Source organism: Rattus norvegicus, chromosome 3, assembly GCF_021556685.1.
Source record: "Rattus norvegicus strain SHRSP/BbbUtx chromosome 3, alternate assembly SHRSP_T2T, whole genome shotgun sequence".
Classification (NCBI taxonomy): Eukaryota; Metazoa; Chordata; class Mammalia; order Rodentia; family Muridae; genus Rattus; species Rattus norvegicus.
The window spans coordinates 131,478,109-131,549,960 of NC_141536.1; the positions used below are offsets into that span (position 1 = coordinate 131,478,109).

Consider the following 71,852-nt stretch of genomic DNA (forward strand, 5'->3'; position numbering starts at 1 on the left):
AGATGGTCTTTTCAACGCCTAGTTCAACAAGTCACTAGAAAGATGGCCTGTGAGTTTTGTTCCACTTTTTTTTTCAGATGTGTCTTTGTGTGAAGTTTATAAGTGACATTGAAAGAAACCAAGAGTCTTTGTCTTTTAAAATGAGAGTTTAGAATTTCTTTGTTGTTTGTAAGTTTGTTTGTTTTTTAAGATGGGGTTTCACTATGTAGATCTGTCTGTCTTGGAACTCACTGTGTAGACCAAGCTGGCCTCAAGCTGGCAGAGAGATTCTGCCTCTGCCTTTCAGGCACTGGAATTAAAGGTGTATGTCCAGCTGAAAATTTAGAAATGTTTATCTTTATTTTTGAAAAGTAAGCAATCTGGGGGAATAGAGAGAAGTTTCAGCAGTTAAGAGCGCTGGCTGCTCTTCCAGAAATTCTGAGTTCAATTCCCAGCAACCACATGGTGGCTCCCAACCATATATAATGCAAACTGATGCCCTCTCCTAGTGTGCCTGAAGACAGATACAGTGTATTCATATACATAAAAATAAATCTTTAAAAAAGGTTAAAGAAAAAAAAGAACTAAATAAGAAAACAAAAAGCAAAAAAGTCCAACCAACCAAGGTAGAAACTATTCAAGGGCCATCATGAAGAACTGGGCAGATGGGAGAAGAGCTGTCCCTTGTGGAGTGGGCAATGTTTGTTTTAAAGGGTACCCAAGGATTTGTTTTTTTTTTTAAATATTTCATTTATTTAGTATATATGAGTACATTGTCGCTGTCTTCAGATGGTTGTGAGCCACCATGTGGTTGCTGGGAATTGAACTCAGGACCTCTGGAAGAGCAGTCGGTGCTCTTAACCACTGAGCCATCTCTCTAGCCCCCAAGGATTTGTTTTAATCAGGTGACATACTGAGACATAGAAATGATTGTGACAAGGATAAAATTTATTGTGCTTAGAAACAGGTCACAGCACAAGCAGGGGCCCATGGGAAGGGAGGAGTGGGAGTGGGGTGGGGGTAGGTAGGGGGATCTGGCTAGAAGATAAAGAGATGAATGTCAACATGAGTCTTACTGTGGATTCTGTGAGATAGAGCAGGTGAGGCAGGGTCTGAGACTCTGGGATTGGCCAGGGTGGAAAATTGCAGTGTGTTCTGGGGCATAAGGGACCATGCCTAGCTTCCTGGAGTGAACTGGGCAGGAAGAGTAGTCTGGGTGTGAGATGCAGAGGAGATAGTTTGGGCTTTGGATTGACTGGTTTGAGCAAGAAAGACTTGCTATTCCTTTTTTGTCTTTAGAAACTGGCTAGCTTTGGGAGGGACAGTCGCTGTGGTCATTAAGGCTTCTGGGACGTCAGAGGATAGGAATTACAGGGAATTCTAAGTGTAAGAAATGGTCCGTGTGGTGGCACACACCTTTACAACATAAAGGAGTCCTTGTGAAGGTGTCGTTCAAGCCCCAAAGGAGTCGAGATCCACAGGTTGAGAAGCACTCCTCTAGAATGATGCTTTTGATGAGATAGACGTGAACCATGGATTTTTTTTTTCTTCACAAGGACTCCTAAGACCATTGGAAAACACAGATATTTACATTATGATTCATAACAGTAGTAAAATTACAGCTATGAAGGACCAGTGAAAATAATTTTGTGACTGGGGGTCAGCACAACATGACAAACTATTAAAGGGTTGCAGCGTTAGGGAGGGGGAGGAGCTCTGCTCTGAGTGAAAGAGCTTTGGGTGCTGGTCACCCTCACTGTGCATTTTCTTCATCCGTATATAAACTCTGAGGTGGTTGTTTACATTTCTTGCCACAAAAGTAAACCATGGAATGTTGTAAGGATTCAGAAAAGGATCAACTCACTTGGATTCTAAGCTCACTGGGCAGAAGAAATGATGAGTTAAGCATGTGGATTGAACACACGTGTTCATTCTGTCATTCCTCCTGAGTTCACCTCACCAATTATCAGTTTTGGGACACAGAGAAGTGACAACAGATATAATGTCAGGACAGTTTTGAAGCTGGAGAGTAGATTGAAAAGCAGGAATGGGTCAGTCATTAATCAGAGACAGATGAATACAGACGCCACAAGAGCTTAAGTGTGGAAGTCAACGTCCTTGGAGTCAAGCAGGAAGACCCTCAATCTCCCTCAGCAGCAGGCTGCCTCCAGCTCAATTTCATTTTTTTTAAAGATTTATTTATTGTATATAAGTACACTGCAGCTGTCTTCAGACACACCAGAAGAGGGCATCGGATCCCATTACAGATGGTTGTGAGCCACCATGTGGTTGCTGGGATTTGAACTAGGACCTCTAGAAGAGAAGTCAGTGCTCTTAACCACTGAGCCATCTTTCCAGCCCCTCAATTTCAATTTTAAGGTTCACTTCTGCCCAGTATCCCTGAGTGGAGACCCTGTGGTTCAGATTCCCATGTCTAGGACTGGGCAGTGTCCGTGAATAGAGAGCCTCATGCAGGGTAGGGTGCCCTTGGCTGCCAACCGTTCTTTCCTTGTGTGGCTGTGCGTGCACTCTCGGTGGTTCCCTGGCTGTGATATTTCCAGACGCCTGACTTTGGTGCAATCATACTGGGCCCAAGTCATTTCAGTTAACCCACCCCAGGAGTAAGAAGCCCCCCTCTACCCCTGGATAGTAAAGAAGAAGAAGAAACTGAGGCTAAGTCAAATAAAAGATAATCACCACATCACAGAGCAGTGATCAGCTGTGTCAAGCCCAAAGCTTCCTTCCTGCCTCTTTCTCCCTCGGATCTTTGCTTGCTCTCCAGAGCTGACTTCTGATATGATCTGCCTGGAGTGTTGCAATGGCTGTTTTACTTGAAGAAAGGCATTAAAGATGTGAAAACAGATCTAAAAGGCAAGTCTTTCTGAAGTTCGTTCTAAAGTAGTATGTATGGGTTGTTTATAGCGTTGGACTTTGTACAGAAAATGTCTCTAAAGTTTACCATGTCCATTGGCCATATTGACCTTTCCATATTGGCTCTTGCCCGCTAATCCCCTTCCTTCCCCAATCTCCTTTCTTTAGTGCCATATATTTTGTTCAGTATCATAATCTCAGGATCTATCAGTTTTCTAGCAAGCATCATAATTTCATCTTTCTTTATGGCTGGATACAACTCCATTGTGGTGACAGGGGTGGGGATCATTTGGTAGCGTGCTTGGACGTCATGCACGAAGCCTTGACTTTGATCCCTGTGAACTGGGGCATAAATTGGGCCTGATGTTGCACACCTAAAGCTGTAATTAAGGTGACTGCATAGCAAGTTCCTGGACAGTCTGGGCTATGTAAAGCAATGCCTCAAAACTAAATAAATATAAAGAAAGAAATCAAAGAAAACACACCACACACACACACACACACACACCACACACACACACACACCACACACCACACACACACACACCACACACACACACCACACACACACACACCACACACACCACCCACACACACCACCCACACACACCACCCACACACACCACCCACACACACACACACACACCATTTTTCTTTTGTTGTTGTTGTTTTTTTTTTTTTTTTTTTTTTTTTGTTTTTTTTTTAGTTCTTTTTTTTTCGGAGCTGGGGACCGAACCCAGGGCCTTGCGCTTCCTAGGCAAGCACTCTACCACTGAGCTAAATCCCCAACCCCTGTTGTTTGTTTTTAAGATAGAGTTTCTCTGTGTAGCCTTGGCTGTCCTGGAACTCACTCTGTAGACCATGCTGGCCTTGAACTAAAGATCCACTTGTGTGTGTCTTCTGAGCACTGTGATTAACAGCACACATCACCACCACCAAGCTCACCCCATTTTTAAAAATACATCTGTTGATGTTCACGTAGTCTGATTCTATAACTTGACTATTGTAGATTGTACTGCAATAAACATAGGTGTGTAAGTATCTTTGTGTTACGTTGACTTACAGTTCTTTGGATATATACTCAGAAGTCATATAATAGTTATGTTTTTGTACTTTGCAGACACTCCCTACTGATTTTCATAATGGCGAGACTAACTCACATTGTCCAAGTATTCCCACACCTGCACATCCTTGCTGGCATTTGTTACTGCTTTTCTTTATCATAGCCACTCTGATGGGGGCAGGATAGGACCTCAGAGCAGTTTTAATTTACGTGTCCTTGTTGGCCATGGATGCAGAATATTTCTTTTTGCTTAATGGTTGGTTGTATTTCGTCTTCTGAGAGGCATCTGCTCATTTCTTTGGCCCATTTGTCAACTGGGAGTCTTCTGGATATGGTGTTTTGAGCTCTATATATTCTAGGTCGTCCTCAGAGAGATGTACAGTTAGCAAAGATGTCCTGCCACTTTGCAGGCTGGCACTATAAGTTCTTCCTTTGCTATGCCCTTTATGCTTTAGTTCTTAGTATTGTTCGCTGTATTCCTGGAGCCCTTTTCAGAAGTCCTTGCCAATGCCTATCTCTCCCCTCCACCAACATAATGTTTTTATTGATTATTTGGGAGTTTTACATAATACACCCTGATCATACTCATTTCCTAGTCTCCCAGGTCCACCTCTCACCTTGTGATAACCCCCAAAGGAAAAAAAAAGGAGAAACTTAAAAAACAAAAAACAAATAAAAAAAAAAAAACCCCAAGTCCAATTTGTGTTGCCCAGATACTCATTGGGGCACCGTCAAACTCCCAGGGGCCAGCCCCTTGAAGAAAACCAAGTCCTTCTCCACCCTCACCCACCACCAGAAGTCACCCACTGTGGAGAGTTACACTTTAGGATCCCTATCACAATTTTTAAAGACTTCTCCTCAATGGTTTCCTGTTGAGACTGTTTCTTTTTGGGGGAGCAGCAAGGAGAGGTTGTCATTGAAGCCTTCTATGTTTCCCATTCTCAACTGTGAGTCTGTAATCATCGATAGATACCACTTCAAAAGAAGCTTTCTTGCCTTTTACAGTCCGAGGCAGCAAGAATCATGGACTTCCACATGGTTTCTGCCAATGCCTATATTTTTAAGTTGACTCCCCATGTCTCCATCTATCACTGTCAGAGTTTCAGGACTAACAGCAAATAGCCTTTGATCCATTTAGAGCTGGTTTCTAACTCAGAGTGAAATATAGGGACTTGGTTTCATTCATCCACTTGTGGATATCCAGTTTTTCCCAGCCCATTTATTGGTAAGGCTGTCTCTTCTTCTCCTTAAACTGTAATTTTGTTCTTGGGTGTCAGTCCTTAAAATCTGTGAGTCCTGTCACTCTGAGGTGGAGAGCCCCAATGCTGTTTGGGTAGTCTCTCCTCCTTCTTTCCTGTTGGCCATAGTTGGTAAAATGGAAGCTCACTGCTGCCTATTGCTATCCCTTCTTTGAGAGATGTGGTTCTTGGGATAAGCCTGTTAGAGGTAGCCGACCTGAGATGATCACTCAGTTTATAGGCAACTGAAAGTCTTTATTCCAGCCAGCTGGATCTGTACTTGGGAATTGGGGACCCAAGTGGAGCACCCAGTGTTTAGGGTAAAGGTTTTAAAGACAAAAACCACACGCATCCTGATACCTCACTTGGCAGCTGCCAGTCTGAGATTTGCACAAGCAGACAGTTTAATAGAAGCTAAGATAAATTAGCTGGGACATCTTGACTTCAGAATGGTGCACTGTCTGGTTTTGTGTGTCAACTTGACACAAGCTGAAGTTATCACAGAGAAAGGAGCCTTCCTTGAGGAAATGCCTCCATGAGATCCAGCTGTAAGGCATTTTCTCAACTAGTGATCAAGGGGGATGGGTGGGGGGAGAGGGACCATTGTGGGTGGTGCCATCCCTGGGCTGTTAGTCCTGGGTTCTATAAGAAAGCAAGCTGAGAGTAAGCCAGTAAGTAATATCCTTCCATGGCCTCAGCATCTGCTCCTGCTTCCTCACCTGCTTGAGGTCCAGTCCTGACTTCCTTTGGTGATGAACAGCAATGTGGAAAGTGTGAGCTGAATAAACCCTTCCCTCCCAACTTGCTTCTTGGTCATGATGTTTGTGCAGGAATAGAAACCCTGACTAAGACAGATGGTTATAGAATGGAGTTAGGAAAATTTCCACAGGATTCTTCATCAAGCTGATTAAATCCTAGTTAAACTAAAATGGCCTCAGTGAGAGTACAAGACGGAGCAGCCTCTTCCTGCTGTGTGTTGCGCCTGCCTCGCATTTCAGGTGTCATTTAAAGGTAAGAGTTAGGGGAACAAGGTAAATACTATGTGGTCATCAGTGATGCTTTCGCTGAAACATCTTGGCATAAAAGAGGGAAAATAAGAAAACTTATTTAGCAGAAGCTTCAAATTGTCTATTAAACTATTTTCTTCCATCACAATGCCCACCCCTAAAAATATACCCAAACTAGATGTTATAGCAACTATTTTAAAATAAATAAGTTGCTTTTCAGTGTCTGATGGCAGGCAGTCATTCAGCTACTAAGTAATAATGATTAAACAAAACATCTTGCTTTGGTTTGTAAACATTGGCCTACACTTTGGATACAACATTTGCAAGCCTTTTTTTTTTTTTTTTTTTTTTTTTTTTGAGACATTGTTTCTGTGTGTAGCCCTCTGTCTTCCTGGAACTTGCTCTGTAGACCAGGATGGCCTGGAACTCAGAGATCTGCCTGTTTGTGCCTCCTCAGGGCTGGGATTAAAGTATATGACACTCCTGCCTAGCACAAGAAATTTTTAAAAACAAAATACATTTCGAGAAGACAAATTGGAAAATTAATTACAATAGAATGAAAGGCCATCTAAGTTTCTGGTGTCATTCTAAGGTCATTCATAGGTGTTGAGCTGATTTACTGAATGAAAAGTCTGGTGTAACCATAAATAAAAAGTATTGTAGCGGGCTGGAGAGATGGCTCAGTGGTTAAGAGCACCTGACTGCTCTTCCAGAGGTCATGAGTTCAATTCCTAGCAACCACATGGTGGCTCACAACCATCTGTAAAGAGATCTGATGCCCTCTTCTGGTGTGTCTGAAGACAGCTACAGTGTACTTACATATAATAAATAAATAAATCTTGTAGCATAATTTTTATTTCTTTAAAGAAATATGCAAAAATAAACTGAATTTCTTTTCATTCCAAAATTCACTGGGCCCAAACTCTATTTTCACGTTCAAAGATACAACCTACACAGGCTGCTAAAATGCTGTGGTCAGTCAGACTTACATTTGCAAAAAGGTAACTTTCATTTATTTTGTAACAGTTCAAAATAATATTTTCTTCATGCCACCTGGGTTTACTTAACAGAGAACGGAAGAGCAAAGCATATTGAACCGAAGTGAATGTTGGAGAAACACTGGGAATGGCTAATCAAGGCCTGGTGAGCCTTATTACCGTTGTCTATTGGTTTTCATCAGCAGTTTTGAATGTGTATTTTTGTGGGTAAGAGTCATTTAGTGATAAGTTATTTTATTTCTCATATTGGCAGCTCAGTCAAATACTTAAAAGTTCTAAAAAGCCAAATCTCATTTTTAATTTAAGCGGTAAGTGCAAAGGACACCATCCTTAACCTCGTGTGAGCTACTCTATAACACATTCCTGGCAGGCTCCAAGGGCATCAAAAACATCTCTTAAAGATTATAGGAACTACACATTTCCGGATCCTTGCCTGACCCACTGCATTTCCCAGCGGAAGTTGAGTAGGCAACACGGTATAGCTGAAGATGAGGCATTGATTGAGACTTTGAAACTAGTCTGAGCTGCATAGCAATACCTTGTCAAAACCCAACCGTCAAGCTTTTAGATTCCACAAAAATTTAGGGAATGATCAGTCGCCCCATAGCGACCAGGTGTCCTCTGCACATACCCATCCCCGACCCACGCGCCTCCAAAGCCGCCCAGCACTTTCTGTTGGACGCAGCCTCCAAACCGGGAAACCCAGCCTCAGCCCCTCTCCCTTTCCCCTCCCCCTAGAAGCAGCGAAGCGGGCCAGGGGTTAGGCTCGGCGCTCGATTGCTCGAGCCTGGCGACGATAGCACTTGCAACGACTCTGCACTCGAGGGGTCGAGCCTGACCCGTTGAGGCGTCTGCGGCAGCGGCGGGCGCGGGAGTGAGTCCGCTGCGGGGAGCGGGAATGTCGAGGAGTTCGAAGGCAGTGCTGGGCCTTTCGGTGCTGCTGACGGCGGCCACGGTGGCCGGCGTGCATCTGAAGCAGCGGCAGGACCGGCAGGTCGGTGTCACGTGACCGCGTCTTCCGGGGCGCGGAGCCCGCAGCTGTCCCTGCGCGCGTGGCGGGCCGGGCGGGCTGCTAGGGCGCGTTCTGGTTTCCGACTCCTCTCCCCAGCCACGAGGCCTAAGGCTGGGGCGGAAGCCTCGGGGCAGGGGTGTAGCCCTGAGTTAGAGAACTCCTAGGATGAGCACGAGGCCCTGGGGGCATCACAGCCCACAAAAGCAGAATCCAGTAATTGGCAGCTCACACCCAGCACATCCCCCAGTGCCTTTGGCCAAAGTAACTTGAGATTTTTGTAAACAGTCTGCTACGGGACGTAGGTTCTGGAAAGGATAAAAGGTAGCACCCTTCACTTTCTTTTCTTTCTTTCTTTTTTTTTTAATGACTTTATTTCGGGGAATACCTGGTTTATTAATCAGGGACTAACCGACTCTCATTCCAGTTTGCAACAACTAGTACGTTAAGCACACTGAGAACACCTAGTTAATTATAACCTCTCTTGGGAGTGTTCTTTTTATAATGGTGTCACTCTGTGCAGGCCAGTTTTTGCCCTTTCCAGCAACACCTTTACAGGTATTTGGTTTGAACCGGATTTGCCTGGGGCAGAAGTAATGAAAAGTAACTGAAAGCCTCAAGAGTCAACAGCCCATTGACCTTAGTATTCACAAACTAGAAATGGGAGAGTTTTGCGGCGTCATCAGAATCTTGAGGAGCAGAATCGATAAGTAGTGATGTAGAAGTACACATTGAAATTAAAGATTTGGGATTAAAGTATAGCTCCCTAGGGATATCTTTTGGAGTAGAAACAAGAAACTTCCTTCTTGGGAAAAGGAAAAGATAGTGGTGCTAATTAAACTTGGAGGGTCGGACAGGATGTCTCTGTCCTCCCGATGTGTTTTGGAGACAGTGGTTTGGAATCAGTTTTGGGAGCGGACCAATTAAAGCAGATCTCAAGGAGCATGGAAACTCAGCTAATGTTCCGAAAGGCACACCAAAGGCTTTAAGGAAATGGCCGAGAATCACGGTTAGAGAATGGAAGTGTGGAAAGACCTAGTTACTTACTGGAAGTTAGTGATAAAGAAATAGTGACCAAAATAACCTCGCCTGTAGCTCTTCCTTAATGACTTACTGTGACATCGAGGAAGGTAGGTGTGTTGAAAACTTCAAGGAAGCAGTAAGTGGAATAATGGCTTGTTTTTTTTTTTCTACCCCGCTCCAGACATGGTGTTTTTCACTTTCCATACATTGTCTTTAACTCTCAAAGGAACTTCGTAGACACCAATTATGGATGGTCCCTAACTTACAGATGGCTCAGCTTGCTTTTCACTCTAGTGCTCGGAAAGCAATGTCATTTGTATATGGTGAAACTTTCTTGGAATATTCAATTTTGCAATTTTCCCAGGCTGCGGATTAATGGTAGGATTCTTTCAAGATGTTGGGCAGCAAAACAAGCCAGAGACCCCCCAGGATGCTGATGCTCTAAGGGTATCCTGTTTTGCTGAGCCCTGGCATTTGCTAGGTTAGGTGGACCTAGAACACCTTTATTGTTTTCAGTTTATCGTGAGGTTTTCGGGGTAATAGCCTTATGGTAAGTTGAGGAGTGTTAATGATTCTACAGGAATCACAGCTCCAGATGTTAGAATTTAGGTTAATAAAGAGCTGTGCTAGGGTTGGGGATTTAGCTCTGTGGTAGAGCGCTTGCCTAGCAAGCGCAAGGCCCTGGGTTCGCAAGGCCCTGGGTTCGGTCCCCAGCTCCGAAAAAAAGAACCAAAAAAAAAAAAAAGAGCTGTGTTAACTAGGGTTTCTATTGCTATGACAGAGCACCATGGCTAAAAGTAACTTGGGGTGGAAAAGGTTTAACTTACAGTTCATCACGGAAAGAAACTGAGGCAGTAACCTGGAAGTAGGAGCTGTAGCAGAGCCATGAGAGGAGCTGCTCACTGGCTGGCTTATTTTAAGACAAAGTCTTTCTGCGTACTTTTGGCTGGCTTGGAACTCAGAGAGATCCGCCTGCTAAAACCTCCTAAATTCTGGAACTAATGTGTACCACCATGCTGGACCTGAGCCCCTCACTCTTTTTTTTTTTTTTTTTTTTTTTGGTTCTTTTTTTCGGAGCTGGGGACCGAACCCAGGGCCTTGCGCTTCCTAGGTAAGCGCTCTACCACTGAGCTAAATCCCCAGCCCCGAGCCCCTCACTCTTAAATTTCCCAACTCCCCGGGTGTAGCAAATGAAGCTGTAGGCCCGGAAGGGGCTCAGTAAGTACTAGGTGAGTCTTCTTATTTATTTATTTTTTATTTTTAAGTAAACTTTATTGTAAAAACATAAAACCCCTCGCAAATAAAGACATCACACATCAAAATTAATGAAACTCAAAGACTGTACAAGTCAGTGAACTTCTGTGCTGTTAGCATTTACATTTCCTTTAATTATTTTTATTGTTTTATATCTGAGAGGCTTTGCATATGCATACGAGCACTCCTGCATATCTGGTGCCCTCGGAGGTCAGAAGAGGGCATGGCAGGCATCCCTTTGGAGTTACAGACACTTGTGAGCCTCTGTGGGAATTGAATCCAGGTCGTGCAAGAATGAGTACCTAACCCCTGAGCTATCTCTCCAGCCCTTCTGTATGGTAGAATAGGTGTTCAGAGCAGAAGCTGTGAAGCTCCACATTAAACACTGAACTTTCAGTATGGATGGATCTGCTCTATACATCTAACCCACCACCAAACCCAAAAAACCCACAACAGTTAGACCCAGAGAAACAATCTGCTTACATCCCCTTTCATAATTTGTGTCCATTCCTGTTCAGTCCTTCCTCAGCCCCTCATATAAAGCCTTTCTTGTTTTCTTTTCTCCATGTTATGCTATACCCACATGCACCTTCATTTCTCTATATACAAATATCATTGGTTAGACTCTGCATATGAGAGAGAACTGGGATTTCTTTTTTTCTGAGAATGCGTGACCTTTTTTTTTTTTTTTTTTTTTTTTTGGTTCTTTTTTTCGGAGCTGGGGACCGAACCCAGGGCCTTGCGCTTCCTAGGTAAGCGCTCTACCACTGAGCTAAATCCCCAGCCCCACCGTGACCTTGTTCAGTATTATACATTCTAAGTTTATCCATTTTCCAACAAATTTTTAAACTTTTTTTAAAGCTGAGAAGTATTCTATCATATATATAGATATGTAGATGTATATATATTTGTGGGTGTGTATGTGCACACACCAGATTTTCATCATTTATTCATCTGTTGGTGAACAGCTAGGTTGATTCTGGTTCTTTGTTAGGCCAGTCTTTAAAAACAGAGATAGGTGGGAAGCAGAGGTAGTCAGATCTCAGTGAGTTTGAGGCCAGCCTGGTCTACATAATGAGTTCTAGGACAGTCAAGATTACATAGAAAGATGCAGATGCTGACTCTGAAAAGAAAAATGAACTGGAGAGATGGCACTGGTTGCTTTTGTAGAGGAACTGGGTTTCAGTCCAGAGCTATCTGTAGCTGCAGTGCCATGGTATAGGTCACTCTCTTCTGGCCTCAACACTGTACCTGCATAACTTGTAGCCACAACACCCATGCAGATAAAATAAAATTTAAAAAAAAATAATAAAAATATTTTTTTTTTCCTTTTTTCTTTTTTTTTCGGAGCTGGGGACCGAACCCAGGGCCTTGCACTTGATAGGCAAGCGCTCTACCACTGAGCTAAATCCCCAACCCAAAAATATTCTTATGAGGGATTGGGGATTAGCTCAGTGGTAGAGCGCTTGCCTAGCAAGCACAAGGCCCTGGGTTCGGTCCCCAGCTCCGAAAAAAAAAAATTCTTATGAAGTGTCTGTTTCAAATATGCCCCTCTGAGCTACAAAGTATAGAGTATTTGCAGTAGTGACGGAGCAGACCTTTTAAATTCACATTAGGCACCAGGTTCACATTCCGAGATTCTGCGTCTAGTGTTTTTCAAGGTAATGACCCCTGAGGAACTTATCATTTAATGGTAATAGTCCTTTTTCTTTCTTTCTAATCTAATTGATTGAGAATTTTATATTTCTGCCTTTACATGATAAAGTCCTGTATTTTCTCACACCCTTACTGTTCTTTTTCTTGGTATTTATTGTTTGTCTTAGGTAACTGCTTATAGTTTACAGTTTTTCTGTACTGATTCATCAGATTTTAAAAGTATCACTTTCCAATTAAATTTATAAAATTCAGCATAGTGCAGCCTTTTAAATTAATTTTTTAAAATCAATTCCCTTTAAATTTTCTGTGTTCAGGGATTTCTTAAAATGTGATGAGAAGCCACTTAAGTATTAACATAACACATTACCAGATTTACTTGGTGGTTTCTTTATTTACATTGTACAGAAGGTTAAAATAGTAATTGGGTATTTAGAATTGGAACATTTCGAGTGTATTTTGGTGGCACTGTTATTTAGATTTGAAGGCACAGGATGGGAGCCACCTGTTCAGGGGGTAACTAAAATCTGCTTCTTGTGTTTTTAGAGGCTTCGTGACGGAGTGATCAGAGACATTGAGAGGCAGAATCAGAAAAAAGAAAACATTCGTCTTTTGGGAGAACAGATTATTTTGACTAAGCAACTTGAAGCAGAAAGAGAGAAGATGTTGGAGAAAGGATCTCAAAATACCTGACTTTGAGAAGCCGATGGGGCAGCGCTGAGTTGGTGTGTGTAACTGTGGGTGCGGTGTGTGGTAGAGAATAGCTAGTGAGAGCTGCCCCCAAAATCACTATCCAGTTACACTTCATTAACTGAAGGACAGTGGTCCTGTCTTCTGAATTGCTTCTTTTAAGAGTCTGTCGTGTGTGGAGAGAGTACTTGGGGGCAAATGCTCTTCTGAAGGTCTGTCTGGGGGATCCCTGCAACAGTGCCTGTCAGCTTAGGAGTGCAGGGGCGATGGATAGTAGCATCCACCTGAGTGGGCTCCTAAGTCGGCATGATGATGAAGCCACGAGAACGTCTACCTCGGAAGGGCTGGAGGAAGGTGAGGTGGAGGGAGAGACTCTCCTAATTGTGGAATCAGAGGATCAGGCATCAGTGGACTTATCTCACGACCAGAGTGGGGATTCCCTCAACAGCGATGAAGGAGATATATCATGGATGGAGGAGCAGCTGTCTTACTTCTGTGACAAGTGCCAAAAGTGGATCCCAGCCAGTAAGGAGCTTCTCGATTCCTTTGCTTGGTTGATCCCTATGTGATGGCTTGTTTCCAGTCTGTGAAAAACACTAATAAAATAGACTTGAATAAAAATATAATTATTATATTTATTATTAGTAGTCTAGTTTACCAAATGTAAATTTATTCCAGACCACTTTTTTAGTTCTTTAAAACAGTCATTCATTTTATATGTATGTGTGTGTGCCTGAGTGTATGTCACCATGTGCATGCAGTGCCTGCAAATGTCAAAGAGACATCAGATCCTGAAACTGCAGTTACATATGGTCCTGAGCCACTGTGGCCACCAGGTATTGAGCCTGTATCCTCTGCAAGCAAATTAAGTTCTCTTACTTGCTGAGCCATCTCTCCAGGCCCATAAAACCACATTTGTATTAATAAGAACTGTCTACCATTATCCCATTGTTAACATTCTGGATGGTAGCCCCCCACCCCCCCAAAAAAATTAGGAATCCTGTATTAAGTCATTGGCCATATTTTTCTAAGAAGATTATGCTGTGGGTTGGGGGACACATTCTGGTGTCAGTATAGAATTCAGGTTCTGTGAGTTATTTGACATTCGTGGAGTACTGCTGTTGTCTTCTGAGGGAAGGTTGGGATCAGCAGTCCAGTGGTGTTTGGTTGCTGCCTTTAGCCCAGGTTTGTTTTCTACCGTGGAACTCGTTCATCCTGGCAGGAGTCACAGCGCACAGATCTCGAGGTTCCAGCTGCCAGCTCCGTACGTAGCATGCCTCGCCAGGCCCTCTCGACTCTTAAACAGTGTTCTCCATTAGGCAAGAGATGAGCAAAGGCATGTGCCCTGGAGGGTTGCTTTGTACAAGAGTTCATAGCTAGTGTAACTCTTAATGAAGTTGGTCATTTTCTGGTATGTTGAAACTTTTATTAAAAATGAATTAAATTGTTCAAATAGCTACTGTAAATAGGTTAATAATAGCAGTGGTTAGAGAACAGACCTAGAATTGACTGTTTAGCTGGTGTTTGTTTCTCAGCTGTCTAGTAAAAACTGGTTTTCCCATCGTCCTCACCGGACAGATTTTTTTTTTTTTTTTTCGGAGCTTGGAACCGAACCCAGGGCCTTGTGCTTGCTAGGCAAGCGCTCTACCACTGAGCTAAATCCCCAACCCCAGATTTTTTTTTTTTTTTTCTTTTTCTTTTTTTCGGAGCTGGGGACCGAACCCAGGGCCTTGTGCTTCCTAGGCAAGCGCTCTACCACTGAGCTAAATCCCCAACCCCCCAACCCCAGATTTTTAAGGGGACTTTTATGGTTGGGCCCTACTAAGGTTTTTAGGGAGATAGGGTGGACTTTTCATTCTTTACAACTCTTTGATTCCTAGGATTTTGTACCTTTTTGTTTTCTCCCTGGAATATGCACCTGGGTGGCTCCCTTGCACATCTGTCCCTCAGGCAGCCCTTTCTTCTAGCTAGTGGCTGTTCCCCCTGGGCCCAGTAGACCTCTATTCCTTCCTAAATGGGGTTGAGCATCCCTTTCTCTGTCCTTACTCTGCCCTGGGATGCAAGGTACATTCTGCTCTGGAGGTTTTCATGTTGCACAATGCATCAGCATCACCCTGGGAGCTTCAATGCAGAGCCCAGCCCCCACCCCAGAGACTGGAGCATTCCATAAGGGGGTGGACCTGACCTTAGGAAGGACATAAAGCCCAGCCACCTGGGTGGTTCCGATGCTCCACGGAAATCTACAACCAGTACAGTCCTGTTTACCTGTGTTCTTTGTGTGGGTCCTATCTGCCTTAGACATTGCATATCCAGTTCGAGCCTGGTGTGGCTGGCGGCACCAGCTGAGTATTCCCTGAAAGAATGAAGATGACTGGCCTAGAGGAGTCAGGAATGTGACTGCTGGGAGATCCAGCTAGAGCAACCATACCTGCTTTTCCAGGACCTTCCCCCTAACAGCTAAGGAGCCTTAGGTCTGGGAGAGGCAGGCACCTGGCTGCAGAAGGGGAAACAACCTTTTTCTCTTTCTCTCCTCCACTACTCTCCTGATGGCTGCAGAAGAAGAAAGATCTACCACGGGAAACTCGGAGAGCTAGTCGGTTAACTGAGCTGTTGGATCTCCACGGCACGAGGCAAATCCGTGATGTGACTTTTTGTTTTTTCTCCTAGGTCAGCTGAGGGAACAGCTCAGTTACCTTAAGGGCGATAACTTTTTCAGGTTTACTTGTGCCGATTGCTCGGCAGACGGCAAGGAGCAGTCCGAGAGGCTGAAGCTGACATGGCAGCAAGTGAGTACAGAGCTCTTCTCTGGGCACGTCAGGCCGGGTGGCCATCCAGAGTGAGGCGCTTTAGAGCGGTTTGCGGGGAGGGCGCTTTACAGTTCACAGTGGACATGCGCACACAATGTGTGGACGGAAGACTTCGCGGTTTTAAAACAAGGCTGCTAATTTAGTGAGTTCTCGAGACTCTTAGTCAATTTCATTTATGTCCTACCAAGCTTACACTCAACTGAAAACTAGGCCCACCTCCGTCTGGCAGTCATTTCGAGCATAACAGAGGAGATGGCCACACTGGAAGTAGATTTGACTCCATAACAAAGACAGTGTAACCAACTGCTGTAGCCTTTCTGCATTGGAACCTGGAGACAAGTCTTTGTTTATGGATAGATACTTTTAACTGTTTCAAATATCAGCACTCTAGACAGTAACTTTTTTACTGATCTCCAGGTTATATTAAATTGTTGGGTTTTATTTTAATATGCCTTAAATTAAAAATAAAGAGGGTTGGGGATTTAGCTCTGTGGTAGAGCGCTTGCCTAGCAAGCGCAAGGCCCTGGGTTCGGTCCCCAGTTCCGAAAAAAAGAAAAGAAAAAAAAAATTAAAAATAAAGGATTTTACATTAATTACTGGTTTTGTTGGTATTTGGAATGCTGGGGTCAAACTCATGACCTTGTTTATGTTAAGTGCTATATTTGTGGACTGTACTTGAGACCCCATGGATTTACGTTTGTTTATTCGACATATAAAGAGTGCCTACAAGGAACCAGGCATTATTTGAGTCCTTGAGAGGGCTGTGGTGGGTGAGCCAACAGAAGCCTCCACCCCTAACCCTTGGGGGATGATTAGCATTCTACAATCAGATAACTGTGAGAATTGCCTAGCACTCTTTGCTGTGAAAACAATCAGTAGAAAGGGGGGAGATTTTAAATGTGCTGTGTTGGCCACTCCAGTGTTTCTTGCAGATTGTAGTTACCATAATAATCTGAATAGTTGTCTTTATCCCCAGTGCTTTATTATTTATCACCCTGGAGACCTGTCCACTAGCTTGGGAGGCTGCTCTGACTTGCCAAAACTACATAGGTATTGACTTGTGGGGATTATAGTTGCGCTTTCCCACTGTAGATGGAATACTATGTGTAAGCCAAGTGTGTTGCTGTGAAGAGAATTACAAGTAGAGAGGTGGACTTGTGTTTAGCCTGCAGGTAGCTTCTCATAAAAACTAAAATGGAGGAGGAAAATATAAACAGTCATTTTCAAGAATACCAATCTTCTATGGAAATGTCTTCTGTAGATGCTTTTTAAAGAGAAGTTAGTTCTTAGTTATATTCCTCAGAATACACACACACATACACACACACACACACACACACACACACACACACACACACACACACACACGCAACTTAGGTATACATTCTCATAAGCTACTGACCCGTGTTTCTGGCAGCAACTGGAAAAGTCCATCTTTGACCAGAAACCTGAAAGAGAATCAGCTAGCCCTCAGTAATTTCGTATGGGTCCAAATACTTAAAGAGTATTGTAATTTGTGCTTTCAGATCTTTAAATCTCAAACTTCGTTGATTTAATAAGGAGAGATGCTTGCAACACACAGCATTTTCTTTGCATTACAAAATACTAAGTCCAGACCCATTCTTCAGACCATTCATGTGCCTCTGTGTCTTCTCTTCCTCCTCATGACCCTTCACTTCCAGCACAGGAGGAACTTTTCAAGATACCTTGGGGGTTAGAGACATTTGCACATTCTTGTCCTGAAACTTCTTCATTCTTCTGACCTGGGTGAAGCCTTCCTTGCCTTTTTTCTCTTTCTGGGTCCTGCAGCTCTGAGTGTGTGTCTGCTGTGTCCCCAGTTCAGAGAGCCCTGAACTGGGCCCTGGAGACACTTTGGTCCAGGAGACCGACTCCCTTACGGTGAGAGTGCTCTGGTGTTGTGAGTAGAAAACTGATCTGACGTTTAAGCTGTAGATCACATTCTGGAAGAGGAGGAGCAGTGGATGCTTTCAGATTAGTATATATTTTGTGCCCAGCAAATGCTAAATGATCACAGGAAAGATACTTTCAAGTAAGTAAAGCTTATTCTATAACTAAGGTGTCTGTTGAATAACTTTCTCTTTCTTTTGTATTAAGAGACATAGGATGTAAGATATCTGTTTTTCATTGTTCAAAACTGTCTTCCGAAAATAAACTTCATGTCCATTAAGTGACTCTCCATGAGTTTTAATTGGTTAAAGGAAGTCACTTGTTGGCTGATGTTGACCTTTTCTTTCTTCGTTTTTTTCTTGGTTTTTTTATGTATTTACATTTCAAATGTTATCCTCTTTCCCAGTCCCCCCTCTCCCATGCCCCTCTCCCCCAGTTTCTCCCCCATCACCCACTGCCACCTTACTACCCTGGCATTTCCCTACACTGGGGGAAATGAGCCTTCACGGGACCAAGGGCCTCTTCTCCTATTGATGCCTGACAATGCCATTCTCTGCAACATATGCGGCTGGAACCATAGGTCCCTCCATGTGTACTCCTTGGTTGATGATTTAGTCCCTGGGAGCTCTGTGGGGTCTGGTTGGTTGATACTGTTCTTCCTATGGGGTTGAAAACCCCTTCAGCTCCTTCAGTCCTTTCTCTAACTCCTCCATTGGGGTCCCCATACTCAGTCTGATGGTTAGCTGCAAGCATCCTCATCTGTATCAGTAAGGCTCTGGTAGAACCTCTCAGGAGACATCCATATCAGGCTTCTGTCAGCAAGCACTTCTTGACATCAGCAATAGTGGCTGGATTTGGTGGCTGCATATGGGATGGCTCCCCAGGTAGGACAGTCTCTGGATGGCCTTTCCTTCAGTCTCTGCTCCACTCTTTGTCCCTGTATTTTCTTTAGACAGGAGTGATTCTAGGTTAAAATTTTGAGAAGGGTGGATGGTCCCATCGCCCAACCGAGCGAGGGTCTTGCCTAACCTCTGGATATGGTTCTCTACAGGTTCTCCCTCCCCTTTGTTGGGTATTTCAGTTAATCTCATCCCTGTTGGGATCCTAGGAGCCTCTTGCTTTCCTGGCATCTGGGACTTGCTGTTGGCCACCCCCAGTTCCCCATCCCCATTGCTACACACCTCTGTTCAAATTCCTGACCCTCTGTATATCATCCCCGTCTCCTCTCATACCTGAACCTGCCCTCGCCCCCACTTTCCCCTTCCTCTCCTTTCTTCCTCCCAAGTACATCTCTACTTCCCTTAAGTATTTTGTTCCCCCTTCTAAGAAAGACTGAAGCATCCACATTTTGGTCTTCCTTCTTGAGCTTCATATACTCTGTGAATTATATCTTGGGTATTCCAAGCTTTTGGGCTAATATCCATTTGTCAGTGAGTGTATACCATGTATGTTCTTTTGTCACTGGGTTACATCACTCAGGGTGATATTTTCTAGTTCCATCCATTTGCCTCAGAATTTCATGAAGTCATTGTTTTTAATAGCTGAGTAGTACTCCATTGTGTAAATGTACCACATGTTTTGTAGCCATTTCTCTCTTGAAGGACATCTGGGTTCTTTCCAGATTCTGGCTATCATAAATAAGGCTGCTATGAACATAATGGAGCATATGTCCTTGTTATATGTTGGAGCATCTCTTGGGTATATGCCTAGGAGAGGTATAGCTGGGTCCTTAGGAAGTACTATGTCCAATTTTCCAAAGAACTGCCAGACTGATTTCCAGAATGGTTGTACCAGTCTGCAATCCCACCAACAATGGAGGAGTGTTCCTCTTTTTCCACATCCTTGCCAGCATCTGCTGTCACTTGAGTTTTTGATCTTAGCCATTCTGACTGGTGTGAGGTAGAATCTCAGGGTTGTTTTGATTTGCATTTCCCTGATGACTAAGGATGTTGAACATTTCTTTAGGTGTTTCTCAGCCATTTGATATTCCTCAGTTGAGAATTCTTTGTTTTTTTCTGTACTTCATTTTTTAATAGGGTTATTTGATTCTCTGGAATCTTTTTTTTTTTTTTTTTTTTTTTTGGTTCTTTTTTTCGGAGCTGGGGACCGAACCCAGGGCCTTGCACTTCCTAGGTAAGCGCTCTACCACTGAGCTAAATCCCCAGCCCTGATTCTCTGGAATCTTAACTTCTTGAGTTCTTTGTATATATTAGATATTAGCCCTCTGTTGGATGTAGGATTGGTGCAGATCTTTTCCTAATCTATTGATTGCTGTCTTGTCGCAAGGACAGTGTCCTTTGCCTTACAGAAGCTTTACAGTTTTATGAGATCTCATTTGTCTATTCTTGATCTTAGAGCATTGGTGTTCTGTTCAGGAAATTGTCCCCTGTGCCCATGTGCCCCACTTTCTCTTCTGTTAATTTCAATGTATCTGGTTTTATGTGGAGTCCTTGATCCACTTGGACTTGAGCTTGGTAGAAGGAGATAAGAATGGATTGATTTGCATTCTACTACATGCTGACCCCCAGTTGAACCATGTTGTCTTTTTTCCACTGGATGGTTTTACCTCCTTTGTCAGAGATCAAGTGACCATAGGTGTGTGGGTTCATTTCTGGGTCTTTAATTCTATTCCATTGCTCTACTTGTCTGTCTCTATACCAATACCATGCAGTGTTTATCACCATTGCTCTGTAATAAAGCATGAAGTCAGGGATGGTGATTCCCTCAGAAGTTCTTTTATTGTAGAGGATAGTTTTCACTATCCTGGGTTTTTTTTTTTTTTTTTTTTTTTTTTTGTTCCAAATGAATTTGCAAATTGCTCTTTCTAACTCTATGAAGAATTGAGTTGAAATTTGATGGGAAAAGCATTGAATCTGTAGATTGCTTTCAGCAAGATGGCCATTTTCACTTTATTAATCCTGCCAGTCCATGAGCATGGAAGATCTTTCCATCTTCTGAGATTTCAATTTCTTTCTTCAGAGACTTGAAGTTCTTGTCATACAGATCTTTCACTTGTTTGGTTAGAGTTGCACTGAGATATTTTATATTATTTGTGACTATTGTGGAAGGTGTCGTTTCCCTAATTTAAGCCTGTTTATCCTTCGAGTAGAGGAAGGCTACTGATTTGTTTGAGTTGATTTTATACCCACTTTGCTGAAGTTGTTTATCAGGCTTAGTAGTTCTCTGGTGGAACTTTTGGGGTCACTTAAGTATACTATCATATCATCTGCAAATAGTGATATTTTTCTTTTTTTTTTTAATGTATTTATTTATTATATATGAGTACACTGTTGCTGTCTTCAGACACACCAGAAGAGGGCATCAGATCTCATTACAGATGATTGTGAGCCACCATGTGGTTGCTGGGAATTGAACTCAGGACCTCTGGAAGAGCAGTCGGTGCTCTTAACAGCTGAGCCATCTCTCCAGCCCGACTTCTTCCTTTTCAATTTGTATTCCTTTGACCTTTTGTATTCTGATTGCTCTGGCTAGGACTTTGAGTACTATATTGAATAGGTAGGGAGAGAGTGGGCAGCCTTGTCTAGTCCCTGATTTTAGTGGGGTTGCTTCAAGTTTCTCTCCATTTAGTTTAATGTTGGCTACTGGTTTGCTGTATATGACTTTTACTACGTTTAGGTATGGGCCTTGAATTCCTGATCTTCCTAAGCCTTTTATCATGAAGGGGTGTTGAATTTTGTCAAATGCTTTCTCAGCATCTAGTGAGATGATCATGTGGTTTTTTTTTTTTTCCTTTGAGTTTGTTTATATAATGGATTATGTTGATTGGTTTCCATATATTGAACCATCCCTGCATCCCTAGGATGAAGCCTACTTCATCATGGTGAATGATCATTTTAATGTGTTCTAGGGTTCAGTTTGTGAGAATTTTATTGAGTATTTTTGCATCGATATTCATGAGGGAAATTGGTCTGAAGTTAACTTTCCTTGTAGGGTCTTTGTGTGGTTTGGGTATAAGTTTAAGTGTGGCTTCAAAGAAGGAATTGGGTAGTATTTTTTCTGTTTCTTTTTTGTGGAATAGTTTGAAGAGTTGGTATTAGGTTTTCTTTGAAGGTCTGATAGAATTCTGAACTAAACCCATCTGGTTTTGGGTTTTTTTTTTTGTTTGTTTTTGTTTTTGTTTTTTTGTTTTTTTTTCTGCTTCTATTTCTTTAGGGGTTATGGGACCGTTTAGATGGTTCATGTGATCCTGATTTAACTTTGGTACCTGGTATCTGTCTAGAAAATTGTCCATTTCATCCAGATTCTCCAGTTTTGTTGAGTATAGGCTTTTGTTGTAGGGTCTGATGATTTTTTTGAATTTTCTCAGTTTCTGTTGTTATGTCTCCCTTTTTATTTCTGATTTTATTAATTTGGATACTGTTTCTCTGCCCTCTGGTTAATCTGGCTAAGAGTTTATCTATCTTGTTGATTATCTTAAAGAACCATCTCCTGGTTTTGTTGATTCTTTGTATAGTTCTCTTTGTTTCTACTTGGTTGATTTCAACCCTGAGTTTGATTATTTTCTGTCATCTACTCCTCTTAGGTGTATTTGCTTCTAGGAGCTTTTAGGTGTGTTGTCAAGCTGTTAGTGTATGCTCTCTCCAGGTTTTTTTGTTTTTGTTTTTGTTTTTGTTTTTGTTTTTGAGGCATTCAAAGCTGAGTTTTTCTCTTAGCACCGCTTTCATTGTGTCCCATAAGTTTGGGTATGTTGTGCCTTAATTTTGATTAAATTCTAAAACGTCTTTAATTTCTTTTTTTCTTTCTTCTTTCACCAATCATTGACCATTCCTTGACCAAGACCTTATCATTGAGTAGAGCGTTGTTTAGCTTCCATGTATATGTGGGCTTTCTGTTGTTTTTTTTGTTACTGAAGACCAGTCTTAGTCTGTGGTGATCTGATAGGATGCATGGGATTATTTCAATCTTCTTGTATCTGCTGAGGCCTGTTTTGTGACCGATTATATCGTCAATTTTGGGGAAGATACCCTAAGCTGCTGAGAGGAAGGTATATTCTTTTGTTTTAGTATGGAATCTTCTATAGATAATCTGTTAAATCCATTTGGTTCATAGTTTCTGTACGTTTCACTGTGTCTGTTTATTTTCTGTTTCCATGATCTGTCCATTGATGTGAGTGTGGTGTAAAAGTCTCCCACTATTATCGTGTGAGGTGCAATGTGTGCTTTGAGCTTTAGTAAGGTTTCTTTTATGAATGTGGGTGCCCTTGCATTTGGAACATAGATATTCAGAATTGAGAGTTCATCTTGGTAGATTTTACCTTTGATGAGTATGAAGTGTCCTTCCTTATCTTTCTTGGCAACTTTTGGTTGAAAGTCAATTTTATTTGATATTAGAATGGCTACTTCAGCTTGTTTCTTGGGACCATCTACTTGGAAACATTTTTTCCAGCCTTTTACTTGAGGTTGTTTCTGTCTTTGTTCATGAGGTGTGTTTCTGTATGCAGCAAAATGCTGGGTCCTGTTTATGTATCCAGTCTGTTAGTCTACGTCTTTTCTTTTCTTTTCTTTTTTTTCTTTTTTTTCTTTTTTTCTTTTTTTCGGAGCTGAGGACCAAACCCAGGGCCTTGCCCTTGCTAGGCAAGCGCTCTACCACTGAGCTAAATCCCCAACCTCTAGTCTACGTCTTTTCATTGGGGAATCGAGTCCATTGATGTTAAGACATATTAAGGAATAGTGATAGTTGCTTCCTGCTATTTTTGTTGTTAGAGGTTGAATTATGTTTGTGTTGCTGTCTTCTTTTGGGTTAGTGCAAAGAAGATTACTTTCTTGCTTTTTCTAGGGTGTAGTTTCTCTCTTGTGTTGAAGTTTTCTATCTATTATCCTTTGTAGGGCTGGATTTGTGGGAAGATATTGTATAAATTTGGTTTTGTCGTGTAATATCTTGGTTTCTCCATCTATGTTAATTGAGAGTTTTGCTAGATATAGTAGCCTGAGCTGGCATTTGTGTTCTCTGAGTGTCTGTATGACATCAAGCCCAAGGATCTTGTAGCTTTCATAGTCTCTGTTGAGAGGTCTGGTATAATTCTGTTAGGTCTGCCTTTGTATGTTTCTTGACATTTTTCTGTTACTGCTTTTAATATTCTTTCTTTGTTTTATGCATTTGGTGTTTTGACTATTATATGATGGGAGGAATTTCTCTTCTCGTCCCATCTATTTGGAGTTCTGTAGGCTTTTTGTATGTTTATGGGCATCTCTTTCTTCAGCTTAGGGAAGTTTTCTTCTATAATTTTTTGAAGATATTTACTGGCCCTTTAAGTTGGCTCTCTTCTACCTATTATCCTTAGGTTTGGTCTTCTCATTCTGTCCTGGATTTCCTGGATTGTTTGGTTTAGGAGCTTTTTGCATTTTGCATTTTCTTTGACTATTGTGTCAATATTTTCTATGGTATCTTCTGCCCCCAAGATTCTCTCTTCTAACTCTTGTATTCTGTTGGTGATGCTTGCGTCTATGACTCCTGATTTCTTTCCTAGGTTTTCTGTCTCCAGGGTTGTCTCTCTTTGTGATTTCTTTATTGATTCTATTTCCATTTTAAAATCCTGGATGGTTTTGTTCAACTCCTTCACTGTTTGGTTGTTTTTTCTTCTAATTCTTTAAGGGATTTTTGTGTTTTCTCTGTAAGGGCTTCTACTTGCTTACCTGTGTTCTCCTGTATTTCTTTAAGGGAATTACTTATGTCCTTCTTAATGTCCTCTAACATCATCATGAGATGTGATTTTTATATCCAAATCTTGCTTTTCCAGTGTGTTGGGGTATCCAGAACTTGCTGTGGCGGTAGAACTGGGTTCTGATGATGCCAAATAGCCTTGGTTTCTGTTGCTTGTTCTTGCCCTTGCCTCTTGCCATCTGGATATCTCTGGTGTTAGTTGGTCTTGCTGTCTCTGACTGGAGCTTGTCCCTTCTGAGGGCCTGTGAGCCTGTGATCTTAGGAATGAGAACACTCCTGGGAGACCAGATCTCTCTGTGCGGGATTTGGATGTGGAGGGCTGTGGGACAGCCTTAGCTTCAGGTGCAGATGGAGATCAGAAGCTGATGTTGAACTTACTAAGTAGAAGATACTTGAAAGGTCTGTTTGTGGGGTTGAGTACTGTTTACATGACAACATGCAGGGAGTTGAGACTTGATGGTGCAGTTTTGGGACCTCTTGCAATGTGTAGATATGGACGTAGCTCTTCTCATAGAATCCCTGGGAGCTTAATGTGGTGAACACACCCGATAGAAGCTTAATTGCAGATTATCAGACCTTCTTGTAGAAAGAAGGGTTAAGAATTCTTTTCTAGGCTCTGGTCTCTCAGTGTTTTGAAAATTTATTTTATCTTCTCTGTATATGTATGTGTCTGTACACATGTGTTTAAGGCCTGTAGAGGCCAGAAAAGGGTGTTGTATCCTCTATGCTGGAGATGCAGGCAGTTATGAGTCACCTGACATGGGTGCTGGGAACTGATTTTGGATTTTCCAGAAGAGCAGAAGCTTCTACAGTTTCGTCCATTTCTATCAAATTGCATATATAAAACATCTGTATAAACTCAGGTGCCAAGAATTGTGTGAAAGCATAGCCATTGAAATGCTAAAACCTGCCTTTTTAATTTGTTTGTTTTTATTTGCTTTTGTTTTTTTGAGACAGGCCGTACCTAAGTTCACAATCCTATCCCAGCTGCTTGAGTACTACACTAATAGGTACCTAACTACTCATAGCAAAGTGCATGCTTTTTTATATGGAAACTTTAAAAGAAATTAAGATTTTATATAGTGTTATATAGTGTGTGTGTATGTGCGTGTGTGTATGTGTGCGTGCGTGTGCGTGCGCGTGTGTAAATATGTACAGGTCTTATGGAAGTCAGAGGACTGTTAGAGCCCCTGCAGTTGGAGTTACAGGCAGTTGTAAGCCTCTGGTGTGGGTGCTGAGAAATGAACTCTGGTCCTGTGGAAGAGCAGCAAGGGCTCTTGACTGCTGAGCCAGCTCTTCAGCTCCTGGGGCTTTTTCCCTCATGGTGGATTTCAGATGCTGTTCCTCTTACTTGACTCTTCTGTGTTATTAAAGTCTTCTATAATGGCATGCGGTTTTGTATTTCTGAACCGTACTTTTCATAGGAGGCCAAGAATCCTTGTCTGCAAAGCTAGTAGGCTTGGACTGGATAGGAGTTGCTACACTGAGCTGCAGAATGTCTTGGAGTCCTCTGTGAGTGGGATGGGCAGCCAGGCCTTTTCTTTCCCTGTGCCTTGTCTAGTGTTGCCTATATATCTATAGCTCTAAATGGCTGTGTTGAGTGGATAGATGCCTTAACAGTGTCCCACTCTGAAATTTTGAGTCTTGTCTTTGCCTGGTAAAAAGCTTAGAGAAGTGTCCATTCAGGAATGATTTTCAGAACACTGAACAAAGGCTAGCTTGCAGCATCAGTCAGAACGTGAAGTCGGCTCCTGAGGTCTGCTGTTAGCAGGTAACCTCTCTGTTTAGAGTTACAGGGATAGTAGGGTGCTAGTGACAATGCCTCCTGGTCAGCCCAGCCACACACCAGCCCTTCCTGTGTGACACATACAGAACAGTTGTACCTAATAACTGAACTAGTGATATCTTACAAAAGCAACAAAGGAAGTAAGACTCTGCCCGGGTTATCGCCAGAGCTCATCCTTCTGTCTTCCTACTTGGAATCTGAAACAGAACAGCCTTTCTCCATGGATACCAGCACCCCCTCGGGCTACCTTCCCAGCCGTCTTCTGTTTGTGTTTCAGGTGGTCATGCTGGCTATGTACAACTTGTCTCTGGAAGGAAGTGGACGTCAAGGCTACTTCCGGTGGAAAGAAGATATCTGTGCTTTTATTGAGAAACATTGGACTTTTTTACTAGGAAATAGGTAACATGATTTTAAAACATCTTATCCTTGCTAAAGTTGTAAACAAGATATACACAAGCTGAGAACCTAGTGTAGCCCTGATAGGGACTTTTACAGTGTAGCTCAAAGGAAAACTGAATACAGGAAATGTGGATTTGCATTGTTTTCTAAGTCTGCTTCCAGAGGACAGCATGGTGCTTCTGCAGAGATTGATAGGTTTTTAAAAATGAGTAACCGACTTGAGGAAAGAGGACTGTGATGACCTGTAAAATGGGGTCATAGAGGTCAGAAGAGAAGCGGAAAGGGCAGTCAACAACAGCACCCATGTGGATTGCTCTTCATTCTCACAGCTTCTCCCTTCTCAGCTCTGGAGAGAACACCCGAACTTTCATCCACCGTGCTTAGCACAGTTTGCCACATTAATATCCACACACACAGCTCATTCACGTTAGGGGTGGACATCAGACTTAGGCCTGTGTGGCTGAGACCCTGCTGAAGGTCGTGTCAGTCTAAAGAGTTGGGAAGTGGAGATGAGCATGGCAGCCCTGGTGAGTTTTGAGATGGTGATGTACCTGGTTGCTCTCTGAGGTCCTAGGTAAGATGCGCAGCCCTGTAAATTAGGTCAGCAGAGACGACAGTGGCTCTGCATCTGCTGCAGAGCAGGGCTGGACCACATTCTGAGCTTTGACAGCCGTCTCCCTCTGTCCTGAGAAGTAAGCTTCCCTCAGCCTTCCTATAGGCCTGAAGGCTGTGGGGAGACGCAGCAAAGTAGAATAGATGTTTTCAAAAGGGGTTATTTTAGTTCTTGCATTCCTTAGTGCTACTGAGAAAAGAGTAAGAAAAGGGATCTGTTGTTTTAATTTACTGCCCAGCACTATTTATGGAATGTAATATGCCTTATTTATAAAGGATCAGAAATGAGGGAAATGGTAAAATTAGATCTTGGAATGTTTTCATGATCTCTGAGTGTTTTCTGTTTAGTCAATTTGCTTCTGGAAGAAAGTGAATGTAAGTTACCTGTTTTTTAAGCCTTGCATATTTGAATAGGAGTTGTTGGCCACACTCCAGAGCATGTTCTGAGGGGAGCTGGCCAAGACTTTTGTGTTTCTGACCACCAGTGAGAAGCAGTCATTACCCATTAAGCCAGTAATGTGTTGCTATTGGTATAGTACCTGAATTATTTACTTAATCGCTCTACTTAATAAGTTAATTTTAAAAAAACGTAGTTGTTTTTAAAAGAACATCACACTGTAAATGGAAAACTTGTATGATTTGCTATAAATAGACTGAAACTCTTCACGTCGGTACATAAAGATAACTCAGCAGTATGAAACTGTAGCTGGGTCTCAAACTGGAAGGACAGCCTGGCCTTTTGGTTTTGATCAGAAAGGCCACAAGCGTAGTGACAGTTTACAGCAGTAAATTTTCTGTAGTCTATCCAGAGGACAGGAGGAGATTTAGGAATCGCTGTGAATCCATTTCCCAAATGTCCAGCCATAATCCCGTCCCTCACCTGGAAAACTGCTTTAAACATCGGTGATTAGAAAAGTCCCCAGAAACTATTCATCTCAGGTGGTGACCAAATGACCTGATGATGTCCCTATGAACTGACAGCCACTGTCCACAACAGAAGACGCCTGTAAGCACTTTAAAATTAGACCTTTTTTGAGAGCTATTTTTATTCTGTTGTCTGCAGGACAGTTCTTATTTTGGTTTTGAGATTAGGTCTTATGTAGCCCAGGATATCCTTAAACTCAATACATAGCCAAAGATTCCTTGAACTTCCACTCCTCCTGCCTCTGCCCCTGGAGTTTTGAGGTTAGAGATGTACACTATTTTATGCAGTGATGAGAGTAAAACTTAGATCCTTAGTAAGCACTCTACCAAGTGAGGTAAATCCCAGGCCCAGCCCTTAAGGTGTTAAGTGTGGCATCTCTTTCTCATTTGTCACAGAGTTAAGGGAATAGTACACTGTGGAATTAACTTAAATTTGGCTACATTCCTCACCAGTGTTTTTGTTTTATGCCTTTAATGTTTTAGTTTAAATATATGGAAGTTTATTTAAGAATAACCTAAATGTTTTATGTACAGTTTTAGAAACAAGTTAAAGAACATGTGAAAATTTAATTGCTACATATTTTTGTTTTGGTTGTTTGTTTTTGAGACGGGGTCTGACTATATAGTCCTGACTGGCCCAGAACTCACTATATCGACTAGGCTGACCTTGAACTCATGGAGATCTGCCTGCCTCTGCCTCCTGAGTGCTGGGGTTAAAGATGTGAGCTGTCCCATCAGGCAGTGTTTTGTCTGCTCTTTTGAGATTCTACTCTGTAGCTCTGGCTGTCTCTGTATAGATAGCCCAGGATGTCTTCTAACTCAGGAATATTCCTACCCCAGCCTTTCAAGCGCTAGAATTGTAGGTGTGTACCACTTACACCAGGCCAGGCTCTTACTGTAGAGTCGTTGCCACTGTATGTGATTGTTTGATCTGCTTTTACAGTCCTGGCTTTGACTGCTTGTAGAAGACACTGTAGGGGCGTGGGTGTGCGCACTAGAGATTGAACTCGGGGCCTCCTAATTGTGCAGCGTGTACTTTACCAACTGAGCCAGCCCAGCCTCCAAGAGTGTTAATTATTGAGGAATAGTCTGAGCGCTTCCTGCTGTTTGCTATAGTTACTGGTTTTTAAGATACAGAGTTTTCAACAATTTGACATTTCTGAAAGCTGGATATATCTACAATTAATAGTATGTCATAATTTTTCAAAGATTAATATAGATTAATTAATATTAATTAGTATAGCTGTAGAGGTGGCTCAGAATGCACCTGCTCTTCCAGGAACTTGAACTTGGTTTCCAGCCCCCATGTCAGGCATCTCCCAACTGTTTATGACTCTAGCTCCAGGGAATGTTACACTCTCTGGCCTCCACGGGCACACACATGCATGCAGCATGTACTTACACAGTTACACAAGTACACATAAATACAATCCTCACTGTTCTGGAACTCGCTTTGTAGACCTGACTGGCCTCAAACATATAGAAATTCACCTGCTTCTGCCTCCCGAGTGCTGGGATTAGAGGCATGAGCCACCACTGCCCAGCTCTTAAAAAGTATTTTTTTTAATAAGATTTATTTATTTTATGTATGTAAGTACATTGTAGCTGTCCTCAGACACACCAGAAGAGGGCATCAGATTCCATTACAGATGGTTGTGAGCCACCATGTGGTTGCTGGGAATTGAACTTAGGACCTTTGGAAGAGCAGTCAATGCCCTTAACCTCTGAGCCATCCCTCTAGCCCTTAAAGAGTATTTTTAAAGATACACTTATTTATATTTGCAAGTGTGTGCGTGCGTGTGTGTGTGTGTGTGTGTGTGTGTGTGTGTGTGTGTGTGTGTGTGTGTGTATTTAGGTATACTACATGCTTGCAGATACCCACAGAGACTGGAGACTCTTGGGTCCCCGGGCATTAGGGTTACAAATGTTTGAGCCCCCTGGTATGAGTATTGGAAACTGAACTCATGTCCTCTGCAAGAACAGTCAGTGCTCCTAACTACTGATCTCTGCACTCCAATAACATGAGGCCTTACTTTGTTTGACACTTTCTTTCTGTTACAGTTTAATTGGTAGCTAGCTTATTCTTCTTCGTGGTTATACATATAAATAGTACCATTTATACTGTACATGGTAGCACATGTCTTTAATCCCACTAAGGAGGCAGAGATAGGTAGATTGCTGAGTTTGAGGCCAGCTTGTTTTACAGAGCAAATCCCAGGACAGCTAGGACTACACAAGATACTCGGTGTTGAAAAAAAAACAAGAAACTCAATATGATTATCACCTATTACAGTTTTACTTGTAGAACTAGTTTCAGGAAACTGTGTTGGAGCTCCTGAGTTTAATAAAGGCTTACATCTTCTGGGGAATGAATAGCGGATTGTAGTCAATCTCATTTCAGTTCTTCGCACAATAGCAGGATACTAGATACATGTCACCTACATCCAGTCCAAGGCAGGGAGCCATATGTACCTGATCTTCTGTCTACTTGCAAATGGACCATAGGACCCAGGGAGCCACATGTGCCTTCTGCAAATACTGTGTGCTTGTGTCCCAGTCACTGGTTGCTGCATCTCATCACAGCAATGGACAGAGACAGTAGCCAATGGCATTGCATCTCACCTCACTGCAGACATGGGCAGTGAAGTTACAAAAGGGGGTTAAGCTCATAAAAGATGTTACTAGTCACTCGAAAAATACAAACCCACTGCAGTGAGATACCACCTTCATACTTCAGGAGGATGAGGCAGGAGGATTGTGAGTTCAAAACTAGATAGGAGGGGGTATATAGAAGTTTTGCCAGATAGTGAAAGCTTTCTCAGCCAGTCAGTCAGTCAGCCAGCCAGCCAGCCAGCCAGCCAGCCAGCCAGCCAGTCAGTCAGTCAGTGAATAACAGCTGTAATAGCACACCTATGCACCTAGGGTAGGAATATAGAATTGCATGGGTATGCAGTCTGCTTGGTCCTCAAAAGGCTAAACCAAGGATTATTGTATCTAGAAGTTCTGCTCCAGTATGCACAGTAACTAGAGCGAGGAAGCACTGTCTGTCCACACAGGAACACATAAGCACAGTATGTACATAGAATGGGATATTCATTCTCAGAAAGGAAGAAAATTCTGCCATGTGTTTCAGCATGCTAAGTCTTGAGAATGCTGTGTTCCATGAATTTCAATCATAAGCATGCTGTGTGATTCCACGTACACTAGGTAGAAATGAAAATGCATAGATCCAGGGAATAGGGTAATGGCTGTCATTAGCTGGGGAGTAGGGCAGCCTTTGATAGTTATTTGTTTAATGAGTGTAGACTTTGTCTTGTACAATAAAATGAAGGTGGGTGATAGTGATGGCCGTAGATATGAATGTGCTCACTGGCCATTGAACTGTACATTTAAAATTGGTGAGGATATATGTAGTTTGCCTATTTCACTGCAATAAACATATGGGTGAGAGAGGAGTGAATAGGTGAAACACATTCCACAGAGGGGCAAGCAGTGCCCGCTCGTAGGTCTGTTCTGCCTTCCACAGGCTGTGTTCATTTGTGGGTGATGCCTTAATGACAGTGCCAGAAATAGATGTATTTCTCTGTCTTTACATATCATTTGTTTGTATGCCTGCTTCTGTCTCTCAGTCCACCTTACAGCCATCCTTCTATAAAGATAACAGTAATGGGAGCTGTTGATGGCTCAGCAGGGAAAGGCATTGTCTGCTAACCTGACAGCCTGAGTCTGGTGCCCAGCACTCACGTGGTGGAAGGAAAGAACTTAAATTCTTGTCTGTGTTTCCTTTTTATCTTCGATTTTCAAGGAGTCTGGGTTCCAAGGATACACACATCAAACATGTTCTCAGAGTAACCTTAGATGCCCACTGGCAGTGTGTGAGCCCATGTCTCATACTCTGATAAACAATGCAGTGCTTTTGGTGTTTTAGATTTTATTTTTATGTGTATGAATGTTTCACCTGCATGCATTTTTGTCTTTGTATCACATGTGTGCATGCCCATGGGACAGAAGAGGCTGCTGGGTCCCTACGACCTGGAATTATGCATGGTTGTGAGCCATCACATGGGTGCTGGGAACTGAACCCAGATCTTCAGCACCAAGTGCTCTTAACTATTGATACATCTCTCCGGCCCCACACAGTGCTTTTTAAAGTCTTTTCTGTCTCAATCTTTTTATTATTTATTTTGATAAAAGTATTATTTATGAATTTAAATATTGAAGTTTTTAGTTAGTTTTTCTGTTTCTGTTTTTCTCACATGTATGCCTGTGTACCACATGTGTACATGGTATGCCCTCTGATGTCAGAAGAAAGTATTGAGTTCCCTAGAACTGGAGTCATAGTTGTTGTGACCCGCCGTGTGGGTGGTGGGTATTGAAGCCAGATCCTTTGGAAGAGCACGTGCACTCAACTGCTGAGCCGTCTCTGCAGACACCCAACTCCAACACCTTTAACTCTTACCGTTCAGTAGTGCTGTATTCAGTGCTGGGCAAAGGTCTCTGGCGCTCTTGTCCAGTAGATCTGAAGCACTGTACACTTTGAACAGCTCTTCTCTCTCTCTTCTAGCCCCACAGACATTGGCTGTACTTACCTCTCCCAGTATTTCATTTTCATGGAATGAGGTGGGTGTGGTGGTGCATGCCTTTAATTGAAGCATTTGGAAGATAGGCACTTGGGTCTCTGAGAGTTCAAGGTTAGCTGGTCTATAGAGAGAGTTTCACGGGACTAGAGAGAGATGGGTAAGAGCACTGGTTGTTCTTTAGGAGGAGTAGGGTTCTATTCCACATGGTGGCTTATAACTGTCTCCAGTCCCAGAAGATCTGACTTCTGGCTCCTCCAGCACTCTTCATACACAGTGCACAGTCATACATGCAGGCAAAACAGCCATATGCATAAAGTAAAAGTAAAGGAGAGAGTTCTCCATGCCAGCCAAGCAACAGAGGGAGCCCTGTCTCAGCAGCAATAACCACCACCACCACCACCACCACCACCACCTCCTCCTCCTCCTCCACCACCACCACCACCACCACCACCACCACCACCACCACCACCACCACCACCACCACCACCACCACATGTGAAGGCGTGTGAGCCTCAAGCCTTTTGGTCTTAGGTTCCATTTATACTCTTCAACATTATTAGGGATTACAGAGAGCCTTTGTTTATGTTAATTGTATATATTTTTGATATTTGCCATTTGGAAAATTAAGGAGAAATTGTAAAACACTCATTTTTAAATAAAATAACATACATCTGGGCCAGTGAGATGGCTCAGAGCATAACAGAGCCTGCTGCCAAGCCCGATGGCCTGAGTTCAGTCCCCTGACCCATATGTGAAAATGCAATCCCACAAGTTGGTTGATGTCGGCACATGTACCCCAACCCCCAGAACAGCAAAAACACCTTTATGAAAAAGGGTGTTTTATAAAACAAAATGAAAAGTGGCATTATGTTCTTTGTTTGCAAATCTCAATATTGTCTGGCTTTTAGAAGATTGTTTCTCATCTTCCACATTTGATATGTTGACTGTCACTTGTCATAGTCACTGGAAACTACTAAACACTTGTAAAAATTAACATGAAAAGGTAAACAGCCTAATATTCTAAAAATAATTTTTATCTTATGTGCCCAGGGAGGCTTGAGCCCCAGGGATCCTTGGACCTTTCATTAAGAATTACTGGTGTTGGGGCTGGAGGGGTGCCTTAAGGAGTAAAGGGCACTGGCTTTGTTCTACAAGACTAAGGCATGATTCCCAGCACCAATATCTCAGCTCACAAACATCTGTGACTCTAATTCTCAGAAATCTGATCCTTTTTGGTTTCCAGGCACCTGCACGCACACAATAAAGATTAACGTAGGGCTGGAGAGACGGCTCAGTGGTTAGGAGCACTGACTGCTCTTCCAGAGGTCCTGAGTTCAAATCCCAGCAACCACATGGTGGCTCACAACCATCTGTAATGGGACCCGATGCCCCCTTCTGGTGTGTCTGAAGACAGCGACAGTGTGTACTCACATATATAAAATAAATAAATAATTATTTTCTTTTGTTTTTTAAAAATTAACATGAAGGAGTTGCTGGAGAAGGTGAGCTGAGGACATTGGTTGTTTGGGAGGCGTGTCACCCAACTCGTCCCTGTTATTGTGGCTCCTCATGGCCACACTCCTTGGTAGAATGATTGCCAAGGGAAGAGGGGGGATGAGGAAGCAAGAGGGACAGTTTCTCTCCTTGTCTTCGATCTTGAGTGAGTGGGGTGGGTTGGAAAGGGAGAGAGAGAGAGAGAGAGAGAGAGAGAGAGAGAGAGAGAGAGAGAAAATATATGAATGAATGAATGAATGAATGAATGAATGAATGAATGTAGGAGAAGTGCTTGGAGCCCCATGATGGGCTGGAAGGAAGATAGTGCTTGTGCATACTCCGGCCGCTTCCAGTCCCTAGAACAGGCTATTTGACCCAGGCTACTCTTGAAGGGAAGAGGGTTACTATTTTGCCTGATAGAGGTTCAGCCCTGTGGTCAGGTGACCCTTTGGTTGAGCATCTGATGAGGATAGCCTATCTTGGTGTGAGTATGTGCCAAAACAAGCTGTCATTTTTGGAGCCAGGAACAGAGGGACATGGAAGGACTAATGGAGAGACTAAGCACACCCAATGGCCTAAGGCCCTCCCATAAATCACACGTATTAAAAGTCCATAACACCAGTACCACCACCCTCAGATCAAGCCTTTGCACATGGACTGGAGACTCGTCCAAGCTACGGCTCTCGCTGAAGGTTTTTTCTTTCGTTTTCTACTGCATGTTTGAAACCGTTTTCTGGCAAAAGATCGTACTCCTTTTGTAAAAGTTAATTTTTGAGAAATTCTGGTAATTGATTTATATTTGTAAGGTGGAAATTGTGGCCATTAAAGTAGTTTTCAGTAGATTAGTTGGCCTTCAGCATGTGTGTGTTATACTTGCTGGCTGTGAAGCATGCCTCGGAACCACTCTGGTATGTCAGGGCACAGGGAATCAGACAGACGTGTTCTCTGGGTGAAAGAGCTGTTCACCAGGACTAATGATTAACTGTCATCAGTGCTCAGGCTCACAGGCAAGAAAGCAAGCCAGCTTTTTTTCCCTGTGATGATTGATAATTACTTATTTTTAGTCTGTTTGTTTTGTTGGTTTTTGAGACAGGGTCTCTCTCTGTAGTACTTGGTGTCCTAGAACTCTGATATATAGACCAAGATGACCTTGAACTCTGAGATATTCCTGCCTTTGCAAGTGCTGAGATTAAATGCTTTTGCCATCACATCTGGCTGTGATAAGTGTTTTATGTTTGTACTTCATTAGCCACCCCATAAGGTAATTCTGTTACCCTGGTTTCTCAGACGAAGAAACGGAGGCAGTGGAAGGTGACAGCAGACCCCAGGGGCAGCAGGCCTGTGCTGCCGTGCTCTCTTATTCCCCAGTGTACTTCCTTTGCTGGGATCAAGTTGAAGTGTAAATAGCTTTTAAATTCTCTGCACTTTAGGAAAAAGACTTCGACGTGGTGGAGCACAGTAGCAGGTTGCCTCAGCGTGGGAAGTCCTGTTTATTTCCGTTCAGGTGCTCAGGAATTTGGAGAGCCTGGATGGTGGAAACTTGTTCATAACAGACCCCCAACAATGAGACCAGAGGGAGAGAAGCTGTCTGCCTCCACTTTGAAAGTGAAAGGTAAGTCATGAGAAATGCCAGCCTGGGCTCCAAACTTTCCCCAGTTCCCACTAGCTGCCTCCGGAGCTGAGAAGCTGGACAGTTTCACAGACATAGGAGGTGGGGTGCTGGGGAGTCTTCCTGTATGTAAATACTATAGAAAACATTTTATCGGGCTGGAGAGATGGCTCAGCGGTTAAGAGCAGTGACTGCTCTTCCAGAGGTCCTGAGTTCAAATCCCAGCAACCACATGGTGGCTCACAAACATCTGTAATGAGATCTGATGCCCTCTTCTGGTGTGTCTGAAGACAACTACAGTGTACTTATATATAATAAATAAATTAAAAAAAAACATTTTATCATTTCTTAATGAAGTCACTAGCTTTAGCATTTCCTTTGGTGGCTTCTCCCATCCCCCATTCTTTCTGTCGTCTGCCTGTCTTCACATGGTCTCTAGTCAAAGCTGCTCTGAAACTCACTTGTAGCACATGCTGGCCTTAGCTTTGAACCATCCTCTTGCCTCTGACTCCCAAGTGTTGGGATTGCAGGTATAAACTGTTACACAAAACAGAAGTTGTTGGGGCTGGAGAGATGGCTCAGAGGTTAAGAGCACTGTCTGCTCTTCCAGAGGTCCTGAGTTCAATTCCCAGCAACCACATGGTGGCTCATAACCATCCGTATTGAGATCTGATGCCCTCTTCTGGACTGCAGGCATACATGCAGGCAGAAAGCTGTATGATGTATACATAATAAATAAATATTAAAAAAAACAAAACAGAAGTTGTTTTGGGTTTGATTGCCTTTAAGCTTTTGATTGTGGAAATGTAAGCCCACTTGAAGGAGTAGAGAGCAGTGTGAGCCGGGCCCCTCCCTCACTGCAGCATCCAGTGTTGCCAATATCTTATCCTTAGGGGGTTGGGGATTTGGCTCAGTGGTAGAGCGCTTGCCTAGGAAGCGCAAGGTCCTGGGTTCAATTCCCAGCCCCGAAAAAAAGAAAAGAAAAAAAATCTTATCCTTAAATATTTTAGTATGTGTCTCTAGTATGTCCTTCCTCTTTATAGAATGACTGTAATACCATTTTATGTTTAAATAGCATTTTGATTCCTTATTATCGCATGTTAATTTTTTTCTAATCTAAAAAACTTTGTTCTTTTTGAGACATGTTTTTTTTGTGTAGCCTTGGGTCTCCTGAATCTAGCTCTGTAGACCAGGCTGGCCTCACCTCACAGAAATCTGCCTTCCTCTGCCTCTCAAGTGCTGGGATTAAAGGTGTGGGTCACCTCCATCCAGCTAAACAACTTTTGAAAGCCTGCCTTTAATTTCAGTACTCTGGGGGTAGAGGCAGGCGGATCTCTGTGAGTTCAGGCCAGTCTGTTCTACATAGTGAGTTCCAGACAACTTCAAGGCTATCCAGTGAGATCAACACACATGCACGCATGCACGCATGCACACACGAACACACGCAGGCACGCACGCACAGGAACGTAACATATATTGGCACACATAAGCCAGCACTAGAGAAGCTTGAGGCATAATGATTATGTGTTCCAGACAGTGTAAGCTACAGCAAGACTGTCTCAAAATAAAATGAGTAAAAAGCAGAAATATACTATTACACATTAATCCTTCACATTTCCTTCACTATGCCTTGGACATCTTTAGTTGCAGTGCTTGTGATCTACCCTGGTTTTTTGTTTGCTTGTTTGTTCCATTGACTCCAGTATATGGCCATTTTATGATAACATCAAACACTCCTCTGTTGTCTTAATTTGGGTTCCTATTACTGTGATGAGACACCATGTACAGAAACAAATTGGGGAAGAAAAGCTTTATTTGGCTTATGCCTCCATAGCACCGTTCATCATCAAGGAAGTAAGGCAGGAACCTGGAGGCAGGAGCTGATGCAGAGGCCATGGAGGAGTGTTGCTTTCTGGCTTGCTCAGCCTGCTTTCTTAAAGAACCCAGGACTACCTGTCCAGGGGTAGCCCCACCCACAGTGGACTGGCCCTTTGTGTATCAATTACCCTCCTATAGCCTGATCTTACTGAGGCTCTCTCCTCTTCAGTGACTCTAGCCTATCAAGTTGACATAAAGCTAGCCAGCACACCTACTGTGAACATTCTGCTTGTTTCTTCCTTGGTTAATTCTTGCTGTTGTGTGGTTGGTTGGTCTGAGGCAGGGTTTTATGTAGCCGAGCCTGGCATTGAACTCCTGATCCTCTTGCCTCAGCTCTGGAGTTCTGGGATCAGTTGCGTCACTACGCCTGAGCTTTTAGTTTTGTTTTGTTTTTAAGATGTATTTATTTTATCAGTGAGTACACTGTAGCTGTCTTCAGACACACCAGAAGAGGGCATCAGATCCCATTACAGATGGTTGTGAGCCACCATGTGGTTGCTGGGGATTGAACTCAGGACCTCTGCAAGAGAAGTCAGTGTTCTTAACTGCTGAGCCATCTCTCCAGCCCCTGAGCTCTTAGTTTTTAATTATTAATTTTAAAGTTAATTTATTTGTGTATGTAGGGAGGAAAAGGTGTCATGTACTCCTGTGAAAGTCAGAGGGCAACTTGTGGCAGTCTGTTCTCTTCCATGCGGGTCCCAGGATGGAGTTCAGGTGGTCAGCCTTTGCAGATGCCTGGGCTCTTTGAGACAGATTCTGCTGCCAGGTATGGCACTGAAGCCTGATGTCCCAAGGCAGTGTCATGTAGCCTAGGCTGGCTGTGGGTTCTGATCTTCCTGCCTTGACCCTCTGAGGACTAGGACTGTAGCCATGAACGAGCCTTGACCCTCTGAGCCACTCGACTTAGCTTTTGCCCTTTCTTATTGTCATTTTACACAGTGCTACAGTTTTTCAAATTTTTGCATATGTATAAATTATGATAAATTACTGAAATAGTATTGCTAAATCAAAGAGTATATTTAGTTAAAGATGTCAGTGGTAATGCCAAATTACCCCACTGTGCTAGTAAAATTTATTTTCTATCAAAAAAATAAGTCAGGAAGACACATCATATTCTTGGTAATCATTATGAAATTTTACCAGTTCCGGGACATGAAAGAGAATTGATAGTGTTAATTTGTTTAAATTTGCACTTCAACTTTTCTGTGTAAGAAAGCTCTTGCTATTATGGGCTGGTGCTAACTCGCTGTTTCCCTCAAGCTGGCTTTGAACTTGAGGTTCTCAGTCTACTACTAGAATCATACACACCCAGCTAAAACTTTCTGAAAGACAGGTAGGGAAGGTTTTTGGTTGGGGCATTTGCTGAACATTTCTGTGTATTGAACATGATACCAAAAGTATGTTATGAGAGAAATAGTTAATATTTAAAAAAAGTTATGCAATTAAGAGCGCTTGAGGCTTCTGCAGAAGACCCAGGTCCATTTCTCAGTACCTACGTCAAGGTGGCTCACAACTACCTGTATCTGGCTCCAGAAAATGTGGTGCCTCTAACTTCAGTTTCTTTCAAAACCTATTTTTAATGATGGTTCTTAAACACTTTAACCTCCCTGTAGCCCACCACCCACCAGAGGTTGTGGGAAAGAAAGGATATGGGGACGTGGAGCTGTTAGAAAGGTTCTTTGAGGGGTTGGGGATTTAGCTCAGTGGTAGAGTGCTTGCCTAGCAAGCACAAGGCCCTGGGTTCGGTCCCCAGCTCCAAAAAAAAGAAAAGAAAAGAAAAAAAAAAAGAAAGAAAGAAAGAAAGAAAGAAAGAAAGAAAGAAAGAAAGAAAGAAAGAAAGGTTCTTCGGAGCGACTCCTGTCTGTGTTGTCTGGAAATCGGCTGTTCAGTTCATAGGTCAGCAGCTCAGCAGCTCATTCCTTCACGAACCTGCCTTAGCCTTTCACCTGTGTCCACTTCAGCTAAATGTTCCTCACCTGTTTGCCTCAGCAAAACAGCCAACTGACTTTCCAAAGAACCCTTAAGTTTCCACTTCAGGTGCCTTCTCTCACCTGTATTTTAAATGCCCAGAAACACATACATATGCATAAAAATAAAGTGTATTTTTGAAAGGAACAGTTAACATAGAAATTAGATATTTATTCTTTCCTGGCAGCTTCAAAACCAACACTGGATCCCATCATTACCGTTGAAGGACTCAGAAAACGAGCAAGCCGGAATCCTGTGGAATCAGCCATGGAATTGAAAGAGAAGCGGTCTCGAACACAGGAAGCTAAAGACATCAGAAGAGCACAGAAAGAAGCAGCCGGCCTCCTTGACAGAAGCACCTCTTCTACCCCTGTCAAGTTCATAAGCCGAGGCCGGAGGCCGGATATGATTTTGGAGAAAGGAGAAGTGATTGACTTTTCATCCCTGAGCTCCTCGGACCGTACCCCCCTCACAAGCCCCTCTCCTTCTCCCTCTCTGGATTTCTCTGCCCCAGGGACACCAGCGTCACATTCTGCCACGCCTAGCTTGCTCTCTGAAGCAGACCTCATCCCAGACGTGATGCCACCCCAAGCTCTATTTCATGGTAAGCCTTGCCGTGTTTTCCACTCGGGTGTGAGTTGTGCTCTGCCTTCCTTCTTTCCCGTGTCTTGACAGTACTTTCTGCTTTGCAGATGATGATGAGCTGGAAGGAGATGGAGTCATAGACCCAGGGATGGAGTACATCCCACCCCCAGCTGGGTCAGCTTCTGGGCTGATGGGGAGCAGAAAGAAGGTCAGAGCTGCAGAGCAGATAAAACAGGAAGTCGACAGCGAGGAGGAGAAGCCAGACAGGATGGATGGAGATAGCGAAGACACAGATTCAAACACTTCTTTGCACACTAGAGCTCGAGAAAAGAGGAAGCCACCCCTGGAGAAGGACACGAAGCCCAAGGGGCCCAGGTATACGCCTGTGAGCATCTATGAGGAGAAGCTGCTGCTCAAGAGGCTGGAGGCATGCCCTGGTGCCGTGGCCATGACTCCAGAAGCCCGGAGGCTGAAACGGAAGCTGATCGTCCGGCAAGCAAAAAGGGATCGGGGCTTACCACTGTTTGACTTGGACGAGGTTGTGAACGCAGCACTTCTGTTAGTGGATGGGATTTATGGAGCCAAAGATGGAGGAGCTTCCCGGCTTCCAGCTGGACAAGCTACATACCGGACCACCTGCCAGGACTTCAGGATCCTTGACCGGTACCAGGTGATGTGGTGTGGGGAGGGAGTGGGGCTGGCAGCACCAGGCAGTAGATGCCGTTTCCGTGACATTTGTTATTGTGAGTGATTCGGGGAAAAGAAAGCAAGAAAATCTTCCTGTGCTCTTGTTCCAAAATTGTTCATCATTTAATGCCCCTTCATGTACGTGGGTTTCTTTCTCACTTGGCACTTAAGGACTAGCCTAGTCATTTCTTGTCTGTCTCCTTTGAGAGTGTCTATATGAGGTCTGTTTCATGGTTTTGATTGACAGATTTGTTGAGGACATGTAGTAGCCTAGACCCTATTGAGAGGAGCTGTGGGTGTGTAAGCATCTATGTCCTTAGGCCTCTTCATGAAGAAGTACGGAGTCAGCATTACTCACAGGGTGAGTTCCACCAGTGCTCTGACAACATTAATTTCATTGGGGACTGCTAGGCTGCCCCACCAGCAGCAGTGACCTAGTTTTACTACACTTGACCCTCATCTGCCTTAACCAATCAGATGGCTGTGAAGTGTAACCTTATCTCATTTACGTCTCTTTGATTAGGTTGAACATCTTGTGTTTCCTGTTTGTTTCTCTGTAAATTGGTTTATGAGATTCTTTGACACTTTCCTCTTGTCCTCTCTAGACTCTCTTGGGAATCTTTGTCACATATCTGATTGCCAGTGACATGCCAAGCACCAGGCCTTTTCCTCTGGGTGTGCTTGGAGCTTGTGTGTGGGCCCTTTCTGGAGCTGTCTCCATTTCCTCTTCTGCTTCCTCTATCTTAGGAATCTGTTTTGAATGGCATCCCTCCCTCCTGTGTAAAAGTGCTGATAGTAGGTACCCTGGGCTCTGTACACCACATAGTCCGGGCTGAACCGAGACCCACCTATGATGAAGCAGCTGTGGGAGTGAATGAATGTCTGCGGCTGTGCCCACCCCAGTGAGTTCCTCCACTAAAATGGGTGAGGGCTGGGCTTGGCCTTCAGGTATCCATCACCACAACTGCTCCTCTAGGTTCTGACCTAAGATGTGTTTTTCTCTACTGTTAGAGTTGTATTGTTGATGGCCCTTCCTTGCTCTCTTTGCTCTTGTGTTGTTTATGTAAATGTTAGTGAACTCCGATTTTTATTTATTTCTTCTTGCTGGACTTCTTTCTTTAGCAGTTCCTTACAACATGGTCTCTTTTTTAGAATTATTTATTTTGGGGTTGGGGATTTAGCTCAGTGGTAGAGCGCTTGCTTAGCAAGCGCAAGGCCCTGGGTTCGGTCCCCAGCTCCGGAAAAAAAAAAAAAGAAAAGAAAAAAAATTATTTATTTTATTTATATGAGTACACTGTAGCTGTCTTCAGACACACCAGAAGAGGGCATCAGATTCCATTACAGATGGTTGTGAGCCACCATGTGGTTGCTGGGAATTGAACTCAGGACCTCGGGAAGAGCAGTCGGTGCTCTTAACTGCTGAGCCATCTCTCCAGCCCCAACATGGTCTCTTTTAACATTTATTTATTATTTATTTGTGTGTGTGTGTGTGTGTGTGTGTGTGTGTGTGTGTGTGTGTGTGTGTGTGTGTATACCACAGGTCCACTCAAGTCCACAAGTTTAACTAGGGTCCCTGTTTTAGTTTCTTTACCTACTGCTGTGAGAAAACACCCTGACAAAAGTGGCTTAAGGGAGAAAGGGTTTCTCTTGACTCATGGTTCCATGTACAGTCCACCATAGAGACGAAGTTGGAGCATCGAGAGTTGAAGGGAGCTAATCGGATGGAATCTTCTGTCAGGAACAATCAGCAGTGAGTTCATGCTGCTCAGGTCCTTTTCTGTCACCTAGCTAGGTAATGACCCCACCCTCAGTGCACAGGTCTTCCCTCTTAGTTCACGCCATCCGGTAGGATAACCCCAGCAGGCATTCTGCGGTGCCAGTGTCCCAGGTGCTCCAGATTAAGGCTAGTTGACAGTTAACACTAAGCAGCACAGTTTCTTGCAGGAATGCAAAAAGGGTTACTTACAGGAGCATGGGCACTTGGTGGGCAGCTGTACCACTGGAGGGGAAATCTCTTCATTAATGTTTATAAATCTGGGACAGAGGGCTGGGGGGATGACTCAGTGGTTAAGAGCACTGGCTGCTGCTCTTCCAGAGAGCCTGAGTTCAATTCCCAGCAACTACATGGTGGCTCCCAACCATCTGTAATGAGATCTGATGCCCTCGTCAAGCATGCAGGTGTACATGCACATAGAGCACTGTGACATAAAATAAATGAATAAATCTTTTTTTTTTAAAGGGTGTGTGCCACTATATATATTGGCTTGGCCAATAAGTAATTTTAAAACACCTTGGGTAGAGGAGTGACCTCATGAGCACCCTGTGTTAACTAACCATTTACGGTCTATAGCTTAGAGGAGGGGTGTGGCCTCGTGAACCCTTCCCCACCCTGTGTGGACAGTGAGTGAGCTCAGTCTTGTTTAGGTTACCTCAGGTAATCATAGCTGCTGACGGCCCTAGAGGGCACTGGCCATGGCATGTCTGAAGAGTGGCATTCCACAACAGAGCTGTCTGGTATGCTGTGTCGTATTATGTGAGCTTCCTCGATCTGCAGTTTGGTGCTGACACTAATTAGAGTTGTAACTGCTTCACGTGTTTTCTGTCCCCATTCCTTCTGGTATTCCTGTCATTCTTTTCTAGTTTCCCACAACTTTTGGACGTTCTGTTCCACTCATTCTTAGTCTTTGTTTCTCTGCCTTTTGGTTTGGAAATGTTTTATTGCAGATGCTCAAGCTTAGAACGACTCTTCTAAACTCTTTAGAAGGTTATTGATTAGTCCACTGTCAAAGACATTCTTAGTCTCTGTTGCTATTTTGCTCTCTGCATTAATTTACTTCTTCTTTCTTAGGACTTTCCAGCTCTTTCTAACCTACCGTCTGCCCTTTCACGCTTGCCCCTTAGAGCATATAACGTACCAGCTACAACTGTTAAATGTCTTTCCCAGGAATCTCAGAATCCTGCTATGAGTGTGCTTCTAGAGCTTGCTCTGTCTCTCCGAGGGGAGAGCAGAAGCCTGGTCTAGCCATGGTGTCTCAGTGTTCTGTAAAGAGGCCCTGCTCTGTCACTTCCATTTTCTTATTCCTGATCAGCTCAGGCAGCTACCCCTACCCATGCTCCCAGGCGTCCGTGCCACTCTCTATACCTCTAATACTCTTCTTGGGATGTGGAATGCTCAGGTCACCTTAGTAGTGCCTTTCCTCTGTCTCAAGAGTCCAGCAGACAGTCACCTACTCAGAGCAGCCCTGAGAGGGGTGTAATGAGGCCTTTCTGGCCCCTTTGGTGCAGAGCCTGCTCTGTTCTCATTGCACTGTTAGCTTTAGCCAGCTTTTTCTTCCTAGGCTTTTCCTCATCCCGCATTAGTATCCGTGGTCTCACCAGGTTTGCACACCTAAAGAAGCACATATAATGCTGTCACACGTTACTTGACTTTGAAGCTGTTTTTTCTTCCCCACTTGGCGATTTAGTAAATGTAAATTAAATAGTTTGAGCCAGGCACTCTTTTAACTGGGCTGTCATGGTGAATCAATGCTAGGTTTCTGTCCTCTGCAGTGGACGTTCTCAAACAGGGGAGGGATGGGGTTGACTCACTGAGCTAAGATCCACCGGCTGAGGATGTCTGTACGTGTGCACACACACACACACCTGTGTGTGTGTGTGTGTGTGTGTGTCTGTGTCTGTGTCTGTGTGTGTGGTATGTGTGTCTGTGTGTGTGTATGGTGTGTGTCGGTGTGTGTGTGGTGTGTGTGTGGTGTGTGTGTGTGTGTCTGTATGTGTGTGTGTGGTGTGTGTGTGTGTGTGTGGTGTGTGTGTGTGTCTGTGTCTGTGTCTGTGTCTGTGTGTATGGTGTGTGTGTGTGTGGTGTGTGTGTGTCTGTGTGTGTGTATGGTGTGTGTGTGGTGTGTGTGTGTGTGTGTGTGGTGTGTGTGTGTGTGTGTGTGTGTGTGTGTGTGTGTGTGTGTGTGATGGAAGGACTTCTGTGTTCCTGGGAATTAAAACCATCCTCTGATAGAGGTAACCTTGCAAGAAGTGCTGACAAGGAAATGCCAGGAGGCAGAAAACTGGATGGAAGGCCAGACACAGGCCCTGAGGCATGAGAAGGACTGGGAACATCTTGATGACATAGCAGTGTGGTCCTAGGAAATGAGACCAGAGTGTAACAGAGTCAAGTCCTGAAAGTTCCCAGCAAGGCACAGATGAGGACTTTGAAATGTATTCTGTACATACAGTGGGAAACCATATAGGAATTGTGAACCAGGGGCCATGAGTTGATGTTTGCTTTTTAAATAGGGTCTTACTGTGTAGCCCTGACTTGCCTAGATCTCACATTGTAGACCAAGCTGGCCTTGAACTTACAGAGATTTGCCTGTTTCTGCCTTCCAAGTGCTAGGATTAAAGGTGTGTGCCACCATGCCCAGTTTACTTTTAAAAGAAGTATGTGGCCTCTATGTGAAGACTGGATGGTGTGGGACAAGAGTGGGGCAATAGTGATGGCGGGCCAGGCTTGGTGGAAGGTGTTTTGAAGAGTAGAAGTTGCAGAGGTAAGGGGATTCTACAGGGCTCACATGAGACTCTTAAGGTGGAGAAATTGTTTTGTGGACTGATGGGTCTACAAATTATCTGACATGGGATTGAAAGCCATCCCCAAACATGGTGGCTTGACGTAATAAGTACTAAATAAGTACTTGAACTTCTGCCTTGCCTTAGCTGAGTGGTTCTTTTACTTTGTGAGTATAGGGGTCCTGTCTGTGTCCTGGCTCCATGGGGCCTGTGGTCATTCACTGGCCTAGTTGGAGCCACCTGGAAGCCCTGCGTGCATTGTTTATTGTGCATGTAGTAGAGGACTTGGACTTGAGGCTCTAGGCATTGCTTCTGCCACTCTGATTGGTCAACATTCTTTACAGCCATTATACCTGCAAGGGTGGGATGGGGATTGTTGCTAGTGGCTGTTTTTGGAAATTGCATGCAGCAGCTTTGAAGATTGCTTTGAAATTCACTTGAAGCCTTGGAACAATTTCAAAGGTGGTTTTTGAGGAGTTTGGTGTCCAGGCTAGAGAAGAAGTCTGAAAGCAAATTACAAAGGAAGAAACCTTGCTCTTTCAACAAGTTCTTTTTCTAGGCTAAGAGCAAACTGACTCTAAAAGACAGCTCAGTTTCCAAGCTTCACCTTGGCCCCCCTTTGTAAACGTCTTTTCATCTTAGTTGGAGCTCTTTGCTGTTACAGCCCTAATTGCAGTGTTCTGTTGTTACATGACCTAGGGCCCCAAGTTAGCGTTCTCAGCAAAGAACAGCACACCACCAGTGTTGTCAGTACAGCCCTGGAGCTTCTAAAGCAAGCATGTGAAACTTGGAGTTCTGTCCTAATTCAGGCCCAACTATCTTTGTCTAGTCTCTGGTGGGTGGGGCCTCCTTCCTGTGGTGACAGGTTTTAGGGCTGGTAATCGATATCACTCCTATGTTTGCCAGATTTACTTGACTTAAAGAGGACACAGTCAAAAAGGGGGGAGGGGAGCATTGGGCCTGATGGTTATTAAGGTAACAGCATAAGGTGGCATAATAAATAGTAAATAGTCCACCTATGTTTGCTTTTTTTCCCATATCTAGACCTGTGAAGTATTTGTCAAAACTTTACCTTTCCAGTTAGGTAGTCCAAAAGATCTACTCCTGACACTCAGAAAGATCATTAGATGTAGAAGACAACCATTCTTGAGTTTTTATATAAACCATTTTCTTCCACAGACTGCCTTACCAGCCAGGAAAGGATTCCGGCACCAGACCACCAGATTTTTGTATCGTCTGGTGGGATCAGAAGATCTGGCTGTGGACCAAAGTATTGTCAGCCCTTACACTTCTCGGATCTTGAAACCTTATATCAGGTAACCATGATGCCAAGGGTGTCAAGAGGAATGATTGTGGTGGTTTTCTTACCCAGCCTACAGGGGTAAATATGGCCTGACACGGAGCAGGTTCAGGCAAGAACAGATAGATGGTCTTTTGAAAGAGGTATAAAAAAGCAAGACTGAGATAACGTCTTACTATTATTGTTATTATTATTATTATTATTATTATTATTATTATTATTATTATAGTTTTGATTTTTTGAAATAGGGTCTTCAGTTAGAATATTTATAAGCTGTATGCCTAGATTGGGCAAATTCACCACTACACTTCTCTGTTCCCCAGCTAGGAGGTCCCTTACTAACTGTGGCTTCTCTTGGCCATAAGGTTCTGCTCCAGGGCCTCATTCTCTACACAGCCCTGGCTGTCCTGAAACTCACTATGTAGACATGGCTGGCATTGAACTCACAGAAATCCACCTTCTGCCTCCCTAGAACTGGGATGAAAAATACGTGCCACCACACCTAGGTCTCATTCACTATCTCAATCATTGTTTTAATTTAAATACCACAATTACTTAATATATTTAATAGTCTGTAAACTGAAAAGCGAAAAAGGAGTTGTCTCAGTTGAGCTGGTCTCTGAATTGAACACTGGGACAGTTTCTGTTTTCTGACTTTCTTTTCTTCATGGCACGTTTTGTTTATATGTGTGTGTGTGTGTGTGTGTGTACACATGTTTGCAGGTGCACTCAATTGTGGAGAGCTGTGGTTGACTTTGGATATCTTGCATTATTACTCAGAACCTCTTATTAAATTTTATTAATTTTGAGACAGGGTGTCACTGTGTAACATTGGCTGGCCAAGATCTCAGTGTGTAGATCAGGATGGCCTTGAACTCAGAGTTCTTCCTGCTTCTGCCCCTTGAGTGCTGTGATTAAAGGCATCTGCCGCAACACCTGAATCACACCCTATTTTTTTTTTTTTAAAGATTTATTTATTTATTTTGTATGTGAGTACACTGTAGCTGTCTTCTGACACACCAGAAGAGGGCATCGGATTCCATTACAGATGGTTGTGAGCCACCATGTGGTTGCTGGGATTTGAACTCAGGACCTCTGGAAGAGCAGTCAGTGCTCTTAACCACTGAGCCATCTCTCCAGCCCCACACACCCTATTTTTTGATTTGAGAGTCTCTGAGTCAATCTGGAGTCCACTGTTCCAGCCTAGACTGGTGGCTGGCACGTCTGTTCCCCATGCACTGTTGCACCCTGCTTACATGGCTGTGAGGGGTTCAAGTCCTCACACCTGCATGGCAAGCAATTTACCTACTCAGCTGTCTCCCCAGCTCCATTGTCCTCTTCTTGGACAGTTTCTAAATGAATGTTGTCCAAGCAGTAAATGGAAGCCGAGCTCCACCATCAGCCTGACCCACCTTGCCTAGCTAGCGCTGGGTTTCTGGTCATTAACAGGTCAAACCTGTCAAGAGGTCATTTGCAAAGCTGCTGCAGCCTTTTCTCCTCATGCTCTCCTGCTGCCAGCATAGTTGGGCAGTCCCTCCTTTGGCCTCTGATCGTGTTAGAGAAACCTCCCTGTGTCGGGCACTTCTGAGCATATCTAAGTGATGTCTCTGTCTCTCACTTCACCTCATGCAGTCCCCAGTGGGTAGCAGAGAGGTCTGGCCTAATCCGTGTTCAGAGTGAACTCGTGCGGCATTAGAGCTGCATGCTAGCTGGCATATAAAGAAGTGACTTAGCATGCTCTCGAAAGCAGTGAGCTGTGCAAGAATGAGCCACAGTGACGAGTGTTTTTCCTGACTTGAATTTGTTTATTTTCGGTGATGCTGGAGGCGTGATTATGAGACAAAGCCACCCAAACTACAGCTGCTGTCCCAGATTCGCTCCCACCTGCACAAGAGTGACCCTCACTGGACACCTGAACCTGATGCACCTCTCGATTACTGCTATGTCCGACCAAATCACATCCCAACGATCAACTCCATGTGTCAGGAATTTTTCTGGCCTGGTATGTTTATGTTCCAAACCAGGCAGATTTTTCTGTATATAGTTTATTGACCCGGATGTTTTTAAATAGTGTCTGCCATGTGCTCCTAAGCTCTTTGCTCTTGACTTCATTTAGTCTGTCTTTGCTAACATAGAAATACTAAACCGTAAATGCCTCTCGCTTTCCTAAGTTCAAGAAGCCAGCAATTAAAGTAATCAACAGTGTTTTTGTTTGTTTTTCTTCCCTGTTTGTCTCTGCTTCCAGAATAAAAGATTCATCCTGTTTTGATTCTGCCTATGTTTAGATACCAGGTAATGTCTCTCCAAGATACACAGACTCATAGCTGGGCATGTGGACACTTTTGGCTTTGGCCTAATAGTTCTTTAAAGTTTTGTTGTTAGCTGTTAGAGAGTGTGAGGATACCCAAAAGGTGTTTTTAAGAAGCCAGTGCTGGGGTTACCTGTCATTTCATCAGCTATGGCCCAGGCTAGCAGTTAGCACTCTCATTGCTCTCTGTGGGCCTGCTTGGAAACCTGTGGGCACGTGTACGTCACAGATCCTATCAGGATAAGGAACAGTGTGGTTCCTTCTCTGGGGGGGTTCGGGGGGAGACCTGGCCTAAAAGTAGCGTTCTGAGAGTATCTGCTACATCTGGCCTAATGTTAGATATTAGCCACACATTATGCACACAATGATGTGTAAGTGGGATAAAGGAAATTCTATCAGCGAGCTCGTGAGATGGCACAGCAGATAAAAGTGTTTGCCGTGCAAACTTTCATCCTGAATTCCATCCCCAGATTCTACAGTAGAAGGAAAGAACAAATTCCCCACAGTTGTCCCTGGACCCATACACACACACACACACACACACACACACACACACACACACACACACCATGGCACATGTGTGGCAACACTCATATATCCTCACATACGCCACAACAATGATGATAAAGTTTGAAGGAAAAAGAGAGTGAGAGAGAAAATGGTATTGGCTCTCGGGGACCTTTACCCCTACTCCGCCAGGGCTCAGTCTGTACTTTGCCATGAGACATTTAAAAATGTGCCAAGTCACACACATGGTAAACAAGGCTAAGTCAAAGCCAGGTGTGTCCATTCTGAACTGGAGGGCTCTCTGCTTCCCAACCTGTCCTGTCTCTCTGCTCTTAACATATGTACTTAGAAAAGACTATGCTAATTTTGATATTTTCTAAAATGCATTTTTTTGATCTGAATGTGTGGTATCTATGGTAATGGCTTTGCCTCCAGTTTGGGGATCTTTTTAGCATGCAGGTGTAACAATAAATACAGGCTGAACAGTTTTTGTTCATTAGTTCCAAAAGGCCCGTGGTCTGAGTGTCTGGTTCTTTTCTTTAGGCATTGACCTGTCTGAGTGTCTGCAGTATCCAGACTTCAGTGTCGTAGTCCTTTATAAAAAAGTCATTGTTGCCTTTGGCTTCATGGTTCCCGATGTGAAGTACAACGAAGCTTACATTTCATTTCTGCTTGTTCATCCCGAGTGGAGGAGAGCAGGGATTGCCACGTTCATGATCTATCATCTGATTCAGGCAAGTTCTCTCTGCTCATGATTTAACCCTAACTTAAGTGATGATGCTTTCAGGGTTCTCTGAAAAACAGGAGGCATGAGGCTGAGCTGGCTTAGCCAACATATTCCAAGTAAAAGGAAGCCATTCTCCCCAGTCATGAGACTGTGGAAGCACATGGATAAGACCTCCAGCCCCTAAAGTAAGATTTTATTCTTGGCTTCAGAGAAGCCCCTACGTGAGCATGAATCATAAAAGAAACCGCTACGATCACATGTGAGGCTGGGGAAGCACACGCTCTGTCTGTGCTGGTACTGTTCTGCTCTGAGAGTAAGTCTCACGTGACTTTGGGGAGTGGCAATACTATCTGTTTATAAACCTCACAATTGAACCAGTGAGTAGTACATTATGAATGAATGAATGAATGAATGAATGAATGAATGAATGAATGAATACAATGTTTTTTTCTCCTGTAAGCAAAAGATTTTGTTCTTTAGGCAGGATGTTAACATGAAACTCGGGTTGGCATGGAACTTACTGTCTCACTGTCTTAGTCACTTTCTATTGCTGTGAGGACACAATGACCATGGCAACTCATTTCTGTTTAACTAGGACGTACTTACAGTTTCAGAGGTTTAGTCCATTACCCTCCTGGCAGAGACCAGGGTGGCACACAGGCAAACATGGTGGCTGAGAGTTCTATATCCTGATCTGGTGTATCTGGCTGGAGTAGAGAGCCATTGGGCTTGGCTTGCAGTTTTGAAACCTCAAAGGCCACCTTCAATGACACACTTCCTCCAACAAGGCCATCTTTCTCCCGCAGAGTGCTGTGCAGGTCTCAGCAGGGTCTGGAGCAGGGTGGGTGGGAACTCAGAAGGCATCGTTGGTGTCAGTGTGAGCCCTGGCATGGAGGATGCTCCTTGGTGACTGCTCAGTTCATCTTTACACTGAAGGCGCTTTGTACCCCAAAGGAACTGTAAGCCCAAGAGCCCTCAGATGGGCTGTCTGTAGTACTGGTGATGGCCATGGTTAGATGTCTTTGTTGACTATCTAAACCCCTGCTGTCACCCAGAGTCCTGTGTGCTCACACCATGCTGCTGTCCTCGGCATAAGAACGTGCCCTGTCTCAGATGTGTTGGGAACTGGAGAACGAGTGAAAACTAAGAGAGAAGGAAACTGTCTGTTGTCTGCTCCTGTGTGCCTTGCAGCAGGCGTCAGTTTTAAGGACTGACAACTGCAGTGGTCTGCTTCCTTCCTCATGAAACAAGTTCATTCCTGTGTGGCTGATTAAAGAATCTAAACATGTCCTATGGTCACAGAAAATCTCTGCTCTTTCTTTGTAAATAAAGAAGTCTCAGTTCTGGGAAGTTAATTCTGTCAGATATGAAGGGACCTAAGGACTTACGGGTATAAGATATTCAGGCTTTATAATTAACAATTTAGTACTTTACTTAAAAGTTATGTAGGGAAGGAATTATTACAGGCTTTGGAGATGGTATAACTGTCATCTCTACGGAAAATAGAAATGGCTCATTCTCTAGTTCTTCAAGGTTGTTATATTGTTGGTACTGATATGTCTGATATTTAAACTTAATTGAGCTACACATACAGTAATGTTGAGGCTGGAGAAATGACTCCGTGAGAAAGAACATTTCCACTGAACCCAATGGCCTGATTTAACCCTGGAGCCCATATGGCAGAAGTAAAGAATACTGACTTCCAGTAGTCCTCTTACCTTGTGCAGCATGGTGTGCATGCCCACACATGCTACCCTAGTTCACAATAATAAGTAAAATGTCATTGGGATAATACAACAGCTCTGGAGAGATGACTTGGCTGTTAAGAGTACTGACTGCCTTTGCAGAAGACCTAGGTTTGATTCCCAGCACCAACATGGTGGCTCACAACCATCTGTAACTCCAGTTCCAGGGGATCTAACACTTTCTGATCTCCCATGTGCATGGACATTCACTCATGCATATAGTGAAATAAAATAAGTAAATAGTATAAATAAATAAATGTAATATAGTAAAGTATCCTTCTTTACTTCAGGCTTTTTGCTTCAGGGTAGAACCACCCCTCCAGAGCACATGAATCCCGTTAGACTTGGCACACGTAGCTCAGTGGCGGGTACTCCTGGATGTTCTGCTGTGCTAGGTGCTGCAGTGCTCTGGCTTCCAGCACTTGCTAGATGCTGCCGTGCCTCAGCCCCATCCCATTACCCCACTTGCTGCCTTCTGAAGAGTGTTTCCTGTGCTCCCTCTCTCTCTGGCCCTGCGGCTTCACCGTGTGTTCTTCCCCTCTTTGGCAGACGTGCATGGGCAAGGATGTGACTCTTCACGTCTCGGCGAGCAACCCTGCCATGCTGCTGTACCAGAAGTTTGGCTTCAAGACAGAGGAGTATGTTTTGGATTTTTATGATAAGTATTACCCACTGGAGAGTACAGAGTGTAAACATGCATTCTTCCTGAGGCTCCGACGCTGAGGTGAACTCAGTTCTTCCCAGCAAACAGCAGATGCTGTCAGAGAGTGGCCTCAGAAGTCGTGCAGGCCCTTCTCCTCGAAGTGGGCCCTGGCCTCCTGTGAGTAATGGCCTCCACAGGGTCCAGCTGGGTGAGTGAAGCCATGTGCAGAGGTACAAGTGGCTGTTCAATCCAGAAACCATCCAGCAGGCCCTGCGTGGCCTTCCAGCAGTATCTTGGACTCCACTGTGGACCAGAACCAAGTGACTCTGCCATTCTTTTTCCACACAATGAGTGGGCACAAAAGAGCTTCTGAGCTGAAGCATTTGAGAATGGGCCTGCTCCTCCTATGTGAGAGCTCAGGAAGTATGAAAGATGTTAAAGACTGCCAGGGCCCTCACTGTCCTGGGCCGAGAGGTTATGAGGTGTCAGGAATGACTCCAACCCTGTCTCAGCCTGTGCTGTGCTGTCATCGAACCCCAGAGGATTCATGGGGCACTGAAGTCCTTTTGTCTCTTACTGACTTTCGTCCTGGTCAGGAAAAAGATACTCGGTGTCTGTTTCCAGACTGCTGCTGCTTTACTTATCTACCTGTCAGCACCCCTTGCAGGGACATTGACCTGGTACAAGAAGTTTACTCTTGGCATGGCCTGGAAAGTAGCCCGAGAGGAACGGTTGAGCTTGATACATTAGATGCCTTCCCAGGCCCTTCTCATGCTCAGGACAGTTGCACCACAGAAGTGGAGGTGTGGAATGGCGCAGGCAGGCCTGGGCGCCCTGTCCACCTCATGAAGCTGCTTCCTGGGTTGCACATGTTGGAGTTGGACTACAGGTATCTAAGTGCATTCCAAAAGCATCAGATATCTCCAATAAAAATCCTTACCATACAACAACCTCACAGCCAGGGCTTTAGCCCAGTCATTTGCACTCAACTTGTCTTTAATTAGGAACAGTGGCTTCTTTCTTGCTTTGTGGATTCTGAGTTGGTTTGAGAATCTAGAAAGAGCTGAATGCTTTATAACATACTGGTATGCACGTTTAACACTACCCTGTGTAAGAGCATTTAGATTCTCTAAGCTGGACCTGCCGCTCTAATTACTGTGTTGATGGGAGGGCTGCTCTGTCATCTGGAACAGTAGTCAAGACTAAGTGCGAATTCAGAGCAGCACCATCTAGAAAACGTGTCTTCCTGGTGTCTTCCTTCCTCCCAAGCACTTCCTGCCTTTTAAAGGCTCTGTTGATAATGGGTCATAAGCCTGTGTCAGTTACTTTTCTGATGCTCTGATAAGATACAATGACCGAGGCAACTTACAGAGTGGTTTATTTGGGGCTTACAGTTTTCAAGGGTTTACAATCCATGACCATCATGGAAGGAGCATGGCGGCAGGCAGGCGGGCAGGCGTGGCACTAGGACAGGAGTTGAGAGCTCTCATCTTGAGACACAAGCATGAAGCTCAGAGAAAGCTAACTTGGATGATGTGGGCTTTTGACATCTCTCAAAGCCCACCCATAGTACTATACCTCCTCCAACAAGCCAACACCTTTTAATCCTTTCCAAACTGTTTGATGAACTGTTTTAAATATATGAGCCTACGGGGGCCACTCATTATTCAAAACACCATACACCTATGAAGTAAAATTGAGGAAGCCACATTTCCCAAACCTGGAAATCGGCTTCCATCTCTCAATGAATGTCAAGCACTGGTGTGACAGAGTGGCCAGAAGGACTTCTCCAGCTTCCTTGTGCTGAAGAAGGCTATAATTGCTTTAATTCTGTTCCACATTTGTTTTAAGGTTCCTCCTTTCTTTTTTATACAGAATAGCTTTATCTTTCCCGTTTTATATCTTTTAAGAGACTGATTTTTTTTTAATGGGTATGAATGTTAAAAGTAAGTGCTGGTATCATGTGTTTACAGTCAGAACCTGTCAGGTAGGTATCTCTGACAGTTACCTCACATTGATGCCTACTGTCTGTCTGTGTTAGGGTTCTCAGTAGGAAGAGAAGTGGTAGGACAAATACATATGTCACATATGACAGAAACACTTGTCAGTTGAGATTACATATATGTATATATGTGGGGAGGATTTATTAGACTGGCTTACAGGATGTGAGTTATGTAGTCTGACAATGGCTATCTGATGATGTTTCGAAAGGGAGAATCTGGTGTTGTTCGGTTCAGAAGGCTGGATGATTTTGTAGTCCCCATCTGACACTGGAGTCCTAGAGAATTCCTGAAGTGATGCCAGTCTGTACCGGCATCCTGAAGTTGTATTTAATACTGGCCACAACAACAGGATAGACAGTTTACCACAGGAGCACCCCATGGTCACCTCCAGATATAGTCCAATCACAAGGTTAGCGACCACAGGTCTATTTCTCCTTATTTTGACACAGTCACATCTCCTCCCATCACGCTTAATTTACAAATGAAAACAATGACCAGGCCATAATTCTGCCTAACATGGTATCACAAACATATCACATATTTTTGGATGGCAAAGCCCTTTGAAGAATTCTTATTCTTTTAGTTATTATATTGATTTATAATACTTAACCACTGATGCTAGCTCAGTGTCACACTACATGACAATAGCACAAATATCTGCTTAATCTGTGTGTCTACACACACAGACAGATTCTTAAAGACAAGACAATACTTGTCAGTTACAATCGATTTCCATAGTCTAGTTAATTGAATTTCGTACCTTAGGGACCTTATCTGTACATGAATCGATGATACCCACCTCAGAGATTTGTAGCAACAGGCACCAGGTCAAGAAAAATCTTAAAACAGTTGGGGTGTGTGTAGCCCTGTGGAAGAAGACTTGGCTAGGGTGTGCAAGGATTGGGGGTGAAAAACCAAACACCAGAAATCAGAACTTCGCCTCAGAGCTTAGCAGACTGATGTCAAAAGCAGCAGTCGTACTCTCTGACTGCACCTGGAGAGAGGGCTGTGCTCAGAACTGCTCATGCCTTGGCTGAGCAGGGAGGCAGGGCTGCCCCCGGCACTGGGCCAGCCACGCCAGCTGAGCTTTGCTTCTCGATCCATTCACTTTTCTTCATGCCTAGAAGGTTTCTATTTATCACAGATAGTCTCATCATGCCCACCTCCTCTTTGCCTGGACAAGTGAAGGAGGCCTCCATTGTGTACAGGTTTCCTGTGTGGAGAGGAGCCCTGCAAAAGCTGGAAAGGTTTGCTTTCTGAGAGCTGAAGAGGAAGATGGGAGTATCTGTCGAGAAGCTAGAGGGAGGCCTGTGTCTGCTTTCTAACCTCCGCTCCTGTGTAGTCCTTGGGCCTGTTCAAAATGGCCCGGCAACTTACTTAGGGGTCCCATTAGTAGTAAGCACATGAGCTGTCTAGCCTTGCATTGCCACAGGGTCAGGACTGGGACAAAGATGGAGCTTCCTTCTCAGGTTTCCCATGCTGCCTAGGTGGTCACTGGAGTGGGCCTTGAGGGTCAGATGGGTCCCTGAAGCTCTGATCACAGCCTCAAGTACATCGAATTTAATAGGGTTTGTACATGCTGTGGTAGCTTGGGAGACCACTGCACTGTAGCACAGGCTGTGGCTATCAAAAGGAAAAAGGGAAGTGACAGAGAATAGAGCAGAAGCAGCAAGGTCCCCATGCTGTGTTCTTCAGTTCAGGTAGCCAAAGGTGTTAGCCACACTGGGAGGTCTTAGCTCTCCCTAGTCCTGTTTGGGCCATCCAGGACCAAAGTTTTTCACTAAATACTCCTTTTCTCTGGCCCTCCACTCACTCCCAGTATGTTCTTAATGTCCGTGCTCCCTAAAACAGATCACATTACATGATATTAAGAGATGGGTTTCTCGGAGATTGTGAGATCAGGAAGATACAGCAGAACATGGTGGTGCATGCCAGTAACCCCAAGGCCAGCCCAGGCCGAGACCCTGTCTCAAAAAAACCAAAAAGCAGAGATGGGTTTTCCTCCCCACCCTGAGAGAAGACAGTGGATTGACTCAAGAGAATAAGTAAGCCTCCACCAGACAATACATCTCAAACACGAAGCTCCTACAAATGTCTGTGGCTTTGTCACCCAGCCTAGCATTCTGTCTTAAATGTTCTAGGACACTTGCCGTTCTCCCTTGGGCAGCTTTATCACGCTGCTGTGTCAGCCTCTAACTGCCTTCCTACTATCTACCTTCAGCCCAGTGCCAGGCAGGTGCATTCATTTTTTTTTAAGTGTGTATACAACACACATGTATACACAAGCGTACACATGTATACACATGTACATGCACATGTGTACCCACATATGTATACACACACAGGCATCGCAGTTAACGTGTTTGTACTTGTTTTTTCACCGTGGATTGGGCTTTTTACTTCCGTATGGATTCCCAGAAGTGGAGTTCTTAGGTCAGAGCATGTGTACATTTTTATTGCTAGTTTCTTTTTTTTTTTTTTTTTTTTTTGGTTCTTTTTTTTCCGGAGCTGGGGACCGAACCCAGGGCCTTGCGCTTCCTAGGTAAGCGCTCTACCACTGAGCTAAATCCCCAGCCCCCTTATTGCTAGTTTCTAACGCTAGCAATCTTCCTAACGCTAGCAATCTTCCTTTGTAAACTGAGGAATGTGTCATCATCTGAAAGCTGGGAAGGTGGAGGTAGTGCGGTCAGTAATTGTATAGCACAAGGACCCGAGTTCTAGCGCCACCACAGTGTAGTGAGCTGACTGTAGTGGCGCACACTTGCAAGCCCACACCTGGGGAGCAGAGACAGGACAGACAGAAGAACTGGCCTGGGCTAGTCAGCAAGGTCCAGGCCAATGCTTCTCAACCTTCCTAATGGTGTGGACCTTAATACAGTTCTCCGGGCCGTGACCCCCTAACCATAAAATTATTTCATTGTTACTTTATAACTAAATTTTGCTAGTCTTAAGAATTCTGATGTAGACCCCTGTGGAAGGGTTGTTTGACCCCGAAGGGGTCAGAACCCACCAGTTGAGCCTCTGCATTAAGGCTAGGAGGAGGGGCTGTGAAGAAACCTGGCCACCCCTCATGTTTCTCAGGAGGTGCGATGCTCTGCCATGAGGCCTGTTTCAGCAGCTCCCTATGGCCTTCCAAGGCCTGGCACCTCCAGTACACTCTATGGCACAGGCTTCCTTCTCTGGCTTCCCCAGAGCACCAGCAAACTGCTCTTGGTTCTCACCCCCCATCTGCATCTCACAGAACTCAGCTCCTCTTCTGTGAGGCCATGGGCATCACAGAGGTGTGTGGTACAGAGGTGTGTGGTGCAGATGTTTAGGCCTGAATCCTGAGCCTCAGCTTTTGTCACTTGCTCAGAGGGCAGAGGGACCACCCTTCCTGTCTCTTCTCCAGCGGGGGAGCTGCTCAGCCTTCGTCCCTTTCCTCCCTACTCAGGCCAGCAGGATGTGGTAAGAGGACAAGGTAAGCCCAAGGCCATGATAGGCTCCAGGATCTATATGATGTAAACAGATCTGAGCCAACACCTATAAGTTGTTCCCTGATCTCCATGTGTGTAGGATACATTTCAAGTACACACCTCCAAGATAAATGAATGTGATCTATCTAAGCAAAAACAGGCTTCCTGGTTCCTGTGCTCTAGAAGTCTAGACCTTGTGGGAGACCTAGAAGGCCACATGGTCAAATGATGTTTGAGGAAAGCAGGTCAAAGGTTCTTTGGGCCAGAGACCCTGAGGAGTTGCGAGGTGTGGAGCTGGGAAAAGACTGCAGAGGTGAATTAGGCAATAGTTGTTAGCAAGTAGCAGAACCCCCAAGTTGGCTTTAAAATTGGCTGTCACCAGCCAGGTATGGTGTTGCACACCTTTAATGCCAGCAGTGGGGAGGCAGAGGCAGGCAAATATTCAAGTTTGAGGCCAGCCTGGTCTACAGACCAAGTTCCAGGACAGTTATGGCTACACAGAGAAATATTGTCACCTAAAACCAGAGTGTGTGGTTGTGTGTGTGTGTGTGTGTGTGTGTGTGTGTGTGTGTGTGTGTGTGTGCACGCACGCACACAGATGAGTGTGTACCTGAGAAGGCCAGACATGCATAATCCTGGAGCTAGCGTATTAGGCAGGTCTCAGCTGCCATGTACTGAACTTGATCTACAATAACAGTATGTGACCTTAACTGCTGAGTCACATCTTTCCAGCCCGAGAAGTGACAGCCTTAATTTTCTTTCCTCAGGATCAGTCCGTGTGTGTGTGTGTGTGTGTGTGTGTGTGTGTGTGTGTACACATATAATTTCTGTGTCTTAGGGGAGTTCCATATACTCTTCTGTTACTGCTTTCTAGATCAATTCTCTTGTGGTCACAAACAAACCTGACTGAGCTCAGTTTAGTGAGGCTGATGCTGTGCTGTGGATACGTGATAGAATGTCCTCACACTTAGGAAACTTTCCCTAAAACATCTAGAGGGAAAGCACTATGGCACACGTCACTTACTCTCAAGTGTAAAAATCCCACATGTAGGGCTGGAGAGATGGCTCAGTGGTTAAGAGCACTGACTGCTCTTCCAGAGGTCCTGAGTTCAATTCCCAGCAACCACATGGTGGCTCACAGACATCTGTAATGGGATCAGATGCCCTCTTCTGCTGTGTCTAAGACAGCTACAGTGTGCTCATATATAATAAAGAAATCTTTTAAAAAAAAAATCCCGCCTATGGTAGACAGGAGCAAGTGCAGTCTTAGGTTAGAAAGCAGGAGTGCACGGGACCCAGTCATCCTTCCCCCACAGGCCTTGTCTAATCCTCTGCATGTTGTCTTCATACCTTCCCCCCCCCCAACCACATTAATCGTTAAACATTAAGTGTTTTTAAAAGTTGAGATTATCAGTTATTGGTACAGTTAAATTTTCTCTTAACAATATATCATAAGGGGGCTGGAGAGTTGGCTCAGTCATTAAGAGCACTGGCTGGCTGCTCTTGCAGAGGTCCCACATTTGATTTCCTGTACCTAAGTGCTGATTTCAACCATCTGTAACTCCAGTTCTAGAGGGTTCGACTTCCTCTTCTGGCCCCGTGGATACCAGACACACTTGGTGGCACAGATACATACAGGTAAAATACACATATACATAAAATAATTCTTTTCAAAAAATGCGTCATAGAGGGTTGGAGAGATGGCTCAGTGGTAAAGAGCACTGGATGCTCTTCCAAAGGTCCGGAGTTCAATTCCCAGCAACCACATGGTGGCTCTCAACCATCTGTAATGGGATCTGATGCCCTCTTCTGATGTGTCTGAAAATAAATAAAAATAAATTTTAAGATGTGTCATAGAAATCCCTTTAGAACAATAGATAAATTGAGTTTATTTTAAAATAGAATTACATAGTATTCTGTAGGTATGTGAATATCACAGTTTCAACTATGTCTTATTGGTGGGCGTTTTGGCTGCTTTCAGTTTTTGCAAGTACAAACAAGATACAAAAATAAAAATAAAAATCCCTGTTCATATAACCTGTTGTATTGGTGCAAACATTCGTGAGTCATTTATCAAGTTAGGGTTTTTTTTGTTGTTTTTTTTTTTTTGTTGTTTTTTTTTTTTTTTTGGTTGGTTGGTTGGTTGGTTTTGGGAAGGGGCTTGAGGTGTAGCCCAGGCTAGCCTTGAAGTCAAGTTCTTCCTGCCTCACCCTTCCCAGTGCTGGTATTACAGTCTCTGTGGCAGAGACTAAAATTAGAATTTCAATGAGAATCAGGAAGCATAGCAACCCTTCAGGACCTGTTGAGCTCCAAGCTGGTTTGCTGTGGGTTTAAGGATGACCTCCTAAGGCAACTGCTCCCACCCTCATTTTCAGTTACAGGAAAGCCCAGCATTTTAGAGGTGAGCTAGAACGTCCCTCAGGAAGCTGGGCACACCAAGTTTCTCTTCACAGAGGAAACTGTGCTCTCTTGTGGCAGGTAGGTAAGTCCAACATAACCAGATGTCTACCAAACCCCACACACCTCCTCTGAGAGTGCCCACTGATGATGTAACTTTAGCAAGTGTTTGTCAGAAGTTCTGTGCAGAGCCTAGGCTTCTGTAGGTGGGCAGCATATGTTTCATAAGCAGCTGACTGGATGCTCAGGTAGAGGCAAGTCAGAGTTTCAATCTCCGCATGGCATACAGCATCTCACACCCAAAATAATAGACATTCATGGAATGCTGCCTTGAGTTAAGCATGCAGACAGGCACTTTTACATAGAACCTCATTTAACTCTCGCCAGCTCTGAGGCGCAGGAGTCATGCAACCTCATGGCATCGCTAATCCATCACCACAGTCATCCTGTAGAAAACCCTCTAAAAACTTGGTGGATGAGGAAAAACACTGCCTGTTTGATTGATTTGTAAGTAAATCAGGCTTTGCTGGTACTGGTTTCAGCCCCTCTGTGCGCAGCCAGGCACCATCGCTTGGGAAGCTGCTGGCTGGAGTGGACTAGGGTCATGGTGATTTTGGATCTGGGCAGTCTCTCCAGCATGGAGGGAGGTAACATTAAAGCTTCAAAGTGGGAGACAGATGGAAAAAGAGAGGTAACGCCAGTGGATGGGGTGCTTGCAGAGGCCACCTAAGAATTGGCCTGTCATTTTTGCCACATTTTTGTGGGCAAAATAGGTCAGCCTAGATTCACCCGGTTGCAGACTTGACTTTAACTCTTGGGAGAAGCTAAAAAGTCACATTGCATAAAGGCATGAACCTAGACAGAAGGGCCCTTGAAGGAGAGATGTGTGGCAGAGCCGAAGGTGGTGTCAGATGCGTGGTTGAGTGGAAAGGGGAGTGGGTGGCTTAGGTAGGTGGGAGGAAGTACAACTATGTGGCTAGGAACTGGGATGGGGGATGGGTACATAGGGAGATGTATAGACAGGTGACTGAGTAGTTGGGCCTGTGTACATAGTGAGGGACTAAGGAATAGCTCTACCATCTTCTCTGCTTGGTTTTGACTGACAGTTTGATCAAGAAATAAAGGAATGTGGACCGAAGGTGTCACTCAGCCAGGATTCTGAGAACTGAGGTCCACATTGAAGGAAGACTAGCTTTCCAGTCAGAAATGTGACAACAGTGTGGGACCTGCGCTGGAAGTGAGCAGAGCTTTCCTTTCCTCAGGGAGAATGTGCAGAGCCACACTTAGCTACAAAGCACAGGCTGGTCAGTTCCCACACTTCTCACTCTATGGGCCTACACACTGACCCACTGACCCACTGACCCACTGACCCACTGAACCTCCCTATGTGAGATGCCGAGATCCCAGGATGACCCTAGGTAAGGATCTGACCGTCAGGACCTCCCCTGGCAGGGCTTCAGGTCTGAGTGTAGGCCGTTAACAAGTCTTTCTCTCCTTGTCTGTGGGTCAGTCTGGATGGATGGCTCTGTTGTGCATCCACGCTTGTAACCAGGATTTGTGGTGAGGATCCCACAGCAGCCCAAATTAGATTACCAAAAGGCCTGGATTCTGGCCTGGAAGCTGGACTGTTCATTGTACCTTTGTCTAAACCCCAATTCTTCCCCGCATGGAATTCTGGGAAGATGGGATAGGCCCCAGATGTGAGGGTGGGTCAGTCTCCTAGAGGAGGACACAGGGAGCTCCAGCTGTTGCTCTGCCTGCCCCATACCTGCCAGCTCCAGACCCCCATGTGTTCCTAGCTCCTTGAAATGTTTCTATTGTTTGAGCCTGCATGCTGACCTCTTACCTGAGCATATTTTAAATGTTCAGATAAAGTCAGGACCCTTTCCAGTGCTGCAGAGGCTTCCAGGGGCCTCTCCAAGATTGACTCTTTTCTGACCTTTGTTCTCACCAATGACTTTTGTTCATTCTTGACCTCCCTATAAATGGAGTGAGCTTTAGCTCTGTGTCCCAGCTTGGTGTGTGTTGTTCATTTGCATCAGCACTTCCCTCCAGGCCCGGAGCTCCTTGAGTTGGAACTGAGTCCTCTTTAGTCCTGTGTATCCTGCTGCTGCCTCAGCCCAGAGCAAGGCACATCAGAGTGCACAGAGGGTGTTCATCCACAGAGGGCACCTGTTCTTGCCACAGCAGAGGGCGTTAGGAAGAGCATCAGCTGCCCACCTTCAGATCCGCCTTGCATTGCCACTGTGTGACCCTAGGCAGGGTTCCCCTTTTTACTTAGGTCACAAAGAATAAAAGAACTGGGCTTCTTAGGGCCATCAAATTACATGCATCGCTCTGATGAGGCTCTTACAAACAGCTGGAATCTAGTGGAATAGGCACAGGTCCAAGTCCAGAGCATAGTTGCTGAGATTCTAGGTTTTTGTGCCTCTTTGCAATGAATTACAAGAAAAAACATAGTTTATTAAGGGCATGGTTCGGAGACACTGTCTATCTCTCCCAAGTTCAGGGGACCTGGGCTTTTCTGAGCATGGCTGAGTGACACTCAGGTAAACTGAGGGCTACAGTCTTTGGCTGTCACCTTTCCTAGTTATAATCTCTGGAGCATCGATCTCCTTAGTTCTCTCCTGCCTCAATAGCTGAGAATAGGCCTAGCCTTAACTCTCTTTCAACTTCTGTGCCCAGATCTGGGGTCTCCAGACAGCAGCCTGCATGGCCCCTATTTTTGTGAATGGCATCGTATTGGTGTGTGAACTGCCTGATCTTTCTTAGCACAAGACAGAATTGAGCTGATACCACACAGATCATATGGTCCACAGAAGCTAAAAATGTTTACCACAGGTCCCTGCAGAATAAGCCTGCTGCTTCCTGCCCTGAGTTCTCCAAACACTCTCCCAGCAAAAATATGTTGTATCCCTAATATAACCTGGCCTCACCAGGGGAAAAATTTGCCTCTGTGGATGTTGTGTGTTCCAATGTCTGCCCGTTCTCTTGAATCCCAAGGGCTTCCCGGGCTTTCATTGTGGCTTGCTATGGTGGTGCTTTGTTGGGGGCAGGGTATGGGCTTGAACTTGGGGTCTCTAAGACTGGGGACCAGTAAGAGGGGGACAGACAGGCCCTTTGGGAACCCAAGGCCACACAGAGAGGCTAGCTGCCTCCCTTCCTGGCAGAGAGGGCTCCAATAGCCTTGTTTGAAGCGTATTATTAAGAGCTAGCCTCGGGGCCAAGAGCCCAGACTTCTCATCTCTACTTTCTACCACTTCTGCTGTGGGAGATTACTCTGGAAGGCGCCAGAGACTGCAAATAAGACCCAGTTATTATGTAAATCTAAGCCTGGTCTTAACAGCTCCGAGGGGTTTACTGTGCCTTCTGCTCAGGGCCTTGATATTGTCATTCTTGGGACTGGACCAAAAGAATGGAAATAACTGAGATGGGTGTAAGGAAAGCATGGAGGAAAGGGGAGCTCACAGTCTCCTCTCTCTCTCTCTCTCTCTCTCTCTCTCTCTCTCTCTCTCTCTCCCTCTCTCCCCCTCCCTCTTCCTCTCCTCTCCCTCTGTCTCTGTCTCTCTCTCTGTCTCCCTCTCTCTCTGTCTCGCATGTGTGTGTGTGTGTGTGTGTGTGTGTGTGTGTGTGTTTATGCTTATGTGCATGTAGAGGCTAATTTTTGGGTGTCATTCTTTAGAGATAAGTTTCTTCTTGGCCTAGAGCTTGCCAATTAGGCCATTGGGTCCCAGGGATCTGCCTGTCTCTGTCTCCAGTGCTGGGGTATGAAGCACAGCCTCTCTTTTACCTGAACTATCTCCCTAGCACCAAAAGGCTCAATGTCAACGCATGTATCTGGAACCACCTCCAAGCTGTATTGAACCAAAGGATAAAATTCGGAATGGTTTGCTACTGTGCACATTGAAAGTGGGCTGGCTGGAGGACAGCTCATTAGGTAGAGATCCTCACCACCCATGTACAAGCTGGGAACCAGGGCTCATGTCTGTTTACCAGCATTGGGTGGGGAGGAGTGATGTGGGAGAGGCTTACTTACCCCAGTATAGCAAAAACAGCAAAACCAGTATCAGAATGTGAGAGATTCTGCCTAAAAAAAAAAAAAATAAGGTTTAAGACATGCCCAGAATCAAACACTCTGGAGATAGAGATTGGAAGATCAATAGCTTAAGGTCATCTACATGAGTTCAAGGACAACCTGGCTTCATAAGACCATGTCTCAAATACACCCTCAAAAAATATATAGTATATATGTAGACATACTGGCTTTGTGTGTCAACTTGACACAAGTTGGAGTTATCACAGAGAAAGGAGCCTCCCTTGAGGAAATGCCTCCATGAGATCCAGCTGTAAGGCATTTTTCTCAACTAGTGATCAAGGGAGGAGGGCCCATTGTGGGTGGTGCCATCCCTGGGCTGGTGGTCTTGGGTTCTATAAGAAAGCAAGCTGAACAAGCCAGGGGAAGCAAGCCAGTGAGTAACATCCCGCCATGGCCTCTGCATCAGCTCCTGCTTCCTGACCTGCCTGAGTTCCAGTCCTGACGTCCTTTGGTGAAGAACAACAATGTGGATGTGTGAGCTGAATAAACCCTTTCCTCCCCAACTTGGTTATGATGCTTTGTACAGGAATAGAAACACCGACTAAGACACATACATCATACATACATTCATACATACATACATACATTCATACATACATACATTCATATATACATACTTCATACGTACAGTGGAGAGCATGAAAGAAGATACTAGATATTTACCTCTGGTCTATACATGCACTTGCACTTACGCGCATACACACACACACACACACACACACACACACACACGGCAATAAACCCCAATTCTCTCTTTTTAGAAAAAAAAGAGTAGCAAGGGGTGCAGGAGGTAAAAAGTACAATGAAAATAACATTATAAGCCAGGCACTGGAGGTGCACACCCTTAATCCCAGAGACAGAGCCAGGTGGATCTCTGGGATTTTGAAATCTACAGAGCTATTCCAGGACAACCGGAGATTCACAAAGAAACCCTGTCTCGATAAACCAAAACAAACAAACAAACAAACAAAAGAAAATGACATTACAATGAAGCCAGGGTCTTGAGGTTGTAGACCCTTCCTGAGTGTGCATGTTTGCAACAGGGTAAGGTCCCTGGGCCTTAGTTTCTGAAGTAGTGGGAAGATCTAACCACAACTTCAAGGACTTTTCCTGGCAAAAAGGGTATCCTGGCCATTAGGAGGCACAGTGACCAAAATGCAGCTATGTTTTCCCCAATGGCCTCAACTCTAACTCCTTGTCTACTTAGTCTCAAGTCAAGTCCCAGTGGCTCTGGAGTGGAGATTTGCCCTAGGAAAATCACAGTGTGCTAAGGGAGATTGTTCCTTACTCCACCATGATACTTTGTTCTGAACAGTCTGGGCTGTGTGTGCGTTCCCATGAATCCTGGAAGGCAGTGATGCAACCATCTTACAAAATCTGCTCCAGAAAGGCTTCTGACAGAAGTCCTTTTGTGCCTACCTTCAGCTGTGGCATCTCCAGTCCTGAGACATAGGGTTTTGTTGAGAAACTGCAGTCTACCTCATGCCACATCAAAGTGGGTTGAGGCACCTTTATGGGTGCCTTCAGGCATTGAGAGAGAACTCTGCCAAGTAATAAGTATCCACACAGAAAGTCAAGTCAAGGAGGATCTGGTGGGCCTTAGGACAGGGGTTCTCAACCCTCCTAATGCTGTGACTGTTTAATACAGCTTCAAACAGAAACTTTTAGGGATCATCTCATGAGTCAAAAAGCCCATAAGGGTTGTCTTAGGGTTTCACTGCTGTGAAGAGACACCGTGACCAAGGCAACTCTTATAAACGAAAACATTTGAGTGGGGCTGGCTCACAGGTTCAGAGGTTCAGTCCATTATCATCAAGGCAGGAGCATGGCAACCTCCAGGCAAACATGGGGCTGGAGGTGCTGAGAGTTCTACATCTTGATCCAAAGACAGGCAGGGCCAACGGGAAAAAAGTGACTTCTAGGCACGTAGGAGGAAGGTCCCTCAAAGCCCACTCCCACAGTGACACACTTCCTCCGACAAGGCCACACACCCTAATAGTATCACTCCCTGGGCCAAGCGTATTTCAACCACCACAAGGTTCAATTCTAATGTTTCAGAGAAGGTCCTAAGAATTTGGACAGCGGGGAAGTTTATCAAGTGAGGATGATTAGTATTTCTAGCTCAGATCTTTTCACTTGCAGCCTGTGAGATTCTCCCTTCTAGTTCTCCATCAAATATGCAACATAATACAACATACACCATGAACTGTAATCCCTTGGGCATTTCCCATCCCTCTTCCTCTACCTTCCTGTTTGGGTACCATTACCCAGTATCCATGTGTACCACCATCCTCCCTGCTCAAGTTCTAGTTTAATATTAGTTTGGAGCATTTGTGTCTATTTTTATTTTTTTTATGTGAGAGAGAACATGGTTTTTCCTCTGTGTCTGGATTATTGTATAGCACATTGACCCTCAGTCCCCCTCCATTCTGCCGCAATGACCTGGTGCCATTCTTTTTAGGGATGCGTACTGTTCTGCTGTGCACATACATATTTCCTCTGTTTGTCTACCAGTGGCTGTCTTGGGCACCATATCTTGGCTATTGTGAGCAGTGCTGCAGAGTAGGTGGGAGTGCAGGTGTCTCTGCAGTATGCAGAAGGCATGTCTTTTGGCTGTGTGCCTAAAGTGAGACAGCTGGACCATGTGAAGGAGTTACTTAGGTTTTCACGGGACCTCCACAATGGTGGTGCTTACAGAGCCCGCAGGTGCATTTCTCCATTAGCCTTGATCTCCTTGGGAGGGCTACAGCTCTCTCCTCAGCTTATATACACTCAGCTGGGATTTGCTGGGAACATAGCCAACATCCAATAAATGTTAACTGCCTCCAGTTTACCTGTCTTCTTTCCCATGATTACTCAACCACCAAATGCTTAAGTCTCTTCCATGTGTAGTTTCTTCTTTATATGGATCTTGTTTTTTTTAATTATTATTTTACTTTATGTGGATGAATCTTTTGCCTGCATGTATCTGCACACCTGTCGGATCCCCTGGAACTGAACTGGGGTTATGGATGGCTATAAACTACCAAGTGGATGCTGTGAGTTGAACCTGGGTCCTCTGCAAGAACAACAGGTGCTCCCAACTATTGACCCATCTCTCCAGCTCCCCAGATTCTTTATGTGGACCTTATCAGAATCATATCCCTGTAACAATGGCTTAAAAGGTTATTCTGGTCTAGGGAGTTATGACAAGCCTGATGGCCTGAGATTGAAGCTTGGGACCTCTGGCGGAAGGAGAGAACTAACTTCTTGCAAGTTATCTTCTGACCTCCAAGCTGCTTTCTCCCCACATGAATGAATGAGTGAATGAATAATTTAAATAAATAAATAAATACATACATACATACATACATACATACATACATACATAAATGTTAGAGGGGGCATCACAAGGTTGGAGCAGGAAGCACACAGAGAATTTATGGTTGTTGTGGGACACTATTCCCTGGAAGACATGGCATTTACTTACTCCACATAGAAAACCAATGACAGAGCAAAGTAAGGATACCACTAAAGTCCAACTTGGTGTACCAAAGAGTTCTATTTGTGTTACTTAAAAAAAGCAGAAATAACTCACCAACAGCTGCATCAGCAAAGCCTGCACCATTGTGGGAGAACAATTCACAATACCTGGAACCTGGAGCATACTTTAGAACCTGAAGAGAACTCAACAGATTGGTGAGTATCCCTTCCTAGTGGCGCAGTTGATCTGAGCCTTTCCCAGGCAGCTCAGCTTGCCTCAGTGTGTGTCTTAGCATTCCTTTCTGCTTATGTATACTTGAGAAGGGATCCGATTTCAGGAAGCCTAGTAAGTTTGGTCAATTTCAGGGACTTCCTGAAGACCCTGAGTTGTTTACTTTCTCAGTTTAAGGAGCTTCCCAGTAGAATGGCATTTTTTTTTTTACCTCCTCTTAGAACATCCTGTAAAACCCTGTCGTTTTACCTTCCCCTCAACATTCTGTGCTTAAGGAGCTTCTCTTCAAAATGGAAGGTTTTAATCCCAGAGGAAACCAACATGCAATACTACCCATCTTCAGCCACTCAGTTAGTATGAAGAATTTGAATTGAATATAATGTTGATAGGAGGTACATGAGCAAGAGGTAACTAATAATCAACATGTTAAAATAGTGCATGGCTTAAGTGCACAGTCTGGTCACTCCTTTAGAACTTCCTGTCGTATCTCTTTATGAGATGCTATTTAGAAGATTGTTAGCCCTGGATTTAGAGTCTACAATGAAGCTGTGAATGTGACTCATGAAGAATGTGTTCACTAGGAAGGCTGTTTTGGAAGGAGGAAAGGTCACACCCGGCTTTTTGTGTCAACTTGACACAAGCTGCAGTTATCACAGAGAAAGACACTTCCTTTGAGGAAATGCCTCCATGAGATCCAGCTGTAAGGCATTGTCTCAATTAGTGATCAAGGGAGGAGGGCCCAGCCCATTTTGGGTGGTGTCATCCTTGGGATGGTGGTTCTGGGTTCTATAAGAAAGCAAGCCAGTAAAGAAGATCCCTCCATGTCCTTTGCATCAGCTCCTACCTCCAAGTTCCTGCCCTGTGTAAGTTCCTGTCCTGACTTCCTTTGGTGATGAAGAGCAATTTGGAAATATAAGCTGAGTAAACCCTTTCCTCCCCAACTTGCTTCTTGGTCATGATGTTTTGTGCAGGAATAGAAACCCTGACTAAGACAGCAGGCAAAGCCTATGGCTTCAGCTAAGCCTCTCGATCCTGAGGTGGTGGATGCCTCTACTTCCCTGACTCCAGGCCGAGGAGTTGATGTTCCACTCCTGCGCCCTCCAAGTCTCAGTCACAGCTACCCTGCTGGGAGGGTGCGAACTCTTAGACACTCTTGGCAGGCCAAGTATACAAACTCTCCCAGAGCCTGAGAACAGAGCACCAAACAACATCTCAGATGTGACCCATGAGATGGCCTCTTAAGCTTAAGGGTTCCAAGGGCTAAGCCCCGCTGGAGCACAAGGTCTTCTTTACCAGATACTGGGGACACTGAGCTCCACTGAAGACCACCATTGGTTCTGTGTCCTCTGTGGAGCCCCTCACAGGTGAGATGTGTGCTCTATGCTGACCACTGAGCTGGACTCCAACCTTATTGTTTAATATTAAAGCTTAATATATAAGTGATTCGTGTTAAAAAGATTAATGTTAAATCTTTAAGGCAAAGAAATCTTCCAGCATAGTTAAGAGGCTGCCCAAAGTTACATAACTAATTATGAACCTGGAATTTGTGCTCTGTGTGTTTGTCTCCCAGACACTTTTTTGAGGTTTTTCCTGAGAAACAGGTGACCTTCATGAATTCTTAGAGGATCTTCTATTGGTCTTACCAACACAGGGTTATAGCTGCACTGAATTAATTGCTGTTAGTTTTGTAGAGTTAACATCTGTTAACCACAAGATGTATGGCTTAAAACAAAAATTTACAGTTCCAGAGGCTAAAGGTCCAAAATCAAGTTATTGGCAAGGCCCTGTTTCCTATTAAAGTGCCAGAGAAGGCGTGACTACACACACCTGTCCCTGCTTCTGGAGGTCTCAGTGGCTCCTTAGACACAGCTGCATTGTCCCAGCTTTCTACAGTCTACAGCTCTCCACACCCAGATTATAATTCTGCACACCCTATGAACCAGCAACCCTGTACTCCAGTGATTCTCAGCCTGGGGGTCGCAGCCCTTGGAGGAGGTCAAGGAACCCTTTCATAGGCTTCACCTAAGACCACTGGAGAATACAGACATTTACACTGCAACTTATAACAGTAGCAAAATTGGGCTGGAGAGATGGCTCAGTGGTTAAGAGCACTGACTGCTCTTCCAGAGGTCCTGAGTTCAATTCCCAGCAACCACATAGTGGCTCACAACCATCTGTAATGGGATCTGGTGCCCTCTTCTGGTGTCTGAAGATATAGCTACAGTGTATTCATATACATAATAAAGAAATTAAAAACAGTAGCAAAATTCCAGCTATGGAGTAGTAATAAAAATAACTTTATCATAGGGAGGGTTACCACAACATGAGGAACTGTATTAAAGGGCTGCAGCGGGGCTGGGGATTTAGCTCAGTGGTAGAGCGCTTACCTAGGAAGCGCAAGGTCCTGGGTTTGGTCCCCAGCTCCGAAAAAAAGAATCAAAAAAAAAAAAAAAAAAAAAGAAAAAAAAGAAATCCAGCTTCACCATGAATTAACTATGGTGCCTTCAGCTAAATTTGTTTCCGATGTTTTGGGGCTGGAGAGATGGCTCAGCGGTTAAGAGCACCCGACTGCTCTTCCAGAGGTCATGAGTTCAATTCCCAGCAACCACATGGTGGCTCACAACCATCTGTAAAGAGATCTGATGCCCTCTTCTGGTGTATCTGAAGACAGCTACAGTGTACTTATATATAATAAATAAATAAATCTTTAAAAAAAAAAAAAGGGCTGCAGCATTAGAAGGTCTGTTACACATCCTTATACTCAAAACCAACCAACCAACCAACCAACCAAACGGTCAGTCAGACATGTTTGATCTCAACAAACGACCAGCTTCCCATCCAGCAGCCTCCCTATGGCTGGAAAAAGATCTAAATCCAAAGCTTCCAATATAGCAGACCCTGGTTTAGAAACACGTACCCTTGCCATGTGACTTCATGTTGGCTAACAGGGTCAGAGACACCACCTCAAAGCACACAGTACGTTGTTTGTTTTGTCTTGTTTTGTTACTGAGACAAGGTCTCCCTGTTTAGTCCAGACTGGCTTCACGCTCACCATCTTCCTCCCATTGAATCCTGGGATTGCAAATGTGCACTGCCACCACCAGGCCAAGCAGCCCACCCTCAGAGTCCTGTCTGGCTCACCAGGACCTCTTACTTCAGTCTTTGTGTTTTTCAAACTTGGTTAATTTTTTTTTTTTTTTTTTTTTTTGGTGTCATATACTCCTTGGCTCTGCTGTGGTTCCCACAGGGATGTCCCTCCCCTCTGCATTGACAGTGCACAGAGCTACAGGGAGCCCATGAGGACAGAGATTACACCACCTCTAACTTTTTTACCCTTGCCTGCTGGGGGTGGGAGGTTCGGGTGAGGGAACCTGTGAGCCAAAGTGCGTCAGGTCCTGGCCATGTGATATGTCTTGAGTCATGTCTGTTTTCCTTGGTTGGAAGCCTGGGCAGAATTGTCCTATCCAGGGAAAACATCCCGGGCTGTGTTGCCTTGTTCTTCCTCAGAAGGGAACTAAGAGTGAGCAAGCCTAAGGAAAAGCAGCCATGACTGTAGAGAAAAAAAAAAAACCCATGATGGTCTGTGCTCAAGAGAAAGAGGAGCCTTGGGGCATCCCAAGTGTGTTGTTGAAGATAAGCACCAGCACCTGCTTACGCTGATCTTAGATGCAGATTCCCAGGTAACTGCGTACGTGACTCAGTCCATGCACCTCAGGG

The 71,852-nt window shown here is 44.3% G+C and overlaps 2 protein-coding genes across 2 annotated transcripts; both read left to right on the top strand.

Annotated features, from left to right (window-relative positions):
- The first annotated feature begins 8,000 nt into the window (after positions 1-8,000).
- Positions 8,001-13,406, top strand: Pet117 (PET117 cytochrome c oxidase chaperone). The gene is given in 2 exon segments (NM_001447397.1): positions 8,001-8,150; positions 12,642-13,406. Coding segments are annotated over 2 exon segments (243 nt in total). The 5' UTR covers positions 8,001-8,054; the 3' UTR covers positions 12,789-13,406.
- Positions 12,793-53,440, top strand: Kat14 (lysine acetyltransferase 14). Its single transcript, NM_001191855.1, is given in 10 exon segments — positions 12,793-13,310; positions 15,453-15,571; positions 26,245-26,366; positions 35,407-35,588; positions 39,619-40,035; positions 40,124-40,686; positions 46,440-46,576; positions 48,387-48,562; positions 49,919-50,109; positions 52,397-53,440. Coding segments are annotated over 10 exon segments (2,340 nt in total). The 5' UTR covers positions 12,793-13,051; the 3' UTR covers positions 52,571-53,440.
- The last annotated feature ends 18,412 nt before the right edge of the window (positions 53,441-71,852 follow it).